Source organism: Scardinius erythrophthalmus, assembly GCF_964197995.2.
Source record: "Scardinius erythrophthalmus genome assembly, chromosome: 2".
Classification (NCBI taxonomy): Eukaryota; Metazoa; Chordata; class Actinopteri; order Cypriniformes; family Leuciscidae; genus Scardinius; species Scardinius erythrophthalmus.
Window position 1 is genome coordinate 60,273,165 of NC_138222.1, and position 70,471 is coordinate 60,343,635.

General features: G+C 40.4%; 1 protein-coding gene across 1 annotated transcript; it reads left to right on the forward strand.

Moving 5' to 3' along the window:
* Positions 1–5,244: 5,244 nt before the first annotated feature.
* LOC308687134 (histone H2A-like) lies at positions 5,245–32,769 on the forward strand (the record flags this gene model as incomplete). Its single annotated transcript, XM_081359398.1, has 2 exons — positions 5,245–5,292; positions 32,431–32,769. The coding sequence occupies 2 exons, from the start codon at positions 5,245–5,247 to the stop codon at positions 32,767–32,769; spliced, it is 387 nt and encodes a 128-aa protein (XP_081215524.1).
* Between the last annotated feature and the right edge of the window lie 37,702 nt (positions 32,770–70,471).

A 70,471-nucleotide genomic window follows, 5' to 3' on the forward strand; every position in this document is an offset into this window, starting at 1 on the left:
TAAAGTGACTACATCTTCAGTGAGCCGAAAGAAGATTCTGCAACATGTGAAAATGTAAGTGATGTGTTTTGCTGTGAATCTAATTTCAGTTTTCTCCCACCCATGGCCTCTGAAAAGTTAGACCCACTATATAAGAACGTCTGCTTTTGGAAACAACCCACAGCATACCGTGACTTCTGCTATAAAGTTACTGGTATACAATGTATGTAATTATGTATACAATGTATGTATATACAAGTTATGTATAATATACCTAAATGTATATTATACATAAGTTTACATATTTATGAAATTAAACTAAAGCTATTATGCTTAATGACCGAAGTTTAACTTGTAATCACACATTTTTATCATTATCATCATCATTATCATCAACATTATCAAAATAAAGTCCCCCTTTAAAAGGAAGACGGCATTAAATGATACTACAGCGTGACGTGTTTGAGTGTCAGCAGCAGAAGGGGGGTTTGGTGTTGAATGAATGAATGAATGAATGAAAAAGCTTTATTTCGAACATGTAAAAGAGACGGAAAAAAAAACCCTACAAAAAAACCCTCCAAAACTACAAAAAACAACAACAACAACAACAACAACAAAAAAAATCATAGTAATAATGATTTTATTTATTTATATGATTTTTGTAAAAAAAAACAAGAAAACAATTTTAACTTATAAATGTCCGAAAAGGAATAGGAAGAAGCATAAGCTTATTCAATCCTACCCCTTCTCCACTACTTTTTAATAATTAACCGGTTGGCCGAACATCTTGATCTATTTGTCTCCACACACACACACACACACACACACACAAAAAAAAACATACATATTTACCTATGTTTATATACATCATAAATAATAAATTGCATAAAAATAATAATAATAAAAATAAAATGAAAATACATAAATGAACTGTCACCTAATCAATGACCTTCTTCCTCACTGTACCTTGCAAATACCATATTTTTACAGCGCTTTTTAAACTGAGTCATACTTGGACATTGTTTAAATACTGAACTTAATCTGTTCCACAACTTCACTCCACATATCGAAAAACAAAAACTTTTTAATGTTGTACGGACATATAATTGTTTAAAGTTGCACTCACCCCTAATATTATATCTCCCTTCTCTATTAAAAAACAGTTGTTGAATATTGCCAGGGAGTAGGTTAGTTTTTGCTTTATACATTATTTGTGCTGTTTGAATATAAACCAGATCAGTATAATTCAATATCTTTGATTTTAAAAATAATACATTTGTGTGATCTCTATAACCGGCACCATGAATCATCCATAAGGCTCTTTTTTGCAACATAAATACAGATAATAGTCTGCATCCGTAAGTATTACCCCAAACCTCTGCACAGTAGTTTAGATATGGTAATATCAGCGCACAGTAAAGAATGTGAAGTGATTTGTAGTTCAGAACATGTTTCGCTTTGTTCAATATTGAAATACTTCTTGAAAGTTTATTGTGTACATATTTTATGTGAGATGTCCAACATATTTTGTCATCTATTATCACCCCAAGAAACTTATTTTCATTAACCCGTTCTATGTCCACCCCATCTACCTGTATCAGGACTTGTATACTCTCTTTACAGTTACCAAATAATATGAAGTTGGTTTTATTAATGTTTAATGATAATTTATTTCTATCAAACCATCTTTTTAATTTATACATTGCAGAAGTAATAGTCTCCACTAGCTCCTGTAAATTCCCCCCAGAACAAAAAATATTTGTATCATCTGCAAATAGAACTAGTTTTACTGTCTTTGTAACTTTGCATATATCATTTATATATAGCCTAATAGAAATAATTTTGGACCCAGAACTGACCCCTGGGGGACGCCACAAGTAATGTCCAAGCAAGACGATGTGTATTCCCCCAACTTCACAAATTGTTTCCTATCTCTTAAATAACTTTTCACCCAGTGCAATACTACGCCCCTGATCCCATACCGTTCCAATTTATTAATTAATATGTTATGATTGTTTGTGTCAAAAGCTTTTTTAAGATCGATGAAAACTCCAACTGTATAGGCTACTGTTTGTGTTCTAAAGCGTTTGTGATTTCCTCAATTGAATCAATTAATGCCATGTTGAACTATCTGATCTAAATCCGTATTGATTGTCAGAAAGTATTTTTGTTTATCTAAAAATTTGTCTAATCTATTGGAAAATTGTGGTAATAAAGAAATAGGCCTGTAATTTGTGAACTTGTGTCTATCCCCAGTTTTGTACAACGGAACAACTTTCGCCATTACAGATATATGTTATTGGTTTAGAGATCCCCTCAATTAAAGTTACCCTTTTCACAATTTTCATATCAACTTCATTGCTGTTTCGAACTTTTAGAGTCTAGGGAATGTACCGTAACATTTACATATTAACGTACTCCGGGCCGTAGCTAGAGGATTCGGGGCCCCCTGAAAAAATATTGATGTGGAACCCCACCACCCTCCACCAATATCATATACTGTACAATAGATGAGCATGGAGGCCCACATATAACAGAAGAAGGTGATGTTGTTGTAAAACCTTTATTTTAAAAGTTAAATTTATATAAAAATGACAACTAATAAAAATAAATTGTTAAATAATAATAAAACCAATTTTAAAAATGTAACAGCAAAATAATGTTTTTTTTCCCCATCAGGGAAACAGTCTGTTATAATTCATAAATCAAAAAGTAAACATTTATAAATTGACAAGAATGCGGTCAAATTTAAAAAAATAAAGTCATACATTTTACAATAGTGTAAAAAGACAGGGCTTTTGAACACGTACTCATTCGGTCGACTTTGGTGCGCATCGATAATGAAGAGTGACAATAGCCTCGTCGGCAGGCTGTAGACGGTAGTTTTCTTATTCCCGGCGAAATAACAATACAACCTGTCTTTAAGAACGTCTTGATCGACTGGGATACATCAACTCTCCTGGCCTCCCTCTCATTCTTTTCATAGCGTTTCTGGTTCCCTGATTTATGTTTTCTTTTCCCCGAAATCTTCAGTCAGTCAATGACCTGCTCTTCCAGCAAGTTCATGGTTAACTTCTGACACTGCCGCCTCAACTCTGATTGGTTCTGTTCATGGCTGGGGTGGGACTTACAATTTTATTGGGTCCATCTGATGTTTGTCACTGACTGAATAATTAATACTTTAGATCGGACTAAACCATTTATAGGGAGGTAAGAGAATATTTGGAAAAATTATTTAACCAAATTGCATGTTTTTGTGGTTTTCCTTTAAATCTCAGGCATACAACTAATAGAAATATTAGAATTATTCATACAACAGGGGCCTATATAGTACAGCTGCTGGATTTTGTGGGGCCCACTGGGCAGTGGGGGCCCCTATAATTGTCACCACCTTTCACTCCACTAGCGACGGCCCTGAACGTACTGCTGGATGTGAAATGAGGTGGAAGAACATGACAAAATTTAGAGAAAAATTACTGGATCTTTATTCACACATAAAGACAAAGCCACTAGATCCAGTAACAACAATAATGTGTACTACAATGCAATAATGTAAACAAACAATAAATGGGAAAAGAACAAAAGCGGCGCCAAAGGAAAGAACAATATATAACAAAACAATCCTTAATCTAAACCTAATCTAACCAAAGCAAAATGTAGAAAATAAACCGAAATCTTCAGTGCATCCGCCACCCTAATTAAACTACCTAATAAAACAGAAAATACATTAAGTGGCGCTCACTTCTTATAGTGTGTCTAGACAATCATCTGCTACGTGTGCAGTGTATATCGCGATATACTGACATGCGTTCTCTTCCCACTAAATCAGCTGTTGCTCGATATATCAGAGCAAATGAAAAGGTAGACAACACAGTACAAAGAACAAAGCACCTAGCACAACTCAGACGCGGGCAGAGACAAAAACTCGATTCACTACCGAAAACTCATTCCACTACAAAGAGCTCAGTCCACTAAAGAAAACTCATTCCACTACAAAGAGCTCAGTTCGCGATCGAGAGAGAGCATGAACACGCCATCCTTTTGAACCAGCTGGACGGCCTCCGATTGGCTCTCAAGCGCCGCCTTAATGATGACTGACGTCCGACTCGGCCAATCACAGCAACACGCGTGGAGCGTAACAATTGCAATCAGTAGATGTTTTGTATTTAAAATTGTTTACAATTTCTATTATTTCTTTTTCTTCCACCTCTGTAAGAAACATTGAGTTGGGATTCCTTTCTATTAAGTTTTCACTCCAATCTTCAGATAACAATGGATCTGGAATTTCTTCTGTTCAGAGGGAAGATCACTGATTGGCTGGGAATGTTTTCAGATTTCAGCCAATAGGAGACTGTCACGCTGTCTTTTATAAGTCACTTCACAACTGGCCACTGCATTGTTGTGAAAAGGATTTCGTTCTATATGTGCACTAGTTCAGGTGGGTGCGTGTTCGCATTGGTGCGTCGGTCAGGACACCTGAGGCAGGATTCAGTTCCCAGAATTGAATACAATTATTCAGAAATGACAGCACAGTCAGACCACAGGGCATTTATTGATCAAAGTCTCATATGGTGGACATTTATATAGATGTGGTCTGTGAATAACAAAGATAACAATGAGAAGACAGTAATAACAATAACTTTCCACAATTGGCTAGAAACAATCATTTTCTCGAAGTATATGTACTGAAAAAACATTACTGTAGTACTATGCAGTGTCACTAGATGGCGCATGAAGCGCACGGAAGGAAAGTAGGCTAAAGGTCATTCTAATTTCACTCAGCACGGTAAATGTGACGATCGACAAGTAATTAACAATCCACTAATATACAATATCAAATACTATAAGTTTACAACCTACAAACATCACTTAATATCACTGAATGATGAATTAAACTTAGTAAGGCAGCAATACAGAAAATGAACTTGTACACGGGATTTGCTACTGTATACTCTGCTCGCGCGAGATAACAAGCAAGCGATAACAGACCAATAAGTCATAAATTACTTGTCTAACATAAATATAGAGTCGCCTAGTAAATACAGCAAATTGAACTTACATATTTTCAATGACTCACGAAAGGGAATGTCCACTTTATGATTAACGATCGCTACTGTTTCCTCAGCCTCAGAAAACTTAACTCTCATCTGTCTTCAGCAGGCATAAACTATCTGACGTCACGCAGTGAAGAGCACGCTTATTGGCTGTCTTCTTAACAATTGTATTTGTTCCCCAGTCTCAAATCGTAAACAAACATAAACCGCAATGAGTGGAAGAGGTAAAACCGGGGGAAAGGCTCGCGCTAAGGCCAACCCAGATAGCCACTGGACGCATAACGGAACAGGGCCGCAACCGCAAAACGATAGAGCCGGGTCTGTCCCGCATCCGCCTCACGGACTCGTTCCTGAGTCCAAACGCACATCGGGCCAAAGCCGTTTCTGGTCTGTTTTTAGGGGTTTTTGCGGATATGTGCCAGCGCCGATCCAGCACCGCCTGATCATCCCGTTACAGATGCGTAACAGGTGCGTGAAACGATTCCGCCTACCGGAGCTGCGCCGGATGTGTTACGATTCCGCTTAAATCACCACTGGATTGTCCTTTTGCCTTATTTTCGGCATTTTTGTCAGTTAGGGTATCATAGTAACCTATGCTACCTAGGCATACATAAAGTTCTTTTATAATAATGCTCTGTCTATCTACAGTAATTATCTTTTAATATATAGTTTTTCTGTGTAAAATAACTATGAAGTTATGAATAAAAATGCAATACAGGTGCTGGTCATAAAATTAGAATATCATCAAAAAGTTTATTTATTTCAAGAATTCAACTTAACAGGTGAAACTAATATATTATATAGACTCATTACATGCAAACTGAGATATTTAAAGCCTTTATTTGTTATAATTTTGATGATTATGGCTTACAGCTTATGAAACCAAGAAATCAAAATCCCAGAAAATTAGAATATTACTTTAGACCAATACAAAAAAAGGATTTTTAGAAATGATGGCCAACTGAAAAGTATGAACATGAAAAGTATGAGCATGTACAGCACTCAATACTTAGTTAGGGCTCCTTTTGCCTGAATTACTGCAGCAATGCGGCGTGGCATGGAGTCGATCAGTCTGTGGCAGTGCTCAGGTGTTATGAGAGCCCAGGTTGCTCTGATCGTGGCCTTCAGCTCTTCTGCATTGTTGGGTCTGGCGTATCGCATCTTCCTCTTCACAATACCCCATATATTTTCTATAGGGTTAAGGTCAGGCGAGTTTGCTGGCCAATTAAGAACAGGGATACCATGGTCCTTAAACCAGGTACTGGAAGCTTTGGCACTGTGTGCAGTTGCCAAGTCCTGTTGGAAAATGAAATCTGCATCTCCATAAAGTTGGTCAGCAGCAGGAAGCATGAAGTGCTCTAAAACTTCCTGGTAGACAGCTGTGTTGACCTTGGACCTCATAAAACACAGTGGACCAACACCAGCCGATGACATCGTACCCCAAACCATCACAGACTGTGGAAACTTCACACTGGACTTCAAGCATCTTGGATTGTGTGCCTCTCCATTCTTCCTCCAGACTCTGGGACCTTGGTTTCCAAATGAGATGCAAAATTTGCTCTCATCAGAAAAGAGGACTTTGGTCCACTGTGCTTTATTAAATCCAGAGTCAACGCAGCCGTCTACCAGGACATGTTCAGAGCACTTCATGCTTCCTTCATTTTCCAGCAGGATTTGCACCGGCCCATACTGCCAAAATAACCCAAACCTGGTTCAATAACCATGATATTATTGTGTAATTACTGTGTGATTTCATGCAATATTCTAATTTTCTGGGATTTTGATTTCTTGGTTTCATAAGCTGTAAGCCATAATCATCAAAATTATAACAAATAAAGGCTTGAAATATCCCAATTTGCATGTAATGAGTCTATATAATATATTAATTTCACCTGTTAAGTTGAATTCTTGAAATAAATCAACTTTTTGATGATATTCTAATTTTATGACCAGCACCTGTAAGTACATAAATTCAAATACAAAGTTTGTATATTTACAGTTTTAATTTTTGCAGATCGTTTCACAACTTTGACCAATCTCTATTTAAGTACTTAATAATAGCAAATGTACAGTTAATTTCTGTTAAATTAACTAAACGTACAAGTACGGCATACCTGCACATTTACAGTATTACTCATTAAAGCTACACTGTGTGATTTTTACCCCCATCTAGCGGTGAAATTGTATATGACTACCCAGTGAATATTAGTTTCTGTTCCTCTCAATTCCGAGGGCGTTTTAACTCCTACGGTGGCCGTATTATTCCAAGATTAACATGGCTTCCAGTTATCGACTTCGTCCATGACAATAATAAACAATACGTCTAAAATGAATAAAACTACAGGACAGATGTCAGGAGGTAAACGTCACCCTTGGAATCGGCTATCCCAGCATAATCAGATTAGGCTAACATTACAATGTGTACAAAGTAAAAGCAATTAAAAATAACTAAAATTTACAGTGTCCTTTTTTTATATAGCTTAAAAAATTGTGCCTTTAAAACTATTCATCACCTGTGATCCGTCGCAGCACAGATTTATGTTACAAGGTAAACAATACTTTTTCACCATTGACGCGAGGATGAAGTTACAGGTCGTTCTGGCGTTATGCACAACCATGCTATGGTTAGACAAGCAACTATAAAACTTCGAATTTACACAAATGAATTAAGCAGGCAACCTCGGCGTCCGTTTTAAAATCTTCTCCTCATGAGCTCTTTCCATCTGGGAAAAGTTACTCCAATGTTGACTATGGTCTTGCTGATTTGCCTGTCGCGTTGACGTTTTAATTCTCTCTTTCAAATGTGAGTACACACACACACACACACCACACTATCTTTCAAATCTGCCGGCACTCGAGATCTCGCGAGTAATCTCCCCCTCGCATTCGTCACGGTGTCACTGAGTGAAAAACGCAAAAGGCGAAGCTTGAATTTACAGGCATGACCCACTTTGGCTAATGTAGTTTCAAGATGGAGGGGCAACATGGCGACCTGCATTCGAACCCCTCACCCGTATGTACTTTCAATGGCAGATTATAAACTTAAGAGAATACTTTATTACTTGAAAGAAGTAAATATACATTAATGAGCACATATATTTTTGAAAGAACTAAGTGTTTTTTGCTAAGAATCAACTAAAAAAGTTACACAGTGTAGCTTTAAACAAACACTGAACATCAAGATACGTGAATGATAGGAAATACAAGCTTAGTATATAATTTAGAACATGTAAAAATATCACTGTATTGCTTTAAATTTAAATACAGCTAAAATTTGCTTTAAGTTGTCTGCCGTTTGTACTTATTGCTTTCCTTAATAAGTAGGGGGGAAAATCGGAAAAAAATCGGAAATCGAATTATAAAAAATAAATCGGAGATTTTATTTTTAGGCCATATCGCCCAGCCCTAATATATGGGAAAATATAGTATAAAACAAATTAAATTTTCTGCCACTTTTAGTGCAATCATATGGAATCAGAAGACTCGGCCATTATGATATTTTAAATTACTTCTTCCCATACCTTGTTTGCCATGATCATTCTGCTTTCCACTTGACCTGAAATCACACAAAAAAAAATAAAAAAATTAACAACTCAGTATTACATTTACACATGTAAGAATATGTTCCACTGAGACAATGCAAAACCTGACTATGATCTGGAAGCTGAGCAGGAAAGGCTAACAGTGATGTTTTGAGACAAGACACCTAACGTTAGGGGTGTAACTGTCTGTTCATCTGGATCAATGCAATTTTCAAACCAATGATCAAAAGTATCCTATGAAAAAGGCTACTATGGTGACCCCAGGTCATCCAAAATGTAGATACGTTAATTTCTTCATCAGAACACAAACATTCTATAAACTTTTATTTTATAAGCCTAATATATGCACATATGCATTCTATAGCTACGTGTTGGCAAGCAGATGCAGCCAGAATTTGCAGTTTATCATGTTGTGTTCATATTCTAGTCTCATGTGCTTTCCTGTATCATCAACAAGTACAGTATTTACTGAATTCGTTTTCTTACCAGTCTTGAGATAGCCATGTTAACCCTTACGAAAATTAACTATGGTTCCCTTTCAAGGCGGTCACTTCGACGTCACTGACGTATATGGGAACTCCCTTCCTCCTCATTTTCACTGAAATCTTATAGGCTAACGCCAGCTGGAGACAGCTGGCCAATTGACACGAAACATGCAAATAATGACCGGTCCGCGGGCAGTATAAATAGCATGGGCGCGACAATTACGTCAGAATCTCTTTCTTCACGCTAGAAGTCTTATCTGAAGTCATCGTGGAAGTTGAAATAGAGGTTACTCAGCATATTTCCTCCCCGCATCCGATGGCTGCTAACTTACATGCCAGATATGTGCGGGTCCTATCGACTCGCTCTACCCTAACAAGGATCAACCGAGGCCGCACTCACGACGGGCATGTGCTGGACAGTGCGCGCCCTCAGGGGAATAAACCCGGGCATCAGCGGGGATGAGGCCCACTGCCGCCAGCAGGCCGCTGGTGGGCCCTCTCCCGCCCTAGGACGAGTACGCTGCCCGTCGCCACTCCGGTCCTCTTCGCGGGCACGCTAGAAGGACTCGACGCGATAGGCCCTGTTGATAAGGAATACTTTAGCCCGGTATCTCAGCCAGGCTACTTCAAGAAAGACTCCGTCTTCCACGGCGTCCTTTGGTAGTCGTGCGCAAGACGCGCGTCTAGAGAGACGAGGCAAAGGCCATGGCTCCGTGTCTAAAAGGGAAAGTACGGATGCTATGAGTCTCTAGCATAGAGGTCTCTAGCCGCCCCTCTCTGACAATGGAAGTGCACAGCCGCAATCCAGTGAGTGTTGTTGCGCAGTCGTTACCGCTTATGCTGTTGACGCTGGGCCTACGTAACATTACATTTTGATGTGCTTACAGCTGATGTTGCCCTGTATCCTTCAGTGCAAATGGCCATGCTGATTTAACTACATATTCACAGTTGTTGTCGCTACGCCACTGACGCTGTGTTTATGTACACACTGCTCACTTTATGTGCTATGATTTGTGCCGTTATATTTTGCCCTGTATCCTTCAGGGCAACTGGCCATTCAACTACGTATTCACAGTTGTTGTCGCTTCGCCACTGACGCTGTGTTTATGTACTCACTGCACACTATATGTGCTATGATTTGTGCCGTTATATTTTGCCCTGTATCCTTCAGTGCAAATGGCTATTCTGATTACAACATTCACAGTTGTTGTGCTGCCACTGACGCTGTGATTATGTACACTGATGTGTGTGTTATGCTTATGCCGCGACATTGCCCTGTATCCTTCAGTGCAATTGGCTAATCTGATTACTACGAAGACACAGTTGTTGTGTGATGCAACTGACGCTGTGTTACACACTACGCACTGTTATGTGTTAGGATTTATGCCACTATATATTGCCCTGTATTTTTCAGCGCAAATGGCTATTCTGATTGCTACACAGTACGTATTCACAGTTGTTGTGCGATGCAACTAACGCTGTGTTTAGCCTATGTGTACACTACAAACTATATGTGCTATGAATTTTGCCGTTGTATATTGCCCTGTATCCTTCAGTGCAATTGGCTAATCTGATTACTACGAAGACACAGTTGTTGTGTGATGCAACTGACGCTGTGTTACACACTACGCACTGTTATGTGTTAGGATTTATGCCACTATATATTGCCCTGTATTTTTCAGCGCAAATGGCTATTCTGATTACTACACAGTACGTATTCACAGTTGTTGCGCGATGCAACTGACGCTGTGTTTACGACGTACACACTACACACTGATATTCTGAATTTGCCGTATATTGCCCTGTATCCTTCAGTGCAATGGCTATTCTGACCACTACGCATTCACGGTTGTTGCGCGATGCAACTGACGCTGTGTTATGTACATACCGCACTCTGTTATGTGTAATGATTTATGCCATTATATATTGCCCTGTATCATTCAGTGCAATGGCTATTCTGATTACTACTCAGTACGTATTCACAGTTGTTGTGCGATGCAACTGACGCTGTGTTACGTACACACCGCACTCTGTTATAATGATTTATGCCATTATATATTGCCCTGTATCATTCAGTGCAATGGCTATTCTGATTACTACACAGTATGTATTCACAGTTGTTGCGCGATGCAACTACGCTGTGTTTACGTACAGACTACACACTGATATGTGTTATGAATTTTGCCGTTGTATATTGCCCTGTATCCTTCGGTGCAAATGGCTATTCTGACTACTACGTATTCACAGTTGTTGCGCGATGCAACTGACGCTGTGTTACACACTACGCACTGATATGTGTTACAATTACGCCGCTATATATTGCCCTGTTCCTTCAGTGCAACTGGCTACTCTGATTACTGTGTATTCACAGTTGTTGTGCGCTGCCACTGACGCTGTGTTATGTACATTGATATGTGTCTATGATTTATGCCGTTATATATTGCCCTGTATCCTCAGTGTAACCGACTATTCTGATTAACTACGTATTCACAGTCGATGTCGCTATGCCTCTGACGCTGTGCTTTGTACACATCAATGTAACTGTTATCACGTTGCCCTGTATCCTTCAGTGCAACTAGCTATCCTATCTATCTGTGCATAGTCACAGTCGTCGCTACGGCGACTTGCGCTGCATCTGTGTATACACACTGAAGCGTTATGCTGTTATGTTGCCCTCAGCGTAACTGACCATTGTGTTTGAACTGCGCATATGCATGCAGTTTCGGTCGCTTCGACGACTTGCGCTGCATTATACACACGTTTTAAATGTGCGCACTGATGTGTTATGCTGTTATGTTGCCCCCTATCCTTCAGTGCAACAACCAGCTGTCCTATCTAACTGTGCATATTCACAGTTCTGTCGCTACAGCGACTACATTGCACTTATGTACGTACAAGGACGTGTTTTTGCTATTTTGTTGCCCTGTTCCTTCAGTGCAAAACTAGCTATCCTAATCTAACCGTGCATATTCATAGTTTCTGGATATATGTACGTGCACGGATGTGTTAGGCTGTAATGCTGCCCTGTTTCCTTCAGTGCAGCTAGCCATCCTGATCTAACTGTGCATCTCAGCTACGGTGACTTACGCTGCGTTATATACATACATGGATGCACTATTCTTACGCACTTGTGTTATGCTGTCATGTTACCCTGTATATAGTAGGGGTGTAACTAGAGCTGAAACAACTAATCGATTTAATCGATTAAAATCGATTATTAAAATAGTTGTCAACTAATTTAGTCATCGATTAGTTGCTAAATAACTTTTATTTGCCGTAAGCGGCTCATTTTATTTGCCGTAAGCGGCTTATTTCAATAGAATCTGTCTGCACCCCGCAAGACTTCAAGTTACGCCCACTTCAAGTTACGCCCCTTCAAGTTACGTCACTTCAAGTTACGCCCCTTCAAGTTGCGTTACGCCCCTTCAAGTTACGTCACGTCACAAGTCACGCCCCTTCAAGTTACGTCACGTCACTTCAAGTTACGCCCACTTCCGCGATATGACGAGATGACATCAAATGACCGCGAGATTGATTAAAGTATGCGATTAGTTCCGTATGCTTTTTAATCGATCTCGCACACGTTTAACTGAACATATTCAAATAAACTAAACTGACTCTTACCTGTTCATGAACATAAACCTTTGAGATGACATCTTCAAAATGCCTGTTTTTGTCTGTATTCAGTAAAGCAAGTTTCAATATGCATTAATGCCAAGGTATTGATAGCCTAATGTATTGCTAGAAAACATATTGCAATGTATTGTTTTTTTCTAATTGTCCCACCTCAACTACTGTGGAGTAAGTACTAATATAGCTATTCTTTTGAAATTGTGCTTTGTCTAAAACATTTTTTTTTTAATAAATATTGTTAAACATCTTTTCATGTTTTAAATAAATAATTTTAAACATCTGTTCATGTCATATTGCCTGATGTGCTGACAAATGAATTTTTGACAACAGTAATAAACCGCTAAATGCACTACTGTCAAATATCTTATGATACTTTGAGACAAATTAACTACAAGAAAACTTATCACAATTTTTTTTTTTATTGAAAGGCAACACAATTGTGGCAATCCACAATTTCTGGCACTAATATTGTCATAGAAAATCATATTGTGCCTCCAGCCACATAAAAACAGTCCATGCAGCAGTATCCAGCAAAATCATTTTCAGAGTAGAACCCTTGAAGTTTTCCTCTTTGTCCACTTGCCCAGTATCCTTCACAGTCTTTGTACAAATCATCGCATTGAATGCAACGGGAGATCAGGGGCCTGTTTCAGAAAGGAGGTTCAACCAACTCTGAGTCAAAACTTAAACTCTGAGTTGACTTACCCTGAGATGAGAAACTCTGAGTTTTCGGTTACAGAACAGCTGAAATTAGTTAGTTTAATCAACTCTGAGTTGAACTACTCTGAGTTAGGCGCGTGCACCACAACTATAAAAAGCCATTATCAATGGAGCGCAGATATTATGAGTCACCATGGCAACAGCGCCAGACAAAAAGAGGTCTTCATATTTCTCACCAGTACAAACATTATTACTGTAATTTTACAGTATTAGAACATTAATACTGTAATTTAATGAAAGGGATTACTCTTAATTCTTCTGTAATTTAAAGTAAAATCTGATGTAATTGCATTAGACTATAGAACAATTCTGTATATTTAACACACATTTTTAAAAGGTATATTTTTAATGTAAAATACAAAGATGGTGTGCACATCCCAAACACCCAAATTGGGCGCAGGTGCAGGACAACTAAATGATATAAACAAAATAAAGAAGTGTGAAGTCCACACACTGAAAATTACTGCTCCAAAAGAGTTTATTCAAGCTATTCAAGCTCAAGCAACGTTTCGACCCTCAGGTCTTCATCAGGCTCAATGTTAATGTAATAGTGAAGTCAACTTTAAATAGATACAGGTGATCACCTTAATCAGGCACACCCAAGAAATCATGTGACAAATACAAGTCTATATTAATATATAATATTATGTGTCTACACATCAAACAATCTACACATTCTGATTATTTCACATTTTTATGTGGAGTAGCCGACATAATCAAAGTTTAAATCTAAGTATAAACAGGTATTCTTATTTGTTTAGAATGTAAATAATCTACTACTGTATTTTCAGTTGCCAGTTAAGGAGTTATATAGACTTCATCTTATTTATTTTTTAAAACTGCAGTAAAAATAGCAACATTTTATTTATTAATAAAAGATTAATTGTATTAATAAAAATGTACTGAAAGAATGAATGAGGTGTTTAAACACCACTTCCTCTTTAAAAAGGGGGAGGAGACCAAAAGAAACTCTGGGTTTACAGAAGAAAACCTGCTCCCGACCAGGTTAGGTTCACAGAGTAAGTTACCATGGTAACTGACTCTGTGTATAAGTTACCTCTCTTTCAGAAACGGGCTTGACTTACTCTGCTTTCTCAGGTTTGACATACCTCCCATTCTGAAACAGAAAACTCAGAGTTTCCCTCATTTCAGGGTTAACATACTCAGAGTTTTCACTTAACCTCCTTTCTGAAACAGGCCCCAGATAGGGAATGCAGTAGGTCCTTTTATACTCCTCTGAAAAGGAGTTCCAGTTTACCACACCTGTTGACAAAAAAAAAGAAAGGTTTAAGTGTAAAACATGTTTGCATTTCTTTCTTTTTTTTAATATGAACTTTTTCCTCAATATTAATTTTAGTAGTGGTGTGCCACCCCACAACAAGACAATTCAGAAATGAAAAGAAACACTTATTGCCTAAAACAAAAAGCATTAGTCTAATGTAGAAGTGAATGTTATATTATGATGATTAAAATAATTTTAGCACTAGAACCTTGACTTGAATCATAACTGTGGCCCACACAAATGTAGAATCGTCACTCAAAAGCACAACAGCTGCACACAAATCACAGAGGAAACAGTCATAAACTTATACAGAAAATAATAAATTAGGAAACATCTATGTACAACATGCATTTACATTTTAATAATGGCAAGTGACCACTCCAGGGTCCATCTTATGTGTTGTGTTGCTGGCATCTTCAGGACACAGATTGACAAGTGGCACTCAAGTAATCACCACTAAGAAACGTGCATTATTCTGAATGCAGCGATGTGTGAGGGGAAATAAATAACATTACACGTTGCATGTTACAGAGTGAGCTCCCAAATTACCCTAATGTTTACCCTGACTAGCTAGCTTATTCTTATAGATAGATTAATAGATAGATTATCAACTCCAGAAACAGTAGAAAAATGTGTTACTGTATGAACATTTCTTATACAGTTCAATTTAAACAGTTATCTGTGGAAAATATTCTTACCGTGGTCTCTGAACGAGCTGCCATCTTGCCAACAAAATCTCGTTCTACTGACATCTCGTGTGATTCGGTTGTGATGATAGGTGTGTTCGACATCGGCTGCGGCTGGATGCAACCGATCGGCGAGAGTAGCCGCGTGCAGGCGCGGAGGAGCTGCAAACGGAGACGTGAAGTCGGACACTTTCTGGTTCCCGTAGTGACTGCTCACGTGGTATTTGCATACTTTACCACAGCTGAAGTGAAATAAATGCAATATTTGACAAATAATACACAGATTTTTCAGATACATTTTTATTCAATACTTTATGTAGGCTACTGCTTCATACAGCGTCTGTTTGAACAAGAATAAAGTTCAACATAAGCTGTTATAAATGAAGTGGAGTCTACGTTTTTTAATCTGTTTTATTTGATAAACATGACACAATATAACATGACAACGACATGAAAAGAGTGTTTACTGTTATAATAAACTGATTTGAGAGCTTTAGAAGAACTAAAGGTGTGCGAATAAACACGAAACACACGTGATCGTTGTCATGCAGTGAATCCGGCCAATCGTGGAACAGCTGTGTCGTCATCCGCCCTCGTGCAGCCCAATGCAGCCGCTCTTGAGAAGCTGCGCTGGCTGAGTTCTCCGGCTACTCTCGAATTGCCCTCGCGGTACTTTGATGGCATACGTCACAGTCACGTGGCGTCGGCGCTGCATCAAGTCGGACAAAATTTCTAACCGGCATGCACTGCTTCAAGTCAGCCGCCGATCGGTCTGCGCAGAGCTGCATGAAGTCGAACAAGCCTTTGGACAACTTCAAGTTACGCCTACTTCAAGTTACGCCCCTTTCAAGTTACGCCCCCAGTCTTGCAGTCCGCAGACAGACCCATCTCGCTTATTTCGTGCATATTTTAAATCTGCGGTGACCAAAGTGTGGCAGTAATGAGCCACCGGAGGTTTTACTCAGCCAGTACAGCAGGAGAAGTAGCGAATAGCCAATAGCTGGCCTTGTTTTATGTCACATGCTTCCCGCACAGCGAGATGGCGGAGGCAGGCGGCAGTGGAGCTCGAGAAAGAAAAAGAAAAAAGCGGAAGATAAAACTAATCGAACGAAGCAGCATTCGGCAGTTTAGGATATCGCACAAGATTTGTCAACAAAGAAAACATTTCATCACTGGAGAGTTTTTTTTCCGACACCATCGTATCAATTGATTTTGATATGTGCGAGGGAGAGAGAGAGCAAGACAGCGCTCGGGTGAGTGCGCGCGCGCGGCCGGGGCTCTCTCTCTGGTCGTTCTTATATATGCCCTGTCAAGCTGACAGGACTTAAAACACATGCAAATGATACACTGTTTCACTCTATGGTGGTTAAACTCTGCAATTAATGTTTTGGTAGGAACGAAAGTTTACATCGTATGTTTCTCCGGAATCAGCCAGCGCGAAGGACGTCTATATATAGATTGGTTGCTGGCGTTTGCCGCTGAACCGCGTCATAGCTCATTACCATAAAGTTGAGCTACTTTCAACTTTCCAATTGATTTCACAGCATAAGCTATAAAGCTGTTTCCCAGGTATAAGCTGTGTGTTTACAGCAAATAAATAAAATGCAATTTACTGCATCTGTATTCTGTTTTATTCTTATTCTTCGTGAAAATATGTTCTGCAAGATTCATTAATAAGCTTTGTTCGGGATGTTAAACTACTTTAGGAGCCCAAAGGACTGCCATGGTGAAAACATTATTTGAAATCTCCTTGTGAAATTTGCTAGAGTACGTATGGGTCAGTGTTTTGATTGCAGAAGAGTTCGACAAAGGATTACTAACACATAATAAAAAAACTCCAGGTATGTTTTTGATGAGGATATGACAATGCAAAATGGTTAAAATCTCTAAAAAGTCTATGTTGAATGATAAAGACCCTTTGTTAATAATTTACTTGGGGGGAAAATGGGCAAAACTAAAATATAAGTACATAAACCGATTAATCGATTAATCGTAAAAATAATCGTCCGATTAATCGATTATCAAAATAATCGTTAGTTGCAGCCCTAGGTGTAACGGTACACAAAAATCACGGTTCGGTACGTACCTCGGTTTTAAAGTCACGGTTCGGTTTATTTTCGGTACAGTAAGGGAAAGAAATGCAAACATTAAACTGTAGGTTGTTTATTACTATAAACTTTTTTTAACAATTTGTTTACACTTTTTTAAACACTTTTTAATAAAATATAATAAAATAGATATAAAATAAAAAAAGAATAAGAAATAAAATACTGCTGCAAAGTTCTCCACTAAATAAAATACTCTCAGTCTCAAACCAATATCACATAATAAAATATAATGAAAAATATAAATAAATAACTATGATTACAGTGCAGCATTACCAATCCCAGCTTGTAGGCCTGCTCATATTTAAAAATGAAGGCTGGGAATCGATAAAAAAAAGAACTAATTAATTGCACAATTTGCTGTAATTAATTGCAATTCCTCCAAGCTTGTAATCATCAATAATTAAACTTATAATCACCTAATTAAATGAAACACAGGGAAAAAAGGAACAGATAATAGCCCTATAATAAAATAATATTAAACATAAATATATCAATGTATTATTATTTTTCAATAATCAATCAACATATTCAAATTAAGATTTTTTTTCTTCACTTTTTTACTAATTATCAAAATAAAATATAGTCCAAAGCTATAGTACAAAGCTATTATTACCAGAGCATGTGATCAGAGCAGGTCATTTTACCATTGTTGCCAGCATAACTATATCAGCTCAGCAAACAGAAGTCTACTACTGAGAAATTTCACCTTATTTGAGCAGACTTTGCTTTTCCAGTGCGTGATCGGTACATGATTGGAGTGTTTGGGCCGTTAACGACAGAGCAGAACGCGCAGCGCAAACACGGACTCGAACATTGAGCAGAGAGCGCAGCGGGCCGACACACACACACACACGGAACGGAGAGTGCGGCGGCGCACACGGAGCGGAAAAGCTTTTTTTCGCCCTGCAGTCTATTTCATTGGTTTAGGTTACAGTGACGACGGGTAAAACACTGGTAAAACATTAGAATCAGCTGCAGGGCGGGATTTGCGCTGAACGCGGAGACTTCCGCCACTTAATATGTTCGTGTGGAAACACGAAAACGTACCTATGTTCCGCACACAAAATATTGCATTCAGTCATTCGGTACACACGTGCACCGAACCGAAAGCCCTGTACCGAAACGGTCCGGTACGAATACACGTACCGTTACACCCCTAGTATATAGTGCAGCTAGCTATCCCAGTCGAACTGTGCATATTCACAGTCTCTGTCGATACGACGACCTGCGCTACATTATTGCACATGGATGTGTTCATGCTGCGGTGTTGCCCCGTATCCTTCAGTGCCTATATTGAGCTACTGCGTATAGTTGGCGCTACAGCGACCGATGCTGTTACGTACATGTGCTACGCTGTTATGTTGCCCTGTTTCCTTCACTGCAACTGGCTATTCTGTACTAACTCGTATACTCACAGTTCTAGCTACGGCTACGACTGTGTTTGTGTACTTCTGAGGTGCTATGCTATTATGGGGCTATTATCTAACTGCGTATATTCACAGTTGTTGTCGCTACGGCCAATGGCACTGTGTTTATGTACATTCAGCTATGTGTTAAATTGCACTTCTGTACATCGGCTATAGAACATCGGACTGTTCTACAAGGGAGTGTCAGTTTCCTCGTGACCCCCTTGCTGGCCTATCATCCCCCGGTTCACGGACCTGAGAGAGTTATGGGGCTCCCCCATGACAATCCCCCTCAAGAAGGTCTTGCTAATACAGGCGATCAGCACGATTGTCACCCCAGCCCCAAGCTGTGGAACCTTCTTGTGTGTCCGCTGCTGGGTCCTTAGTTGAGCAAGACACTTCACACTAATAAGTGCTGAGAGATCTCCTTGAGAAGGACCTTTCCACCTGCTCTCGCCCCAGCGAAGCACTTGGAGACCTACGCTCATTCTATGTGAATGATGTTACGTTGTCTCGGACCTAGTGACTGCAGCGTCACTCTCCGTCCGATACCAAACTGCGTTCCGAAGACGCTTACACCGTTCAGAGCACAGATTTATCCCTGCCCGCCTTATCTGCTGAGCCGTCAGCCTCACATGATGCTGATGCTCAGAGTGCTGTTGGCCCTGTTAGGGCTTTGCAGATGTACGTGGACCACCAGGCAGCAGTCTGACTAGCTGTTTGTGTGCTTGGTGGATGGTACTAGGGACTGAGACTTCTCACTGAATTCAACGCTTTTCATGTGGTTTAATGCCTACGGGATATAGGTATGCTGGCTGTCTTCTCAGAACACGTTCGCCAGGGGTTCACGTTTTATGCACTGCCTATAGCGTCGTGGGTTCGGTGAGTTTTATTAATGGACTCATGAACTGTTACCACCAGCTGTGCAGTAGTCTGCATTATGCAGAGTTACCATTGCTGCTAACTCTGTGTTATGACTATAATGTTACATAGCTGTTTCCGCATTACACAGTAGTTTTCAATGTTCTGTTAACTCTGTGTATGGCTATAAGGTTATGCAGCTGTCACCGCTATTGCCGTCGACACTGTGTTAACTCTTGTGCTTGAGTGCTTATGGTGTTATGCTGCCCTCCAGTGCAGCCTTCGCTTCATTGCATTGGATATGCAACTTGGTAGGTCGTAACAGACGTTTCTTGGTCTAGTTTCGCCATCAGTTCGAGTGCTCCTAGCGGCGCTGCTGGCTTAGAACTGTTGTCTCTCGTGGGAGTGTAGCTTGACCCCGTTCAGGGCTTATCTTCACTGCGCTCACGGCGGGATTCTATACAGTTCCCATATACGTCAGTGACGTAATGTCGAAGTGACCGCCTTGAAAGGGAACGTCTCCGGTTACTATCGTAACCTCGGTTCCCTGAGAGGCGGGAACGAGACATTACGTCAGCCGCCGTGCTCGCCGTTTGATCAGCTGTGCTAGCGTTCAGTCTTGATTCTGACGTAATTGCCCATGCTATTGTAATAAACCTTGATTCAGGGGCTAATGTTGTGGCTAGAGAAATCTACTCTATAAAGCAAGCAGCACCACGGGATTAGAAACAATAATCTTTATTTAACAATTCATTCAGTTACCGAACATTTCAGAGACTGGGTCAGGTTCTAAATGTCCCAAATACCTATGTTAAGTAGCCTGGGCGAACAACACCACAATGGAGCATGCTACACAGAGGAAACCGCAAATAAATAGACTATCTAAAAGCTAGTATACACACAATAAATATACAAAAGCTATAAAACACATCACCACCGCAAGACACGGCACACATTCGCAAGGCACGTGCACCTAACACCCAAGACGCCATCAGACTGCAACATACGAACTTAGTTCATTCTAACCCTCCCACCCATCATGATATGGTTATACTGCTAGATTTAAAATCACAAACACACACACACACACATATAAAGTTTGATAGGCTACTTAACTCTCCCGGGAGCCGAGACCCTCCCCCCGGGTCTAGGCTTTGGCGCTGTTTGGTCAAGGGGAAAAAGCAAACACCAATACAGCGCTCGTGAGGCCTCCGAGCAATAGCGGAAACGGAGCACCCCCCTTCTGAAAAGCTGCGGCGCCCAACGCACTCCTATTACCCGGCCTTATCTACAGTTTAGCCCGCTACACTATCTTCCTGTAGGGGTAAAATCTTTGCGTGGCAGGGGGAGCTGCCACTCGACCAGTCACGGATATATGCGCCTGCCACTGCGTTATATGCGCCGGCCACTCGACCAGTCACAGATATATGCGCCTGCCACTGCGTTATATGCGCCTGCCACTCGACCAGTCACAGATATATGCGCCTGCCACTGCGTTATATGCGCCTGCCACTCGACCAGTCACAGATATATGCGCCTGCCACTGCGTTATATGCGCCTGCCACTCGACCAGTCATGGATATATGCGCCGGCCACTCGAACTTACACAATATGTAAGGTTTAAAAAAACAAAACAAATGCAGCGCGCGTCTCGTGGCTCTATTAGCATCGCGCCAACCACTACCAGCCACACGATCTCTCACTGTTTACATATATCAGACACTCCTAATCATACACGAGAGCACGCAGACAGTGCAATACAGATCTTGACCTATTTCTCAACTAAATCATATTTTTTATTCGCTCTTTTTACCCGTATTGTGCGCGCTCGTGGCTCTATAGCATCGCGCCGGCCATACCAGCCACACGATCTCTCACTGTTTACATCTATCAGACACTCCTAATGATACACGAGAGCACACAGACAGTGCAATACAGATCTTATTTACCTATTTCTCAACTAAATCATATTTTTTATTCGCTCTTTTTACCCGTATTGTGCGCGCTCGTGGCTCTATAGCATCGCGCCGGCCATACCAGCCACACGATCTCTCGCTTACGGCCACTACCAGCCACACAATCTCTCACTGTTTACATCTTTCAGACACTCTTAATGATACACGAGAGCACACAGACAGTGCAATACAGATCTTGTTTACCTATTTCTCAACTAAATCATATTTTTTATTCGCTCTTTTTACCCGTATTGTGCGCGCTCGTGGCTCTATATAGCATCGCGCCGGCCATACCAGCCACACGATCTCTCGCTGTTTACGGCCACTACCAGCCACACAATCTCTCACTGTTTACATCTTTCAGACACTAATGATACACGAGAGCACATAGACAGTGCAATACAGATCGTATTGACCTATTTCTCAACTAAATCATATTTTTTATTCGCTCTTTTTACCAGTATTGTGCGCGCTCGTGGCTCTATAGCATCGCGCCGGCCATACCAGCCACACGATCTCTCGCTGTTTACATCTATCAGACACTCCTAATCATACACGAGAGCACGCAGACAGTGCAATACAGATCTTATTTACCTATTTCTTAACTAAATCTTATTTTTTATTCGCTCTTTTTACCCGTATTGTGCGCGCTCGTGGCTCTATTAGAAACGCGCCGGCCATACCAGCCACACGATCTCTCGCTGTTTACGGCCACTACCAGCCACACAATCTCTCACTGTTTACATCTTTCAGACACTAATGATACACGAGAGCACATAGACAGTGCAATACAGATCGTATTGACCTATTTCTCAACTAAATCATATTTTTTATTCGCTCTTTTTACCAGTATTGTGCGCGCTCGTGGCTCTATAGCATCGCGCCGGCCATACCAGCCACACGATCTCTCGCTGTTTACATCTATCAGACACTCCTAATCATACACGAGAGCACGCAGACAGTGCAATACAGATCTTATTTACCTATTTCTTAACTAAATCTTATTTTTTATTCGCTCTTTTTACCCGTATTGTGCGCGCTCGTGGCTCTATAGCATCGCGCCGGCCATACCAGCCACACGATCTCTCGCTGTTTACATCTATCAGACACTCCTAATCATACACGAGAGCACGCAGACAGTGCAATACAGATCTTATTTACCTATTTCTTAACTAAATCTTATTTTTTATTCGCTCTTTTTACCCGTATTGTGCGCGCTCGTGGCTCTATAGCATCGCGCCGGCCATACCAGCCACACGATCTCTCGCTGTTTACATCTATCAGACACTCCTAATCATACACGAGAGCACGCAGACAGTGCAATACAGATCTTATTTACCTATTTCTTAACTAAATCTTATTTTTTATTCGCTCTTTTTACCCGTATTGTGCGCGCTCGTGGCTCTATAGCATCGCGCCGGCCATACCAGCCACACAATCTTTCACTGTTTACATCTATCAGACACTCCTAATCATACACGAGAGCACGCAGACAGTGCAATACAGATCTTATTTACCTATTTCTTAACTAAATCTTATTTTTTATTCGCTCTTTTTACCCGTATTGTGCGCGCTCGTGGCTCTATTAGAAACGCGCCGGCCACTACCAGCCACACGATCTTTCACTGTTTACATCTATCAGACACTCCTAATCATACACGAGAGCACGCAGACAGTGAAATACAGATCTTATTTACCTATTTCTCAACTAAATCTTATTTTTTATTCGCTCTTTTTACCCGTATTGTGCGCGCTCGTGGCTCTATAGCATACCAGCCACACGATCTCTCGCTGTTTACACTGTAAAAAATGATTTTATGGTGAAGTAAATACTACTGAAAAAAAACAATGTAATTTACATGAAAGAGTTAGTCCAGGCAAGAATTAAAAAAACTAAGTAAATTCCATATCAGTACTTAATTCAAGCGAGTAGAAATGGAAACGTAAATATTAACTCAATAAAATTAAGTAAAAATTACTCAACTTTTCTGATACTGGGGTTCCCATCATGCACTGGACCTTGAATAATTAATGAGGTTCATTTTTCACTGTTTTCCAGCTGTATTTACACTGTTTTATCATTGCTTTTGTTGTCAGGATTAGTAACTTGCCATTTTGTGACATTTCAAGTAAATTTTCTGCTCAAAATGACACATTCAAACACAAAAATGATCCATCAAATGTTACCGTCATTGTGTATTGTCTACGAAGTATTGAGGTACTGTATTTGCATTCACATGAGACTTAACATCTGACATGATGTAGTATAAGTTACTTAGATAATCTAAGTAAAGCACATACTATAAATGATTGGTATAATTCAATATTATTGTTTGAGTGAAATGTAATGCAAAGGAATTTTCAACTAAATCGATATTAATCAACCATTTACTAGCCAAGTTAAAATTACTTATTATCTTTGTTACTTTCACTTAACTAGGTTAAGTAAAGTTTACTTAATTCCATATTTCAAGTAAATTTAACTTAAAGATTTCTAATTAAAGCTACTGATGAATATGTTTAGGTTTTTACTTGGCAAACTTTGTAAATTTACTAGCATTTTCTGAGTGAAAAAAATTAGCAAGCTTTTTTCAAGTAAATCTTACTCCAAATGTTTTACAGTGTACGGCCACTACCAGCCACACAATCTCTCACTGTTTACATCTTTCAGACACTCCTAATGATACACGAGAGCACACAGACAGTGCAATACAGATCTTATTTACCTATTTCTCAACTAAATCTTATTTTTTATTCGCTCTTTTTACCCGTATTGTGCGCGCTCGTGGCTCTATAGCATCGCGCCGGCCATACCAGCCACACGATCTCTCGCTGTTTACGGCCACTACCAGCCACACAATCTCTCAATGTTTACATCTTTCAGACACTCCTAATGATACACGAGAGCACAAAAACAGTGCAATACAGATCTTATTTACCTATTTCTCAACTAAATCTTATTTTTTGTTCGCTCTTTTTACCCGTAGCCTACTGTGCGCGCTCGTGGCTCTATAGCATCGCGCCGGCCATACCAGCCACACGATCTCTCGCTGTTAACGGCCACTACCAGCCACACAATCTCTCAATGTTTACATCTTTCAGACACTCCTAATGATACAGGAGAGCACACATACAGTGCAATACAGATCTTATTTACCTATTTCTCATCTAAATCTTATTTGTATTCGCTCTTTTTACCCGTATGGGAGTTCGCGCGCTCTAGAAACGCGCCGGCCACTACCAGCCACACGATCTCTCACTATTTACATCTTTCAGACACTCCTAATGATACACGAGAGCAGCCGCGGCGCTACCATTGGGCCTTAGGTCCGGGCCCATCCATTTTCTACTATGGTTTTGTACGTTTCTTCATTTGGATCTATTTGCGATCATTCCATTCTAAACAAACAACGCAGTTTACATGCTTCGTCCTTGTCAGGCACGGCGCCAGGATTCCAGTTTTGGATGGGCCAGACCGGGTGGGCCTTAAATTAAAAACGTTAAATAAAAAAAATAAAATAAAAAAAAAACGTTATCCAATCACTGCTTAACCTAATAAAAAATATTTACTAATATAGCCTACTATTATATTATCTGTGCGTATACATAATATAGATTTTAATAGCTTGATGCTCTTTAAATATTTTGTTGCATTGTTAAAAGTTTCGGTGCATAGGACAGACCTATCCGCGATCGCTCTCCATGGTTCTGACCAAAGAAGGAATTGGAATCTCCGTTACGCATCATACGCATCATACCTGGGCTGCATTTTCCGATAACATTGTCTCTTAGCGCGCTACGAAGACTCTTGAGGTATAACTTAACTAAAGGTATACTACCACTAAAGGTATATCATTGCTAGGCGTCTTCAGGGCTATCATCCACAGGCGCTGGCGCCCTCCTAGCAACGGCGCTGTTTTTGGTAAAACATGATTTTGACGACTTCATTTGACGTTTTGTTTTATAGAAAACTCTTTTTAAAAGATTTTCGTTTTGTATAAATTGTATCTTAATTTTGATCAATGTTTTATCAATCAATTGCCCGTATTTAATAAATAAGACAATGTAATAAGGCGCCGACACGATCACTTGCATTGCATGTGAACTGGAAGGCGCCGAAACTCAGCTTGTGCCTCACAGATTTGAGAAATATAGGCTATATATTACAGAAAGCTTGAAATGTCTACTTTTAAACGAAAATATTAAAACCAAAATAAATAGGCTATAGGCTACTCTCTGTCTGATTATATAATCCATATGAAATGTGCATTTCTCTCTGGCGTTCATGCGAGTCTGCATCGTCAACTTCATCTTTGCAGCCAGCGACACAGAAAACACCAGTTTATTACTAAACAATTAAATGTCTCCTTGCTAATTTAGACACATTCATAATCATTACTTTAACCGGTTCTTTGTGGCAAGCTTTATGCGTGCGGTCATAACGCTTATTATCCTGTAGGCTATAGCCTATTTAAAGCGGCGATTTGTCCACGAATGGCTTAAATGAACAACTACTAGTCGAAAATTAGTCGGAGGCAGCCCTTATTCCACATATTTTCGAACCAGCAGGCCATTCTGGGTTGAGCGAGCGACCCTACGGAATGAACGAGCGGAGCGGAATATTCAGAAATGCGCTCTCCACTCACGAGCTCTGATCGGAACAAACCCGAACTGTCTGCTGAACTTGAGCAGAAACATCAAAATAGACATAGACAGCTTTTTAAAATTGTTTTTAAAACTAAACATTTAGACTATTTTAGTACAAATTAACGATTTTTTTATAATTCTTGACAAAATTAGAATATATTAATTATTATTTTTTAGTTATTTTTTGGGTGGGCCTGTTGAAAAGTGGGTGGGCCTAGGCCCGTCAGGCCCACCCATGACGCCGTGCCTGGTCCTTGTTACATTATTCATTAAGATAATAATAAATGCACGCATAATTATCAGTGAACTTGATAAATGTTGCAGATATGTTTTACTATGCATGCACAAACAAATGCCTTTCAACTTATGTGTGCAAAATTCAGAATAAAAATATATTAAAAATATAAATATATTAAAATATACGGGGATAAAAATAATTAAGCAGACAAACAAGAATAACAAACAAGATAACGTGAGAAATAGGTAAGATTTATATTGCACTGTCTGTGTGTGGTCTCGTGTATCATTAGGAGTGTCTGATAGATGTAAACAGTGAGAGATCGTGTGGCTGGTAGTGGCCGGCGCGTTTCTAATAGAGCCACGAGCAGCGATCGCGCACTCCCATATACGGGTAAAAAGAGCAAATAAAAAAACAAGTTAAGTTGAGAAATAGGTAAATAAGATATGTATTGCACTGTATGTGTGCTTTTGTGTATCATTAGGAGTGTCTGATAGATGTAAAGAGTGAGAGATCGTGTGGCTGGTAGTGGCCGTAAACAGCGAGAGATCGTGTGGCTGGTGCGACGCTTCGCTTAGCCACGAGCGCGCTCCCATACGGGTATGAAGAGCACATAAAAAAACAGATACAATGAGAAATAGCTAAATAAGATATGTATTGCACTGTATGTGTGCTTTTGTGTATCATTAGGAGTGTCTGATAGATGTAAACAGTGAGAGATTGTGTGGCTGGTATGGCCGGCGCGATGCAATAGAGCCACGAGCGCGCACACGGGTAAAAAGAGCGAATAAAAAAATAAGATTTAGTTGAGAAATAGGTAAATAAGATATGTATTGCACTGTCTGTGTGCTCTCGTGTATCATTAGGAGTGTCTGAAAGATGTAAACAGCGAGAGATCGTGTGGCTGGTAGTGGCCGTAAGCGAGAGATCGTGTGGCTGGTATGGCCGGCGCGATGCTATAGAGCCACGAGCGCGCACAATACGGGTAAAAAGAGCGAATAAAAAATATGATTTAGTTGAGAAATAGGTAAACAAGATCTGTATTGCACTGTCTATGTGCTCTCGTGTATCATTAAGAGTGTCTGAAAGATGTAAACAGTCAGAGATTGTGTGGCTGGTATGGCCGGCGCGATGCTATAGAGCCACGAGCGCGCACAATACGGGTAAAAAGAGCGAATAAAAAGTAAGATTTAGTTGAGAAATAGGTAAATAAGATCTGTATTGCACTGTCTGAGTGCTCTCGTGTATCATTAGGAGTGTCTGAAAGATGTAAACAGTCAGAGATTGTGTGGCTGGTAGTGGCCGTAAACAGCGAGAGATCGTGTGGCTGGTATGGCCGGCGCGATGCTATAGAGCCACGAGACGCGCGCTGCATTTGTTTTGTTTTTTTAAACCTTACATATTGTGTAAGTTCGAGTGGCCGGCGCATATATCCATGACTGGTCGAGTGGCAGGCGCATATAACGCAGTGGCAGGCGCATATATCTGTGACTGGTCGAGTGGCAGGCGCATATATCCGTGACTGGTCGAGTGACAGGCGCATATATCTGTGACTGGTCGAGTGGCAGGCGCATATATCCGTGACTGGTCGAGTGGCAGGCGCATATATCTGTGACTGGTCGAGTGGCAGCTCCCCCTGCCACGCAAAGATTTTACCCCCTCTCCTATCTTCGCCGCCGGCAGCCCTAAACAGCGTGCGAACGGCACCCACCCCCCAACCTTGAGTGCAGCTCGGCGTTAGTAAAAACACACCGCTTCTCAGAACCCCGCACGCTTCGCTGTGCCCCTCTTTTTAATCACTCTCTTCCTTTACGCTCATCAATGGTCAGGTGCAACAATCATTTAACTCAACCCACTCTTCCCTCAATGTCCCGCCATTTAAGAGTGATTTACTGACACATACTATCGCGTATTAACAACGATTTTATACACAATTAAACGGACTTTGATATGTATAACAAGTCTACGAAAGCTTGTTTTAGGTCTTTTGAGATGTGGGTTCAACTGATCTTTCTTAAAACAGATGGAAAACGTAAAGACGCATGATGCTACATTATCAGTGTTTTGCCCTCCAGCTCTCGCCAGTTAACTGAACATAATTTAAGAATGCTAACGTTAGCTTGAAAACCGTAAACGTAACACAAATGTAATATAAAATATCGTTCACATCTAACTGCTAGTAAATGAGACTCTTACCTCAGCCGGTGATCGGTTGGCATGATGTCCGCTGTGACGAACAAGGCTCACTGAAAAGGGCGTTATTTCCAAAGAATCCAAACGGACTGACTGACAAACACAGAACTCCTGCTCACGGCTGCTCTTGACGAATACGATTGCTTTGAACCACTGTTGATCTCACAATCCACTTCACGAGAGTAGACTGAATTCAAATCTCCCGCTTGCCCAAACTGGACTGATCAGCTAACGTTAACCTTTGTGGGCGGGAGTAAACAGCGGAAAAGTAATGGCGGCGAATTTGAATCTGCGTCATCGCGCGCGCGCACTCACACACACACACACACACACACACAAAGCCCTGAATGTGCAGCAACGGAGATTTGGAAAAATATTAATAAAATATACATGAAATTATGGGAGAATAAGACAATGAAATAATGATCAAAATGAGTAGGCCTATAAAATAACATGTGAAATAAAAAATAATTCAATACAGGCCTACTGTAGCCTATGTAGGGTACTGTACAAATACTATTATTTAACCTTAAAAAAACTCACTTTAACCCCCACATGCTTAATAATCTGTAAGGAAAACATATTGAATAGATGCTGATTTCCGCAGTTATACCTTCTTTACTTTGTTTTCTAATTTCACAGAAAAAAATCTGTAAAATATTACCTAATAATTTCTGTAAAATTACACATAACTCTGTAAAAATACAGACAAGTTCCTTTTAAAAAACGTCAAAATTGATGTAAAACCAAAATACAAGCAATAGAGTGCCGAAGTTATGACGTCACTTTGTAGGCCAAAACGCGGAAGTGAGTTAGCATTTTAGCACTGGTTCCCTCGCCCTAAAGTCTATGGGTTTTTTGAATGGGTTTTTGCTAAATCGCCTGAAATAAGGTCTGTGGTTAACAAAGCCTCTAAATATTTTCACTTTTTGATCTTTGACATAAAACACACCAGTAATAGCTGCTTGTGATTTTTTTAAACTTTGTGTCTTAAAAACGGTGGTTGCTAACAAGTTGCTAAAAGGGACTACATCTTTTGGCGGGGACTTAGACGTCATCATGACAAACATGAAATCTCTCACGAGCCCGCGTTTCAGCTTCACGTTCAGCTTCGCGTTCTTAGAAGTTTACCTTTCAGTTAATGTACATAACGTTGTTTTTGTTTTGTCCCGAAATGCAACCACAAGTCATCGAATGAAAATGAAATCTCGTTTTACCGTTTTCCGTCCGATGTTACCCAGCGGAGACTCTGGGTTCGTGCCAGATGGAGTAAAAAAGGCTAGCAGTAGCAAGAATAAACGTTTTTCATAACCAAATCAACAGCTAAAATACCTTGTCTTTCTCTTAAAATATCTAAAAGCTTGTTTACTTCGCCACTGTTTAATAGATTAGATCCGCTGCAGTTTTATTAAAGGCTAACGTTACGTTGAGAAATGTGTTTAATTAAAATATTCAAAAATAATACCTGGTTTATTGACTTTTATTGTAACTTGTTTGGATATAATTATAGAAAGGGTGGGTCCTGCACCCTGATATTTGTGAACTTGGCTTTTACCCTTGGCTCATTCCCAGAGAACACGCTGATATGTATAGCCTTAATGCACTGTAAGTTGCCTGTCTGACAAATACACAAATAAAATGTTAAACTATTGTATACTACTTGTATACTATTGTAACTACACTCCAGTCAGCTCACAGTAATGTGAATGTGAGATAAAAATTTACTACACTGGCTCTCACATTGGGGCTTGTGGATTACCAGGTAAAAATATATAGAAAATGTTAACAAAATGAGTATATATGGTTTATTTAGGGAACATATATGGTTTAATTATAATATAGGCTATATAATAAGCATTTGCTATTGGACAATTCTCTTTAAATTCAACATATATAATTATATAGGCCTACAACTATTATATTAAATGTTTGGAATTTAACTGTGTTATGCTTGTTAAGAGATTATTTATATAGTTATCTTAAATACATAGAACACTATTATAACTCCTCTATCTCTCCCTAGTTTTACTTACCGAGACTCGATTAACCTTGTCCCTCATGCTGGCCCTTAATATACCGGCAAGTAAACCAGCATCTAAGCTGCACTGTTCATGTCCAGATTTATAGTGGTTCTCTCCTCGATCTATGGTTTTTCTATAAAGGACATAAGATTGGAAATTGATACGGCCATAACGTTAGTGCTTCTGAGATGGTAAAAGCGCGTTTTTTTCCTGGCGAATTAGCAAATGGTATGCAAACATACAATCAAACATAATACAGTGAAAGATAATCTTTAAAGTTTATTTGGGGCACAATGATAAGGCATAATAATCTTAATCACAAAGAAAATAATATTAAGGTTTATATAAACTAACAAAATAATAAACAAATAAATAAAACATTAACAAAAGATTAAAAAAAATCTCAGAGAGGCACGCATAAACACAATTAGTTTCTAACATTTTTGGAAAAAACGAATGGGCAATATTTCTCATGAAAAAGTGGATAAGTGTTCATACCATAAAAAATAGGTTCATACACAGCGCAGATCATAATGAGCGAGCGTGTTTTTTAAATAAAGTTTGAGGAAGCTTGATGATGACGTTGATCCGCAACCATGGTGTGCTGTAGTCCGTTTATAGCCTACCGTTAGCATTTTATATCTGACGGCTTTATTTAGGCTTCAAAATGTATAAATTTTGGATTAACTTGTAAAGATTATCTTGATAGACAAAACGTGATAGGGTCACAACTCTTTGTTGAACACAGATCTTATTTTTTGCGATTTTCCAAAAGTCTATGGGGAAAATGCATTGCTTTTCGATCGAGGGAACCATGCGCCGCTAACTTCCGGGTTGTCCTACAAAATGACGTCTTAACTTCGGCACTCTATTACCTGCAAATTAAACAGTGGACCTTTAAATTACAGCCTTTTATTTTACAGATATTTGCTGTAATAATGACAAAACGGTAAATATCTGTAAACAAATACAGACAATTACCTGTAAAATTACACTTTTTTTTACAGTGTGTGCTGTAACGGACCTTATAGCATCACAAAATGTTGCTGTATAGTTTTTAAACACTGATAATATTGCTCAGCTTATGACAATGCATTTATCTCATGCTCTAGATAGAAAAAAAAAATATGCAGACTAGGTAGGCTAACCATGTTGTTTTGAAAATGTTTATTCCACGGAGTTCTTCACACAGTTTGAGAAAAGTATTTGCATCCACATCAGGTAGTCTCTGTCAAAACAGTGTTGGCTCAAATCCGTTTTGCAGATATGGGCCAGAGCAGTTTTTAGCCCTTTTTTAAATGCAGTCGGCTCAGATATGTATCACAGATTCGGGCCACACCAGTGTAGCCTATGTGAAAACAGTAGGCTATCGGCTCAGATTCATACTGCAGATCTGGACCAAATCAGTGTCAGACACAGCTGTCTTTCGGTTACCTATGGGAAAAGTGATCTGGGCCAGATCTGTAAAATGATATAAATACTGAACTGATGGCAGTTAGAATGTTTAAGCTGAAACCTCTATCTGGCACGAATCTGGTTCACAATCAGAAAACGTCTCTAAGATAGAAACGGAGGCAAGGGGCTTAAAACGGATCCGGGCCAAATGTAATATCTGGGAAGAGTCGCTCTTCCAGGGCGGGACTGCAGTTCCCCGTCGGCCGTGTTCACAGGCTTCTCCGCAAAGGCAACTATGCCCAGCGCGTCGGTGCTGGAGCTCCGGTGTATTTGGCCGCTGTGCTCGAGTATCTGACCGCTGAGATCCTGGAGTTGGCTGGAAACGCCGCTCGGGACAACAAGAAGACCCGCATCATCCCTCGACACCTGCAGCTGGCGGTGCGCAATGACGAGGAGCTGAACAAGCTTCTGGGTGGCGTGACCATCGCTCAGGGTGGTGTGTTGCCCAACATTCAGGCCGTGCTGCTGCCCAAGAAGACCGAGAAGCCCGCGAAGGCCAAGTAGACTGACGGAAGTTTCTCTTCAAACCAAAGGCTCCTTTAAGAGCCACACAATTTCTCCAAGAAAGAGTGATTACATTAATCCAATCATTATTAAAGTTAAATATCCAGCATAAAAATAAAATGAGTTTTTAGTATTTCACAGTGTTAATATTATAAATGAATAAATATAGTTGAGTTTTCTGAGCCTTTTTAACCGAAATAACACGCTGCATTAGATTTATGTACAAATGGCAATCCACGGTTATAGAAGACTGAGCGAAAAATCAGGAGGCGCACAGCCATTGGCCAACTGTCAATAGAATATAAAAAGTAATTAACGATGATAATGTGTTTTTTTTTTTGTGTGTGTGTGTGTTATGCTACGACATTTAGTTATTGTATTATTATGTTTATGCAGTTATTATTATAATTATTACAGTTCATGCATATTATTTATTTTTATTTCATATGTTATGCAGTTATCAATATTCATTTCCACTCGTATCCAGCATCAAAAGACCGACCTCGACTTGGAAATGAGTAACTGGTGACGTTTAGTTGAAGAATGTGGAGAAAATGTCGTAAGCTAATTATGTTTAGCGACAGAGATTTATGACTGTTTTTACAAACTAGGCTTAAGCTCCCAGACTAAAATTCATGTCATAACATAAAATCGACTTATTTCAAGGGTTTACTTTTATATTTACATTAAAAAATCCACAAATCTTTTAAATCTATGTTGCTTTTTTTATAGACTAAGATGGAAAACTGTTCTAACGGCATATTGGCTTTTGTCTTCAGCAAATGTTTTTTTATTAACATTTATATTTAAATGTTTTTAATTATTATTATAATTATTTTATTTTTTTTGGACAATCCAGCTTTCTCGTCTCTGATGTTTACAATAGGCCTACTGAGATAGTTCATCTTCCTATTCCCTCATAAAATACAGACTGAATCAGTTTCTGGTGTTTTTTACTATAGTATCAGAGGTCTGTGCGCTGCACTATTGATTTTTCAGTTGTTCACAAACGTTGACTTGTGAACCTACATGTAATTTGGTCCGTGTACTTTTTCGTTCATTCATTAGGCCTATTTCGGAATGAAAGATGAAATTTAAAAAAGGGTGCAGCTTGGTTTTTTGTTTAAAAGAAAAAAAGCAGAAATGGTTGTATTTTGTTTTCCAAATGTATTGTTGTCATCAAATAATAGTATTAGAAAATTAGACGACATTTCCGATCGTTTTTTAATTTGTAATATTTATTTGTACGTTTATTGTATTTCATTTGACTGATCCTAGATCAGAGCAAAATCCAAATCAGTTAAAATCCACACTTGTTTATTTAGTAATTTGTTTATACAGAACATTTGATACAGAATAAAACTGGCATGTTTACTAATTACTGAGACGAGTGATCTAGAACAAGCAACATGATATCATTGTAAGCTATTGGAAGAACATACACAACAACACACATACACACCATTTTTATTTACAGTTTATGGTTAAGACAACAATGGTTTTCACAGGTTTATGAACACAAAAATGTTATAACAAAATCAATACATTGGGGAATGCCTGAATTTTATATAAGTTTAATATTATTTTTATATGAGTTCCATATTTTTATTTATGATATAGGCAAGCAATAAGAGTAAAGAGCAAGAGTGCCGTTTTTCCTGGAAAACCATATTGCAAGTGTGATATTGTTATAGAACGGTTAAATAAACAAGTTAATATACATACATTATAGACACATATTGTCTGTTTTTTTGCTAAATGAAAATAGTTTTAAACAAAGCCACATGAGAACAGTTGCTCGTCTGAGCAACATGTAATGAAATAATCTCTTAAATCTGCACGATTAATCGCTTGAAACCACACTTGATTTGGCAAAGGCTGCGAATATTTTATGCACAGTTTGTCAGTGCAGAACGGCTGATCGGTAGTAAATGTAGTAAATGCTGATCCATCTGAACGCCAGAGGGCGTCTCACACACACACACACACACACACCTGAACACTAGAGGGCGTCTCACACACACACACAAACACCTGAACACTAGAGGGCGTCTCACACACACACACAAACACCTGAACACTAGAGGGCGTCTCACACACACACACAAACACCTGAACACTAGAGGGCGTCTCACACACACACACAAACACCTGAACACTAGAGGGCATCTCACACACACGGCAAAAATGAAGTAGTCATACAATAACACACATCATTCCAGGGAATCCCTATCGGGCATCATACTGTCTGTTCAATAAACAGAAGATTGAAATGCTTTGATTAAACATGACTAATAAACACACGACTGCCTTATTCTGTGTAAGAATCACATCATCTCACAGAAGGAGGAGCTCAACTGTCGTTATGAAGTGAGTTTGGAGTAAAAGCATGTTATTAAATGTTGTCTGTTGTTGGACAAGAAGTTCATAAATGCTTCTCATGTTGGAAAAGATGTTTGACGCGTGTTGCTTTTTCAAATGCACGTTATAAGTGACTCAAACTCACAGTGTTTACAGAGCCATACATCAATGACAAGGTGCGCATAAAGAAATAATCGCAGCCTTTGCGATTTAATAATCGCGATTAATCGTGCAGCCCTAATTTGAATGAGGTTCAATGACTCCCTCATTAAGACAGTGATTTGCCGCCACCTACTGGAGGATTTCCACTGCACTCTGGAGAACAAGGGTACGTTTACATGAACACGATGTGCTAAAAACAGAAACGTTTTTTTTTTCTTTGTACAGATGACAACGTTATCAAAAATATCCCTGTTCACACGGATTCCGTAAAAAAGACTAATAACGCTGTATTACACATGACAAGTAGTTGGCGATGTGACTTTGTAAATGAAGACAACGGGACTGTGCATACACACATTATTTTACTATAGTTCACTCGAGCTGAGCGCACAGGCCTATAGACACAAATTACATAATCTATGATGTTTTTGTCCGATTTCCATTCTAAGGAAGTTAATCTTGATAATACTGTATTATTACTTTGTCTTCTGGGAAAATTTCACCTTCACAAAGCCAGAAACATTCACTATAATCCCAATCTTAGAATGTTCTCCTCTGATATAAAGTCAATTTTACTTCCTTTAAGAAAATGCCAAAACCTTTGAACACAAAGGCTTCGAAAACAAATATCATCCTTGAGTCTGTTGTAGGAACCTTTCATTTAAAAAAAGCCTAGACTAAACACGCAATAGCCTACGCATGTGCATGATGTCACTGTTTTCACAAATTCACATTTTTTGTATTTACACGGAGATGATAAGGGTCTCGTTTTCAAAAACTTGCACTTTGAAACACGTTTTTAAAAGTTTGCGTTTTCAAAAAAAAGTATTTTGTCAGGCTCGTTTATTGCAGCTCATTAATATCAGGTTGGAGTTTCTTCCTCTCTTACGGTGAACTGACTTTGGTCTTCAGTTGAAACTGTGAAATACACACAAAAAACATTTTCAACATTTAAACGGACATGTCTTATGTTTTTTTTTTTTTTTTCCCACTGCAGTTATTGCTTTCATGAATGTCCATTATCTGTTTAAAATATAGATTTATATAATATAAAAGACAGGCAGTAAAGGCAGATCTGTCAGTGAGAGGAGAGAGAGAGAGAGAGAGAGAGAGAGAGAGTTGTGTGTGTGTGTGTGTCAGACAGTAGTTTTACCTCTCGCTCTGTAACATTTGTAAAGCAGCACGACTGTCGCTAGCAGATACGGAGAAGCGGCCAGAAGAAAACTGAGGATTTTGAGGACAGAAATCTGACCTGAGAAACAGAAACACAAGAACATTATTCTGCAACAAAGTTTTGTGAGTGAATATAAAACAAAAATATTTTTCCTCCTGTCTCATCTTATTCCACCACCATTTCCCTTTCAGAGCTCTGTATTAAAGGAATAGTTCATTCAAAAATTCATAATCTGCTGAAATTTACTGACATTCATTTTGAATTTCTTTCTTGTGTGGAACAAAAAATAGATTTCTAAATTTAAGTATATCTGATTGTGCTAAAGTGAAACTATTGCAAGTATATTTTAGGTACACTTTAAATATCTTGCATTTAAAGACTGATATTTTACAGAGATCATACTATCCTTACTATAATAATATAGGATTTTTTTCAGTTACATTGTATGGACAAAAACACAGATACATTTTTCCAAATAACTTATTTTATGTTCCACAGAAGAATAAAGTTATACATGTTTGGATGATATAAGGGTGAGTAAATAAATAAAAAACAAAAATAATTAATAATTAATGAAAAGTTGCGGGATGTTGTTTATAAGGTGTTGATTTCACTAAATCTCAGTATTGTCACGATCACCAGCTGGAGAGCCCTTGATAAACACCAGAGGACACTCAATCCCAGACCAGTGCCACTCTGTCATGGACTTCATTACCCATAATCCTTTGCCCGAACTCATCAGCACTCATTGTTTTCAGCTGTGTCTCATTAACCTTGTTAGCTCACCCTTTATAAGCCTGGTCAATTCAGTCATTCATCGCTAAGTGTTGCATATGTCTTGACTGCTATCTAAAACTTTGTTTCCTGATTCTCTGCTTGTTCAGTTGGATTTCTCTGTTCGCCTCAGCTCTTAACTCGGTTATTGTTTGTAGTGATGGCAAAATGAGGCTTCCTGAACCACTGAGTAGTGGTGGTGTAAGAAAAAATGATGTGGACGTCGAAGATCTCAAAAATGAAGTTTATTACAGTATAGCAGTGGCAAGGGACACAAAGCACCTTGGGTTCACCGGCGTCAGAATGAACCCAGAACATCCAAATCTTAAAACTTTTATCCTGTTACAGTTTACAACTCTTAATGTAAATGAAGTTGCTCCTGTTGTGACAGCTGTGGTCTGTATGTTAATGAAGTTGAGACACCCCATTGTCTGAGAAGGTTCTCTGTGTCCCACACCCATTCCCATTCTACAACTGACTACCATTTGCTCAGGATGTGATCAACCCAAATGGTCAAGAAACAATATAACTTGACTGCCGTAATCTCTATGATAATTAAGCCATTTTGGGGATGAGCTCATTCTAAAATATATTCAGGAGTGGAATCTGGGTCGAGGCAGACTACAATTTCTTACAGTGGTGAGATGAAGCCTCATGAAACATTGAAGCTTTTCAGCCCAGTGGTTCACTAAAGGGTTCATTTCTCGAGGCTTCATTTGCTCACACCACCTGGTGGTCAAAGAGTGTAAAACAAGCAGACCCATTTCAGGTGACCTGATGTGATCTGTGATCAAGGCCGGACTTACCATTGAGCTTGACTGGTGTCTGCCTTTACACGTTAATGTTTGCTTGATTTGTGCAGTTATATGCCAGTCAGAAATTATTAGCTATTATATTATTAGTTGTGTATTTTGTGCTACTCCATAATGATGTTCTAGTTGAGTTCATTTGTAGGAGAGTTTGTCAGCCTCAGTTTAAGTCCTGCGCTGTCTGTGATACACTGTATTTTGAGCCAGTTAAGGCTTAGAAATAATTTTAAAAAATATATGTCCACATAGACTAATCTATTTATATGAATACAATGTGTATTTTATGATGGTATATAATGATTGTATTACATAACTGTGTAATAAATGTTGTAAGAGCCAATTTAATATGTTTTCAATTTGTATTATTATTATTCTCATCTTTTATTCTGTTTTATGTGTAGTGCTGTATTATTCAAGAATTTACTTGAAGTTATCCTGTACTGCATTTACTCAAAGTTGTCCTTGTATATTTTACTTGAAGTTAGCTTTAAAGCCACTCCTCCTCATGTATTCATACAAGTATATGCTGTTTTAGCTAAAGGGATTGAAGAGAGGAAGGAGAAACAGTTATCTCACCGTCTGGCTGTCAAATATGAGGAAATTGTCTAAATCGGAATCTAAGGAAGATATTATACAGATTTAAAACATGTAAAGGCCCGTACACACCGCGGGACGAATATCGGCGCACGTTATTCGCCAGCGTTTTTCAACGCGTTTTTTGTGTTCACACCCAAGCGATTTTCGCTGACGATGAGCCGAGTGAACATGCAAATTCATTCCCTGACATTAGATGGCGCTTAATGTAAAACAGAAATACCCCGGTGGCGATTGTCAAACGTTGGGAAAAAGTTATAGCCTATGTTTTTTTTTTTTTTTTTTTTTTTTTTTAATGAAATCTTTCCAGTACAGACATAACAATTATAAACATTACCATTTGAACATGACAGTTTAAGATGGCTTGCAGACAGAGTCAAACACAAAAGACGCTTAAGAGAAGCGAGAGAATTACAAGAGATAGAGATAGATTAACATAGTGAAGAAAAAAAAAACGAAAAAAAAAAAAAAAAACGGAGACAGCTAGGGATTTTTTAGCATTTCGAGATCATCTACCGTTGTACAAAGTTTCACAGCATTCTTTCCTTTCATGTGTTTCAGAGATGAAAAGTAACAGTACAATTCTTTGTGAAAAGCAAAAAATTTGGGAATGGATTTCAAAAATCTGTTCTTATGTATGAAGAATTTTCCAAGTATTACTATGGAGTTGATCAACATATTGTGATAGTTATCTTTGATAATAAAACCATATAAAACATTTTCTTTCTTTAAAACAGGAACAGGCAGATATTTAGACAACCAATGAAATAAATCACTCCAGAGGGCATTGATGTAAATACAATCATAGAATATGTGATCTGTGGTTTCTGCATTATTGGTACAAAACACACAGTTCTTACAGTCGAAACCAAATCTATTAGAAAGAAACTCAGAAGATGGGTAGATTCCATTTAGGACCTTGTAGTGTACTTCCTTAACTTTTGGCATAATTGGAAATTTAAAGAAAAAGGATCTTAAACATTCAGCGTCTTTTTTGGAAAAAAACCTGGAGATTGAATTGTAAGATCTAGAGAACGGGTACAGTTCTTTGTTAAATATTTGTCTAATATCGAAGTTACTTATTTTACATTCGAACATATTACTCCCTTGTACCAAAAGTGAAGGAAGCTTTGGAGTCGAACAATCTCGATGCCGGTGAGATATCATTAAAAGAACTTGCTTAGGTATTGCATTAAAAACTTTTTTATATTGCTGTTTGTCTATAATATTAAATTTAGCACAAAAATCCTCGAATTATAGTAAGTTACCATTACAGTCCATTAAATGAGAAACAGACCAAATGCCTTTATCTAACCAGTTTTGTATAAACAGAGATTTACGATTATGTAAAATATACCTGCAGTTCCATATTGGGATATTGTGGGGACTAAAATTATGTTTGAATATCATTTTCCAATAAAACAGAGTTTGATAATGAAATGAAGAAATTTTATAAGGAAGTTTCTTGAGGTCATAATCACAACTAAGGAGAAATTTGATGCCACCAAGTTTCATAAAGATATTGTTGGGAATGTGAAACCAAATTTGTGTTTTTTTATTTAGAAATTGTTTTAGCCAGTTGGTTTTAATTGTACCATCAATACATTCAAAATCAATTGCCTTAACCCCGCCTTCTTCATAGTTTCTAATCATTGTACTCTTTTTTATATAATGTGTTTTACCTTTCCAGATGTAGTTAAAGTTTGCTTGGTTTATTGCTTTGATTGCTTCCTTGGGAACTGATAGTGATTGGGCTGGGTAGATGAAGCGAGAAATGGTTTCAGTTTTTGTAAGTAATGTTCGCCCGATAATAGATAGATCTCTCTGAGACCAAGAGTTGAGATGAGCTTTACATTTTTCCAAATTCCCCCAGATATTAAGTTTGGATAATTGATTCACGTCCTTTGTAATTTGTATGCCTAGATACTTAACTGTTGTTTTCACAGGGATGGAATGAATAACTGAGAGATTACAATCATGAATAGGTAGAAGTTCACATTTATTGAGATTCAATTTTAGCCCAGACGCTTTTGAAAAAAAATCTATTGTTTCAAGGATTTTTGGGAGCTGGTCGCTATTTTCCATAAATATGGCTGTATCATCAGCAAGTTGGCTTATTGTCAGTTGTTGATCAAATATTGTTAGTTTTTTAAAATCTGAATTTTTAATAAGAATGGATAACATCTCGGCTGCAATAATAAATAACAGTGGAGATATAGGACATCCCTGCTTAATACCTTTTTGAATCGGAAATCTTGGGGAAGTTCCTTGCGGCAGAAGGACTGTGCTATTTGTATCTTTGTAAATTAATTTGATTATGTTTATAAATTGTTCACCAAATCCTAAGAGCTCTAATGTCCGAAACATAAATCTGTGTTCGATCGAGTCAAAAGCTTTAAAAAAGTCCAGAAAAAGAATTAGGCTCTTGTCTTCTACTAGGTAATTATAGTCAAGTAAGTCAAGTATAAGTCGTATATTATTATGTATTGAACGTCCTCTGATGAAGCCTGATTGTGTGTCTGACACGATGTCCTCGATCCCCACTCTAAGTCTGTTTGCAAAAATATGAGTCAAGAGTTTGTAATCGTTATTAAGAAGAGTTATGGGACGTAGATTGTCAATTATCTTTGAGTTTTTGCCAGGTTTTGGAATTAGGGTGATAATTCCTTGCTTCATTGTTGTTGGTAAAATGAATGTATTACATATTTCTTTTAGCATATTTAGTAAGAGATCTTTTAGGTTATCCCAGAAATGCTTGTAAAAGTTGCTTGTTAAACCGTCTGAGCCTGGGGATTTATCCAGTTTTAGACAGTTAAGGGCTTTTTCCACCTCTTCCATTTTAATTTCAGCATCACAGATATTCTTAAAACAATCATCAATTTTAGGGATCTGTTCAGAAATTTTATTAAAGAAAGCTTCAGCATCGATCTGCGAATAAGAAGAGGAATATAAATTACTATAAAATTGAAAGACTACTTTGGAGATCTTATCACGGTCAGTACATTCTTGGTTGTCAATTATCAGCGTTTTTACCGCATTTTGTTCCTGCCTTCTCTTCTCTAGACGACAGAAATATGCTGTGCTCTTTTCTCCTTCCTCCATCCATTTTGCTCGAGAACGGATATAAGCCCCTTTAGCTTTATTAACATAAATGCTGTCCAGTGAGGAATGCAGTGTCGTTAATTTTTGCTTATCATCTTCATTTATCAGATGTTTATTGTAAATACAATTGATTTCCTTTACAATATGCATTTGTTTTTGTTTACTGTCTCTACTTAAAGTTTTACCAAACGAGATGGAAATTTGACGAATTTTATATTTCAGATATTCCCATTTGGCTCTATAGCTTGTGAATGATGGATCCATATTTATATCATTAATAGTTCTTTTAATTTCTTGACAAAAGGGATCATGACTAAGGAGGTTTGAGTTGAATTTCCAATATCCATTTCTTCTTAAGCGCATATTTGATGGAGTTACATTAATTTTAACTAGACAGTGGTCTGTAAGTGGTGCAGCCGAGATTGTACAGTTTAATTCAGAGTCAGGACTAATATCTGACACAAGCCAGTAGTCTAATCTAGATTTAATTGTTCCATCTGGTTTAAACCAAGTAAATCTTTGAGTGTCTGGGTTTAGATAGCGCCAAATATCTATCAGTTTGAGTGAGTTACAAAGTTCCAACAAAGCTGTATTGTAGTGATAATTTTGAAATCTTGTAGGGTACCTGTCAAGCCATTCATCCATTACTACGTTAAAATCCCCTCCCATAAAGATATCATAGTTTACATAATTTTTGGATAAATCTTTTACAGTATTAGTTAGATCTATTAGAAGATTTTTGTTCTGGTTGTGGTTATTATAACCGTAAATATTCCCTAGGATAAAAATTCTGTCACCCATCTCAAAAACACAAATTATCCAATGACCTAGCGGGTCCTTCTTAGTAGCAGTCACTTTCCCTGGAAAGTTGTTCAGGAGTATGGCAACACCTGCTGACCTGTTTGAACCATGACTAAACAGTATCTTATCTCCCCATTGATTTGACCAAAATTTTTCATCTGTCTCATTGCTGTGAGTTTCTTGAACAAGATAAGCTTGTGCTTTTTCACTTTTTAAATACAAAAATGTTGCTTTCCTTTTAATAGAGTCTCTTAAACCCCTAGCGTTAAGTGTTACAAAAGAGAGGTTAGAATTAAATAAAGACATGATAAAAACTAAAGGGATGAAGGAAAGAATATCTTGAAAAAAGGTGAAAGGTTGTAGAACGTAGGTCTGTTAGTTGTAACTTACGAGTTGTGATGAGCCCCTAACTAATTTTTGGTATTAATCAACATCAAATATCAAACTTTGAATCGGTAATAAGCATCTTAGAAACCGGAAACTTAAACAGTTTTATTAATGAACTTAAAGGAATATAATAGACTGCCGGTAAGTTTACTTCTTCTGAAAGAAGGGAGCCTGAACAGGCATGCAAAATTAAAGTAAATAATCTCAATCTGCATAGAACTGCACACCCATTAATGTGTGGTAGAACCTTAAACATTTAACTTAAGTTAAGTTTTTTTTTTTTTTTTTAAAGTATGTAAAATTGTATTTCAAGTATTGAATGTAAACATATCTATATGTTGTGGTCAGATATATGATATCTAAGTGGTCAGATATATGAGCTATCAGAAATAACCTCAGGTATCAAGAACCCTTTTACCATCAATAAAACCCATGTGGCCTCTGTAGTAGATGCTCTTCCCAGCTGCACGGGCTTGCTCCATCTTTGGCCACACTGCTGCTTGAGCCTCTCTGTCTGCTTTGCAAAAGTCCTGCTTGAAACGAATCCCAGCTTCCTTGCAGAACTTAGAGTTTTTAGTCAGTCTCCAGATTTCATCCCTCTGATGTCTCATCACGAACTGGATGATCACTTGGCGATGACTCCTTTCTTCTCGTTTCCCGAGCGGATGAACACTGTCAATAACCGTTTCCATGGAAGCGGCCCACTGTGGTGCGATCTCTGACAGGATGCTAATGATTTCTTGACGGATCTGTTCATTTTCCTTTTCTTTAAGACCTTGTATCTTAAGGTTCCATCGCCGCTTGTATCTTTCCATCTCTGTAACTCTTTCCTTTAGTTCTTTATTTTCTCTGATAAGCTGTGGCATTTCTTTCTCCACTGCTTTTAATTGCGCTTTGCACTCCTTAATTTCAGCGGCATTAAATTCTGCTAGCTTGGCAACACTGGCTACCATAACAGTGGTCTCTCGTAACTGTTCTCCAAATGTGTCCATTTTCATTGTTAGCTTTTCAATTGCCTCAACAAGGGCACTTGGGTGTTCCTTTGGTTCTTGCGAGGCTTTAATCTTGTTGGGAGGAACAGAAGATTTTGTTGGAGTCGGAGGGTGGTCTTTCCTCTTACCGTAGCTGCTTCCTGAAGTTTCCATTGGTGTGTAATCGTGGTCAGAAACGTTAGCTTGAGCAGAGGTTGCCGTTTGCTTAGCTTCGCTTTTCTTGCTTGACATATCTCGGTCGGGTTGACAAAAAAGTAAAGCAGCTGCTTGGTTTTTCTCAAAAAGATGCTGGTGTTAAAGGTTATTATATGATAGCAACTATTTTGGGTGGCTGACGTTGATTTAAAAGATTATTTCGGGGGCATTGATAGCGAGCTTAGAAAACCCGATGTGACCTGCTCGCCATTCCCGGATGTCTCCTCTGAATGAAAGTTATAGCCTATGTACATGAAAAACAATTAAGTGAAATGAAACTAACCATCAAATTCCCATTTGCTCTGCAATACCACTCCATAACAGTTCTCTTTTATCAAGATTTTTGTAATCACTGTCGCGTTTGTCATATAGTTATTTATGTTCCGACACCAACGAGACCAGCAGCTCTACATTCATCTTGCCTTGGTTCTTCCTCGTCTTATTTCTTCCTGGCGGCAGTGTAGAGGTGTAGACGCTACTTGGCGTATATCTTCTTTGCCGTTATGTATGTGTGCTCGGCAAGACCGTTTTGTGTTTGAGCGCCCCCAAGTTGTGTTTTACTGTAACTTCAGAAGCTCCAGACACGTGAGCAAAAGCGCCAATCTCATTGGTCGGATAGTTTTTGACGCGGCGCGTCAAACCAAAAAAACGAACCCGAGGCGTTTTTTAAAAAGTGACGCTTTTACGCGTGGCGTTTTTCGCGTCGGTGTGCACACTCACATTGGTGCCCTTTGTTTAGTCACGAGGCGTTAAACGTCGGCGAAAATCGTGCGCGAAATTCGTCCCGGTGTGAACAGGCCTTAAGATTCCTCAGGAATTGGAGACATTACATACTTGAGCGCTGTTTGGAAGAATTGGCCGAAAGAATTTCAAAGATGTTTCGTGTTTTTGCCTTTTTGTGTTTGTGAAAATGCGCAACTTTAACGGACTGGCCGTGTATTTTTGACGCAAAAGACACTTCAACTCCTAATAGAAGCAAGAAAAAGGTGGCTTATTCTTGTTTCTATAAATGTATTGGCTTGAACAAAAAAGGGGTTTCCAAATGTGTGTGAATCAATTATTTGGTCATAATACGCAGAAGGGCCAATATTATTATTCTAAAACTGGAAAGTGGCTGGGTTCAGGGCCGTAGCTAGAGGATTCGGGGCCCCCTGAAAAAATATTGATGTGGGCCCCCACCACCCTCCACCAATATATCATATACTGTACAATAGATGAGCATGGAGGCCCACATATAACAGAAGAAGGTGATGTTGTTGTAAAACCTTTATTTTAAAAGTTAAATGTATATAAAAATTACAACTAATAAAAAGAAATTGTCAAATAATAATAAAACTAGGGATGTCCCGATCAGGTTTTTTTGCCCTCGAGTCCGAGTCCGAGTCATTTGATTTTAAGTATCTGCCGATACCGAGTCCCGATCCGATACTTCTATAATGCAAAAAAATCCTTATTTTTTATTTAATTCACCTTATTTTAACATTCAACAACTCTGTTAACAAACAGAGCACTTCTGTGAGGTAGCTTGAACAATCAAGTAATAAATAAATTCTTAACTTTTGAACTTTAGTGCAACAGTAAATATTTAAAAAAAGTCTAATATATAAACAAATAGCACCTCAACTTAAAATATCCGGCAGGCATGTAAACAAATAAAAAATAAAAGTGCTACAGTGTTTGCAAAGCCAGTAATGTGCTTTTAGGAACTGCACTCCTAACTCTTACGCCGGTTTCACACTGCACTGTTAAAACAGAGCGTGCAGCGCGTATTTTTTTCGCCGCCCATGTTAACAGATTAAACCAGGCTTTAGAGCATTCACACCGCACGCAGAGGTGGCGCGGCAGTGCGTAGCAGAGCAGGAGTGCCGCGATCGTTTCGGCGCCGAGTCTATTTTTGCCAAAATACATCATGGCCAAAATACACCGCAGTTTTATCCAAAAAGTGCATTGATGATATCTGTTGTGTTTTAAACAGTCAATCAAATGACCAACAGCAATTTGAAAAAGAAAACAAATGTCCAAAAACAAACTTGTTGCCATAACAATAAAAACAAAGATGAACCAAAAGTTATATAAATGAAATTATTAATAAAATAAGCTTCTTGACAAGTCTTTTCTCTTAAATGTATTTGAAAACGAAAAAAAGCAATGCCAACTTATCCATTATAGACTCTGTCTGTACACAACCCGCGGTTCAGCCGCGCGTGACAAACGCTGCCAGTATGAAAGCAAAACGCGCGTGTCCTGCTCCTGCTCACCATACGCCCTGCTCCTGCGCTGCTTACACAACGCGTGCAGTGTGAAACCGCCGTAACTCTGTGTCACCGCATAATAGAGGTGTTAAAAAATAAGGAGAATATAAATACATATATATCCGAGTCCTGATCGGGAGGTAACGTCCGATTCCGATCGAGTCTGAAAACACGCGATCGGGCCCGATTTCCGATCACGTGATCGGATCGGGACATCCCTAAATAAAACCAATTTTTTAAAAGTAACAGCAAAATAATGTTTTTTTTTTCCCCATCAGTCAGTTATAATTCATAAATCAAAAAGTAAACATTTATAAATTGACAAGAATGCATTCAAAAAAAAAAAACAAAAAAAGTAATTTATTGTCTTATTTTTTAATAAAGATAATATTATTAAATAAAGATAATGTATTCATTTAAGTGCAGTGTGTATTCGTGTTTTATTGATGTGATAAATACATCATCAGCCGGCAGGTCAGGTGCATAATGCAGTGCGTCGTGACTCGTGTCAATTTTTTAACTCTATTTACAACAGTGTAAAAAGACAGGAATTTTGACCATAATCATTCGGTCGATTGTGGTGCGCACCAATAATGAAAAGTGAAAGGACCCGGCAGGCTGTAGACGGTAGTTTTCTTAATCCCAGCAAAATAATAATAGGCTACAACATGTCTTTAAGAACGTCTTGATCGACTGGCATACAACAGCTCTCCTGGCCTCACTCTCCTTCTTTTCATGGCGTTTCTGGTTCCCTGATTCATGTTTTCTTTTCCCCGACATGTTGTCAGTCAGTCTCCTGCTCTTCCACCAAGTTCATCGTTAACTTCAGGCACTGCCGCCTCAACTCTGATTGGTTCTGTTTATGGCTGGGGTGGGACTTACAATTTTATTGGGTCCATGATGTTTGTCACTGACTGAAAAATTAATAAATACTTTAGATCGGACTAAACCATTTATAGGGAGGTAAGAGAATATTTGGAAAAAATATTTAACCAAATTGCATGATTTTGTGGTTTTCATTTAAATCTCAGGCATACAACTAATATAAATATTAGAATTATTCATACAACAGGGGACTATATAGTATAACTGCAGGATTTTGTGGGGCCCCTATAATTGTCACCACCTTTCACCCCACTAGCGACGGCCCTGGCTGGGTTTAAACCATGAGTTTATATATCTGTCAAAATATTGTGCCGAGATTGAACCGCTTCCTGAACCAGTCATCAATGACGTCATTGGTCGAAAGCGATACAAGCCTCGATACGAGCTTCACTGAAAGCTTCCAGGATTTCTCGACACACACTCCGAAGCCTCGGCACAGAACGTAACATCACTAATAAATACTGTGTTTGGATCCTCAACCTTCGTGTCTCCGACCAGTACATGACAAGTATATTTTGCATGTGATTTGATGGTTATGCTTTCGTTTATGTGAAACAATAAACACTGATGTCAATAACTGAGTTTGCTCCAGCAGAAATATGAGCCAGAGACTATAATATATAATAGTATATAATAATGGTGTGGCGTTTCTCATTAAATCATCTCACCATTAAAGACTTCTCTGACTGAGATCCAGCTGTGGAGTGACTGTCCTTTCTCTGTTTTACAGGAGTAGAAACCCTCATGTGACTTTGAGACAGTAGTGATGCTCATCTCTCCTGTCGTCTGATTCTGGATCAGTGATCCGTCTTTATAGAAATCAGCGCTGAGGATCGGGGAGTTTGTAGATCGATGTAAACAGTGTAGAGTCAGAGTCTCTCCCTCAATCACAGGATCAACAGAACTCTCCAGAATCACCTCACCGTCTACAAACACAAGAAATACATCAACAGATGCTAGTGATGATACAGGCTGTGTTAATCAGAGCCATACTTCAATTATTAATAAGATCTGGAGGGTCAAAATGTTCACTACCGTTAATCTGAGAAACTGATACTTTTATTCAGTAAGGATGCATTATCAAATGCATTGATCAAAAAAGACATTTATAATGTTACAAAAGTTTTATATTTCAAATAAATTGTTATTCAAACTTTCTATTCATCAAAGAAAAAATAAATGTTTTAGAAGCAGCACAACTGTTTTCAACATTGAGAGAGTTTTCATCATAAATGTTTCTTGAGCATCAAATCATCACATTAGAGTGATTTCTGAAGGATCATGTGACACTGAAGACTGGAGTAATGATGCTAAAAATTCAGCTTTGATCACAGGAATAAATTACATTATATTCACATAGAAAAGGATTATTATAAAATATAAGGGTTATTATATAATCCAATACTTAATGATAATGTAGTGTATTTTATTTTATTATAGAGTTGAAATCTTGATATTCAATGTGCTGGGGGGTAAAAATCTGATATTTTCAGTTAGTTTAATGCATAATCACATGACTGAATTCTCAATTATAATAATTTTTAATCTGAACAGATTGTTGCTGTTTTTTTTGTGTTTTTTTTATGTTATGGTTGTAAGTGTGATTGGACTCACCATGTACAGTGATGTTTCGAGGATGGCGTTTCTCTCCAGATTCAGACTCACACCAGTACACTCCAGTGTCAGATGTGCTGAGAGAGTCGATTACACATCCAGATCCTGTTTGATTTGCACAAGTTTGTGTGTCTTTGTCTGTGTATCTTCTCACTGTCCATCCAGCAGAGTTACTCTGATCCTCACAGCTCAGAGAGAGAGAGTCCGATGAGAAGTGTTGACTTCTGCTGGGATTGATGACCAGAGACACTGAAGCAGAAACTCCTGAAAAGAGGAAAATCTCCATCAAAACTGACAGCACAGAGACTGCAGTGAAACACAGATCCGGATGAGCACAAGCATAAACCCTCACCAGTGATCCACAGTGTGTGTGAGCTGCTGGTGTGTGTGTAATAGGCTGGTCGTCCTCTCTCTGCTCTGCACGTATAAACTCCTGTGTGCTGTAGAGCAGCAGGACTGAGAGTGTAAGATCCTCCAGCTCCTCTGCTGCTGTCTGACAGATGATCATGATCTCTGAACCAGCTGAACGTCCAGCCTTTAGAGGAGCCTGAAACCTCACAGGTCAGAGTCACTGATTCTCCTTCAGTCAGCCACGGCTGTGGAGACACTCGCACTGATGCCTGAGCTTCAGCTGAACAAAACATCACGAGTTACAGAGCCGTAGAGAAACTGATGGAGAAGCTGATCACAACAAACACACACTCACCTGAGACAGTCAGTGTAACAGCATCACTGCGCTGAGAGCTTTGAGTGTGTATCTGTCCTGTACAGGTGTATTTACCGCTGTGAAAGAGATCAACACTGCTGATGTTCAACTCTTGTGTTGAGGTTCGGCTGACAGTGTTTTTATATTGGTTGTTGGTTCCCTCTATTTCCCATCTGTATGTCCACTCAGTGTCTCCTCCCCACTTTATATCACATCTGAGAGTGACTGTTTCTCCTCTAAACACTCGTTCATCAGGTCGTACCGTCACCACAGCTTTAGGACTCACTGTACAAACACAGATTATTGCATTTATAGTTTCAGAAGTTGTGTAGATATTGTCTCTGATCTGTATGTGTTGCATCACACACTACAGTCTCTCTCACCTGTGACATTTACCCACAGTGCATCACTGTATTGTGTGTAATAGACTGGTTTCCCTCTTCCAGCTTTACACCAGTACTGGCCTCCATCAGACACTGAATCAATCTTCAGGCTGTAGGAGTTTGTTTCTGTCTTCTCTGTCTCAGGGTTCAGTGTGTGTTTGTACCAGTAAGAGTCCCAGTTTCCAGTGGACGGATCCATGCGACAGGTCAAAGTCACTGTGTTTCCAGTCAGTGCAGCTCCTGCAGGATCTGATGTGAGTTCAGGCTTCGGCTTTAGATCTGCAGGAGAACAACAACAGATTCAGAGCCTCAAGAGTCAGATAAATGAGCATTTTTAAATAATTTAAATAACTGCTTCAGTCCTCTTGTTGGAACAGATGAGGCTGATACAGAAGTGCATAAGAAAAGGGTTGAGCTCCACATTACCCCTTCACTGTCACCCCTCTTTATCACAGAGACATGAACATCACTATCCAAACTTAAATAGTTATAATTCAAGAATGCTTTGGAATATAGACCTATGACTGCTCTTGTTTTAAAGAAGACATTTGGAAGATTATTGTAGAAGTGAAAAAAAGTTGTAGAAAAAAAGTTGTAGAAGTTTGAGTTTATGAAAATGTATAATGTAAAAAATATAATTATTTATATAAAATATATATTTTTACAAAACATGTTTTACTTTAAAACTGCAAAAAAAATCAAAGCCAAGTTGTGTTCCAAAGTTTAGGTTGATGTCTCAAAAAATAAACTTTCAGTGAGATTTAGTTTGGGCGCAGTACCAAACCTTTTCACTAGATGACAGCCAAGCTCTGTTAATGACCATATAAGGACGCCTCCATTTACATATATGTTTAGAGTGATCTGAACCATATATTTCCATAATTTCATACAATTTATGAAGTAGACATCTATTGAGAAGTAGCATGGGCGGTTTAGCAGTATTTTTTTTTTTAATTCAACCTCTAATAAACGCATAAAAAACACGTACGTGCGTTACAGCTCGCACCAAATCACATATCAATAATCCATCATTTGTTTCATTATATTTAAAACCGTTTCAAACCTTTTTTCCTCATAAAATTTTATTAGTTTTATCTTTTGAACTGTTGGCATGAAAACCAACTTGCTTCTATCAATCATAATATACAGATGTATATGTGATCAGATATGGTACTGCATGTGTAATATAATATTGCAGATATATTTACTCGTGCAACTTTGTGACATACTATCACGTGCACTAGTAAATAAGCACTAGCTAAAGAATAAGTACTAGGCAAGGCAGGTTTATTTATACAGCACATTTCACACACTATGACAATTCAAAGTGCTTTATATAGAGAGGAATAAAAATAATCACAAAATAAAAGCAGGGGAAATTAAAACAGTTATAAAAGGAATTAAAAGAGATAAATGATACAGTTACAAAATGAATTAGAGTAAAATGAATTAAAATAGTAAATAAACTTCTCATCTGGCAAAACACCGGTGTATTTTATTTTGACTGAGATTTCTCCATGACGGTCAGTATTCTTCTGTGGGTTTTCATATACCGTGGATTATCTGAGCAATCCAGATTAGTAATCTGAACCAATCCAGACCAGTAATCTGTGCTAGTCACCACAGTGTTCCCTTGACCGTCATGAGTCAATCCCTCAAACTCCACCACAGAGAGGTGAACACTTGCTCACACTAGCTAAAGAATAAGCACTAGTACTAAATGTAATCTAATACAGCGGTTCTCAACCTTCTGCAACTCATGGCCCATTAATGACTGTTTAAAAACATTCTGAGGATCACCTTTCCAAATATGATAGTATGAACACAGAATAACAGAGAATTCAGAAAGTGCAATGATATTCTCTGCTGTTAATCTGTTATGCCACTGTAACTCAAGTCAGCTATAGCTGAAAACTGGCCTTATATAAAAAGACTTGTCAGGTTTACTCAGTAACAATAACGTACTCGGTTACTAACGTAACCTCGGTTCTCTCTAGAAGAGGGAACGAGTACTGCGTTCGTAGAACGCTACGGGAAAAGGTCTCTTTTCACGAAATACTGAAGCAAAATTATCCTTAATTTTCATAAATGTAAAACGCATTGCAGCAGTGCACAGCTATGGCGAGACGGCTCGCTCGCTCATAGGCTGTTCTGCGGCAACTGCATTAGCCTATCGAGCGAGGGCTGATGCAATGTCAGACCAATGAGAGCGCTTCGCGCGCTCCTCGCCACATCCCGCCGAAACGGGTGTGGCAGTCCCCTATAAAAGGAGCTCGAGTAGGCTGATTCAACTGGTTTTCATCGCCGAAGCGAACCAGAGCGAACCGCGCGCACGGCAGGGAACGCAGTACTCGTTCCCTCTTCTAGAGAGAACCGAGGTTACGTTAGTAACCGAGTACGTTCTCTTACGAGAGTTCTCTCGTACTGCGTTCGTAGAACGCTACGGGAACCACTTGTAAGACGCCGTGCGTGCTGGGATAAGACACCGATCACTGGAAGCCAGTCCAGATATACAGTGCATAATCACCAGGTAGACCCAGAGAGTCTGGAGATAAAAAAGGGGGGGGGGACATCCGCCCTTAAAGGTTGCGTCCTCAGACGCGATATAACGTCACATAGGCAGGGGAAGGCCTGGCTAATGTGGGAAATGTGGGTCTTACACAATTCTGCCCAGAAATTTTTCGGGGCGCTGTGCGCCTGCGAAATCAGTGTCCGGGCTAGACAGCTGACTCGACTATACCGAAAGCAGCTTTGCCTGCAAGGCGGGAACCTCTAGGTTGTAAAACCTTATGAATGTAGACGGTGAGGCCCAGCCTGCCGCCATACATATTTCCTGTAAGGAAATCCCGCTAGACCAGGCCCACGATGAGGCGACGCCCCTCGTGGAGTGCGCTCTCACGCCCAATGGGCACTGAAGGCCCTTGGTGGTGTAAGCCAGCGCTATGGCGTCAACTACCCATCTGGATAGACTCTGTTTCGAAACAGCTGCTCCCTTGGAACGACCGCTGAACGAGACAAAGAGCTGCTCAGTCTGTCTGAAGACAGCAGAGCGGGACACATAAGCTCTTAAAGCCCTAACGGGGCAAAGACAGCTCGAGTCCCCTTCCTCACTCGGTAGGGCGGACAGGGAGATAACCTGAGCCCTAAACGGTGTGTTGAGGGATTTTGGCACGTAACCGTGTCTAGGTTTGAGTATGACCTTGGAGTCATTAGGCCCAAACTCTAAGCACGCTGGGCTCACAGAGAGCGCGTGCAGATCGCCTATGCGCTTCACTGAAGCTAGGGCCAGCAAAAACACTGTTTTGAACGACAGATGTTTGAGGCTGACAGTTTGAATAGGCTCAAAAGGGGGACCTTTCATGGCCGCCAAGACCGTAGAAAGGTCCCACATCGGGACTGAAGGAGGTCTGGGGGGATTCAGCCTCCTAGCTCCTCTGAGGAAGCGGATGACTAAATCGTTCCTTCCTAGTGACTGGCTTAGCGTTGCTGTCGAGAACGCTGCAATAGCCGCCACATAGACTTTGAGCGTGGAGGGGGACCTGCCCTTATCCAACAGCTCTTGTAGGAAGGAGAGAACCTCCGTCACCTCACAATCGAGGGGTGACAGGCCCCGAGCAGCACACCAGCTGGAGAAAACCGACCACTTCGAGGCATAAAGCCGCCTGGTCGACGGTGCTCTAGCCTGAGTGATGGTATTCAGCACTCCCTCCGTGAGGTTAACGGATACCCGTTGAGCGCCCACGCGTGAAGGGACCACAACTCCGGATGTGGGTGCCAAATCGCGCCCTTGGCCTGCGAGAGGAGATCTCTCCTCGAAGGTATCGGCCACGGGGCGGAGTCTGCTAACTGCATCAGGGCTGGAAACCAGGCATGGCTGGGCCAGAACGGTGCTACAAGCAGTACTGGGCATTTCACTTCCCTGACTCGCTCCAATACCTGAGGCAGGAGGGAGACTGGGGGAAACGCGTATAGCGGGCAGTGCGGCCACATGTGAGACAGCGCGCTGTCGTTCTTCGAAAAGAACACGGGGCAATGAGCGTTTTCTGGGGACGCGAATAGGTCCACCTCCGCCCTGCCGAATCTCTGCCACAACAGCTGGACTGTTTGTGGGTGTAGAGACCATTCGCCCGTGGGAACGTTGTTCCTGGACAGTCTGTCTGGACCCAGGTTGTGGACCCCAGGCACATGCACTGCTCTCAGCGAGCGCAAGTTGCGCTGAGCCCATGTCAGGAGGCGCTTGGCCAGCCTGTACAGAGTATTGGATCTGAGACCGCCCTGGCGATTTATGTAGGACACCACGGCCGTGTTGTCCGAGCGGACTACGACGTGCTGGTCCTTGATTTGGGGACAAAAGCGCGTCAGCGCGTTGTGAACTGCTAGCATTTCTAAGCAGTTGATGTGATGGAGCTTCTCTCGTTCTGACCACTGGCCAAAGAACGGTCTGCCCTCGAGCAGCGCTCCCCATCCCGAGGTGGATGCGTCCGTAGACACCACTTTCACCCTCGAGGGAGTCCCCAGGCTTACACCCGAACGGTACCAATCGCTCGCCGCCCAAGGTCTCAGGGCTGCCACGCAGTCCTGATCGACTCTGAGGCGTAATCGGCCAAGTGCCCACGCTCTGCGAGGCACTCGCGCTTTTAGCCAGAACTGCAGAGGGCGCATGCGAAGCAAGCCCAACTGGAGAACCGATGCTGCTGAGGCCATAAGACCCAGCAACCTCTGAAACTTTTTGAGCGTGGTAGTCGCACCGCAGCGAAAGGCTTTCGCTGTGTGCTGAATGTGCAGCGCGCGCTGTGTTGACAGCCGCGCCGTCATGGACTGCGAGTCCAGAACGACACCCAGAAACGAGATAGTTTGACTGGGGTTCAGGGAGCTCTTTGTCCAATTGATCATAATACCAAGATTCTCGAGGTGATCGAGTAGCATGGTTCTGTGCTCCACGAGCTGTGATCGCGATTGAGCTATGATCAGCCAGTCGTCCAAATAGTTCAGCACTCGCATGCCTCTGAGTTTGAGGGGGGCGAGCGCTGCGTCCATGCATTTCGTAAACGTACGAGGTGCCAGGGACAAGCCGAAAGGCAGGACTGTGTACTGGTATGCCCGACCCTCGAAGGCGAATCTCAAGAATCGCCTGTGACGTGACGCTATCTGTATCTGGAAATACGCGTCTTTCAGATCTATCGACATAAACCAGTCTTCTCGGCGAATATGCGCGAGGATTTTTCTGGTCGTGAGCATTTTGAAACTGCGTTTCACTAAAGCTCTGTTTAGTTGTCTTAGATCCAGAATGGGTCTGATACCTCCGTCCTTTTTCGGGACTAGAAAGTATCTGCTGTATAGCCCCCTTTCGCTTTGAGCTGGGGGTACAAGCTGTACCGCCCCTTTGCTCAACAGTTTTGATATTTCGGCGCGAAGCAGGTGTGCTGCTTCTGAATTCACCGTGGTTTCGACGCGCGCTGTGAAGCGGGGAGGGCGTCGGCAAAACTGTAGCGAGAAGCCTCTCTTTATAATGTCTAGCACCCAGTCTGAAACCCCTGGAAGCGCGGCCCACGCATCTGCATGGCCGGCCAGGGGCTGAATGCGAAGCTCGCTCTGTCCGCAGTGCGGCAGTGGTGCTTCGGGGTGCGATAACATAGGCGTTACGCCTGTGACATATGAGGCGGGGAGCGCGCTTAATACAGCGGGCATAGCGCTCATCCTCGACCGCGTTACAGTGCTTAACTGAGCGAGGGAGGTCTGAGAAGGTCGCATGGGACTCATGTAGCCTGCAGGTGGACGTGGGCGGGGACCGGGCACGTTCACTGCTTTGGTCGCGCTGTCTGTGTGAGCAGCGCGGGCGCGCACAGATCCCGCTTTTACGGGGAGACTGTGATCTGCCAGACATAGTGTTTGTGGGCACTGGGAAGTGGGCACTTTGACTATGTTTAGAGCGCGATCGACCTGAGTCGATCTTATGAGCGCGGGCCCCGTGTGCGGGGCTGTGCTTTTGTGTAGGGATGGGCACAAAGGAGTGGGCATCAGCACTACGTTTATAGCACCATCGGCCGTGGCCGGGACACCAGAAAATACACTCTTTTCGGGATTTATCTGGGTAGCCGTAAAAACGGCTTTTGTGTGCAGGCAAGCGGGCAGCTGTGCGGGCTTGTGTACTGCAGAAAACACTGAAGCAGTCGCAAATCTTGGGACTGAGACAGCGGTGCGCTTTGGTGAGGGCCCGGCCGCAACGGGGCTTACACACCTGCGCTTTCCTAGGCGTGCTAGGACTTCTTTGGGGCTTCCGGCTTCAAAGTGATCCTCGGCCGCGGCCCGCGTCGTGTGGGGCGGCGGCTGGTAGAGCGAGAGCGGGGCTGAGAGCTGCGCTGCTGTCGCTGTGAGGAGGATGCAGAAGGCGGGGGCTGAGGCTGAGAGCTCCGTGAGGCCGGTTTTTCACGGGCCGCTGTAGAGCTGGAGCGCTTCGGCAAGAAGTGCTTAAAAGCCTGAGACGCTTTCTGGGCTTCGGAAAATCTCTCCACGAACTCGGAGAGAGAAGATCCGAAGAGGCCAGCGGGGGAAAGCGGGGCGTCGAGGAACGCGCTGCGCTCTGAGTCACCCATTTCCGTGAGCGTCAGCCAGAGATGCCTTTCTGCTACGGTAGCGGAAGCCATACACCGTCCCACGGCCTGTGCTGCAGCCTTTGTAGCGCGGAGGGAGAGATCCGACGCGCTTCTCAGGTCCGCGATGCAGACATCCTCAGGTCCTATCTCGTCCAGTCGACGGAGGAGATCGCCCTGAAAGATCTGTAGCGTGGCCATGGTGTGTAGAGCCGATGCAGCCTGCCCAGCGGCGGAGAAGATCCGCGCGAGCAGCGTCGACGTAGTTCGACAGGCTTTAGATGGCAACACCGGTTTAGTCCGCCGTCCAGCAGAGGGCGGACAAAGGTGGGTCGCTATCGCCTGTTCCACCGGCGGAAGGGAGAGGTAGCCTCGGTCCTGAGCACCATCCACGGAAGCGAAAGCTGGCGAAACCGAGGATCGTGTCCGTGCGGAAAACGGAGCGTTCCAGGCCTTAGCCACTTCTTCGTGAAGCTCAGGAAGAAAGGGTGCGGGCTTAGACTCCGGAGAAGTACGCTCGCCAGGGAGGAAGCTACCATCCAGCCGGGTGCGAGAGGGGAGCTTCGGTGCAGACCACTCGAGGCCGAGGCTCGCCGCGGCCAGCGCGAGTACCCGCATGAGCTCCCTCTCGATGCTAGCTCTAGCCGAGGGCTTACAAGCAGGAGGCGTGAGATCCGCAGAGCTCGCCCAATCCTCACTGCCCGATGCTAGCAGAGAGCAGGAATCTTTCTCCACCGACTCAGCTTCAGAAGCGGCTCCCTCAGATGAAGCGGCGGCAGACTGCGGTCGCTGTGTACTGGGAAGTGCTTCGGGGGAAGCTGGCGAAGCAGGCGGGCGAACCGGCGAGCTTTGTCGGGAAGAGACTGGTTCAGGGGCCCGTTGCGAGCGGCGCTTTTTACGGCGCGGCATCGCGGCAGGGCGTGCAGGCTCGGAGAAGTGCGCGAGGCGAGTCCTCAGAGTCACCATCGGCAGAAGCTCGCAGTGAGGGCAGCCGCCGTCAGCGAGCGCGAGCGCTGCGTGAGCCTCACCCAGGCAGGAGACGCAGATGACATGGCGGTCTCCCTCGGTGAGTGGGGCTCGGCACGAACCACAGGATGGCATCTTGAAAAAGACGCGGCACTTTTAGAGGGTGAGTGTTCGGAGAACACAATACACACACACACAAACAGAGCAGAAAAGGATATGTAGCGCCGGAAAGCGCAGCAGGTACGGCTTGTAGAAGGCGGCGAAGGCCAGCAGCTTCAAGGGCTCGTCCCGCTGAGATGCTTGTTCTCGACGGCGTTAGCTTCTTCGTGATCCAGCGATGCGTGCGCTTCGCTGAAGAGATGAAAATCAGTTGAATCAGCCTACTCGAGCTCCTTTTATAGGGGACTGCCACACCCGTTTCGGCGGGATGTGGCGAGGAGCGCGCGAAGCGCTCTCATTGGTCTGACATTGCATCAGCCCTCGCTCGATAGGCTAATGCAGTTGCCGCAGAACAGCCTATGAGCGAGCGAGCCGTCTCGCCATAGCTGTGCACTGCTGCAATGCGTTTTACATTTATGAAAATTAAGGATAATTTTGCTTCAGTATTTCGTGAAAAGAGACCTTTTCCCGTAGCGTTCTACGAACGCAGTACGAGAGAACTCTCGTAAGAGAACAGGCTAACACACCTGTAACAACAGGTCAGACACACAAGAGGGGAACATTCTCTCTATTCATTAGCAGAAATGTTCAACAAAGTTCATTCAACCCAATTTACATACTGTAAGTGTAATTTATCAAATACAATTAGCGATATTAACATGTTTAAAACAATATTCTTTTGGCTTCCCAACACAGCTCGGGTGTTTTGAGCTCAAATGTCTCTGCAGCTTTGATGGTTTTAGCGCCTCATTTGACAATTTCTCCACATTCAACACACTGCGCCTTCAGTTTAAGGGGATTGCACACCGGACTATGGAAAGCCAAGAGAGCCAAAAACACGTGAATTTTAACACGTCTACAACGCGTATTTAACACGTATTTAAAAAACGCGTGACATACACAGTAAAAATCAGTTTGAACTGGTCAGTGTCATTGGCTGCTGAAGACTTGGGTCTAACCATTTCTGTGAGCTTATCATACATACATACATGTGTACCGTTCATAGACTGGGCTACCACCATTTAACATGCTACAGATCAGCTTATTCAGCCTATTTATTTTGTCCTTTTTTTGTCTTTTTTAAAAAAAATTTATAGCCTATAGAAATAATATATTTAAATTGCAGTTTTATGAAAATGTAGATAAAAATAAAATTGCCTTGTTTTTCTCCACTCATGCCTTTTTGTAAATAAACACATTAGTGGATATTCTAGCTTTAACATCAAAGCATTAACATTTGTGTGGGGAAATCAGTTACAGTGGAGGAAAGCAATCAATGCAGGTTTAAGATACAGATCATTGTTATCAATATCTGTCTTTGGAAAACGTGAGCTTTTGTTCTGCTAACATTTACAGCTGTCGCAAGCAGGCGGCGCTTATTGAAACCTTTTTGTTCAGAGATTGGGCACTCATCAGACAAACAGTAATTAGGTACACAGGTGATATCAATTTAAATGAATTTAAAGACTTAAAGTATTTTAATATGGTATTTAAGACTTACAGGATTAGAATTAGAGCTTGTTGGTCAGGACAGGTATAACAGGTGTATTTCACACGTATTAAACGTGTATTTAACGCACTGATTTGTCACGCGCAAACAACACGTATTTAACACATATTTCACGTGTATTTAACGCATTAAAAATTAAAATGTTGCTCGCCATAAACTGATAAACCATAAGCTTTTGTAATATATATATATTAGTCTCAGTACCTGCCCTTATAAAGCCTAATATGTAGCCTATTCAGTGTCGTATTTTCTTACCACACACTTCGAAGCTTTTGCTTGCACTCCCACATCTGCTTTTCAGAACACGATCCACATTACAGTAATGTAATGTTACTGCATCTGATCGAACAAGCGGTCAATCTGACGTTGTGACATGATTGGTGTTGCGATATTTAAACATAAATTAGCTTTTAAATAATGCATCTTGACTTAACTTGAGTGTTTTGGATCATATAAATACAAGAACAGATCATCAGATAATTAGAAAATAACAAGATTTGTCAATATAAAAATTAATTTGGGGGTAATCTACCACTGCCTACACGGCCCACCAGATGACGCTCCGAGGCCCACCCCAGCAAACATGCCAGTGTGGGCCCACTGTGGGTAAGTGTGGGTTTTGTGTGGGACAGTGTGGGCAAGGGCAAACCCTTTCGGGCCCCATGTGGGCTTTCTGTGGGCAAGCCCACTGCGGGACTGCCCACAGAAAACCCACACGGGCCCCAAGTGGGTTAGCCCATGCGGGGCCCATAGCAGTTTTGCCCATTTGGGCCCCCATTAGGATTTACTGTGGGCAACCCACTGTGGGACTGCCCACAGAAAAACCCACACGGGCCCCCAGTGGGTTAGCCCATGCGGGGCCCATAGCAGTTTTACCCATTTGGGCCCCCATTACGATTTACTGTGGGCAACCCACTGTGGGACTGCCCACAGAAAACCCACACGGGCCCCCAGTGGGTTAGCCCATGCGGGGCCCATAGCAGTTTTGCCCATTTGGGCCCCCATTAGGATTTACTGTGGGCAACCCACTGTGGGACTGCCCACAGAAAACCCACACGGGCCCCCAGTGGGTTAGCCCATGCGGGGCCCATAGCAGTTTTACCCATTTGGGCCCCCATTAGGATTTACTGTGGGCAACCCACTCTGGGACTGCCCACAGAAAAACCCACACGGGCCCCCAGTGGGTTAGCCCATGCGGGGCCCATAGCAGTTTTACCCATTTGGGCCCCCATTAGGATTTACTGTGGGCAACCCACTGTGGGACTGCCCACAGAAAACCCACACGGGCCCCCAGTGGGTTAGCCCATGCGGGGCCCATAGCAGTTTTACCCATTTGGGCCCCCATTAGGATTTACTGTGGGCAACCCACTCTGGGACTGCCCACAGAAAACCCACACGGGCCCCCAGTGGGTTAGCCCATGCGGGGCCCATAGCAGTTTTACCCATTTGGGCCCCCATTACGATTCAGGGCCCATAGCTGTTTTTCACTGTGGGGCCACCATGAGGGTTTACTGTGGGCAACCCACCATAACAGTACAGTTAAATTATTGCTTTAAGATTAGAAGCTCAGGGTTAATCAAACTATTTTAACAATCCTGTAAAATGTCATAAATGTTATTTCATTCAACAGTCAATCCCATACTTAACTAAAACTGCACACAGTCAACAAGATAGCAAGACGAGTACTATCTTTACCTGTTTGCTTGTTGCAGCTATTCCCAGACAGACTGATAAAGTCAGACAGACCACCCAGTTAACACAGAACATTCCCCTAACATTAGTTTTTGGTTATTTTTTTTGGGGGAACCAAATACTAACGTTAGGGGAATATTCTTTTTTGGTTTTATTTTTATGTAACCATAAAATAATGTTCCCAGAACGTTGCTGGGTGGTTACTTTTAAATAACCTAAAAATAACTTATAGAGAACGTTTCCTAATGGTTATTTTTAAGTTATTATTTTGCAACCATAAAACAACGTTCCCAGAACGTTGCAGGGTGGTTATTTTTTGAATAACCTTAAAGTAACTTATAGAGAACGTTCCCTAATGGATATTTTTAAGTTATTATGTTGCATAATTGATCTCACTGAGGTTATAATTAAACAGGTTTTATTAAAATAGGAACAAATGGAACAAACCAAAGTTTTAAAGATATTTTATCTGATTATCAAATAATTCCCTCCATCAATTCTGTTTATGTAAATGCTGCGTGACTTTTACGTGTTTTAATGGGCGCTCGCGCTGAACATTCGAGCCGCATTTGAACTGGAGCGGAGGCCGTTACCATGGAAACGGGACGACAGCTCAACTGACACAAGCAGGAACTCCGTCTCTCACTGTTGTTTTCACTACTTTCAGGTAAGTTTAGTCCCCAAACTTACACAAATAGTACATACAAATGCTTTTGACACATTATTTCATGTAAATGACACGCTTCCGTTGAATATTTACTTTATAGAAATGATTTAGTGTCTTCAGGAAAAGTCCGCTAGCATCTCATCCGTTAAGTTAACAGTAGCAGCTAACTGTATAGCTAGAGGCAGGTTAACTTGTGCTGTAATTTAGGCTTTTAATCACATTGTATGTGTACAGTATATGAGAGATTTTGATTGTATTGTAAAGGTTTTGCTGGCAATTTCCAAATGTGTGAATGAAAGTAAACTAATTTATTTAACTTAAAAATATTCACTGGACGGTTAATTCATTGATTTCACGTGATGTCACATGACTCGCACCATTATAGGAACGCCCACCTGGAGGGCAAATGAAAGGAGTGCTATAATGCCATTTGTGCCTAGTATTAACATGAATATACAATACAGTAGCCTAGTTTGAACCAGTTTAGGATTCCTATTATTTCATTTTATACTCGTATGGCCAACTCTCTCATTATTAATAAATGGTAACACTTTATAATAAGGTTTCATTTTGTTAGCTTTAGTTAACATGAACCAACAATTAGTGAACAATTACTTCTACAGCATTTATTAATCTTAAAGTTAAGATTAACATTAAATACTGTATTTGAAATGTTGTTTGTCCTCTCTCTTTTCAGTATTTATTGCAGTCTAATCCTGATTGCAGAATTGAGCTCCAACCCCAGTTAAGCAGACCTGAACCAGTTGATCGAGGTCTTCAGGATCAGCAGACACTACAGACAGGCTGGAGCTGAACTCCTCCATGACCAGGACTGGACACCACTGCTGTAAGTGATCGATCTAGTCATGTTCCGAACATTTTGCAGGGGACCTCAGCTCTGGCCCTTGAGGACCACTGTCCTGCAGACTTTAGCACCAACCCTGGTCCAGCACACCTGAACAAGCTAATCGAGCTCTTTTGGTTAAAAGAGCAAGTGAGATTGATCAGGTCTGGACATAAACTGCAAGACAGTGCACTTCGAGGACCAGAGATTGACTATTAATTAGTCAATAATCACTGATGAAAAAATAATCATTTTTATTTGTATAGATTTATGTAATATTTGACTAATATTCAGTTGTCTTCTCTCTTTTTTCCTTAATTGTGATGTGTGTCAAACAGCTAAATAATAATCCCAAAAGAGCCACTCAGGCACAGGTCACTCTTTTTCTGTGTATGTACTCGTTTGACCGTCAGACACATTCCCTCTATTTTTTTTTATAAAAATAACATTCAGGCTGCAAGTTAAATCTATCAATGATTTATTGATAAAGACATTAAAAGGATTGTTCTTCATGTTGTTCCAAACATGTATTATTTACTTTTTTCTGTGGAATGCAAAAGAAGATATTTTGAATTATGTTTAATCTGTTTTGTTCATACAATGAAAATCCCATTGGATCCCATTGACTTTTTGAGTCATTTTTCAAAATATCATCTTCCACAGAAGAAATCATGCAGGTTTGGAATGACATGAGTGTGAGTACAAGTTGAAAAAAATATTCTTTACATTGTGTTGATAATTTTAGTAAACTGTTCTCATGCTCTTATTTCATCATGCCCTCAATTAGTTCACTCTCTGTATGTTTCTCTTTCAACACCACCGCCTAAATTTGTTTTTAATAATAATAAACAACACCTGTAACCAGGGACGTGCGGTCAGGGTAGGCAGGGTAGGCAGTGCCTCACCAAAGGAAATGTTGACATTACATTTATTAATTCCAAGAACTTTATTAATTCACCACATTATTAATTGCATTTATTTTATTCCAAATATTAATTTTTGTAACAAAAATGTTCAGGAATACACATATAATATACTCATTTTGCCATTGTTTGCTCCTAAAACCATTGTTTCATGCAGGAAATTCAAGGCCATGCCCATTGAGGCAGAGGTTAGCAGTGCCTCTTTGGTCCATAGAACGTAGTTTACGTAGGTTTGCGCATGCGCAGTCAGTTCTCATGCTGTCTTGTATTATCAACATTGAGGCAGAGACCGAGCTTGCTTCATGTCACGTGATCCACTCGCTCTCACTCAATCCGCGCTTCCCGATCTAGCGGCGCCTAGCGTTGGCTGTCAACAGGCCCGGGGTGGGTAATCGGGAGAATTCCCTTTTGGGCCGGTCGAGGATTTATTTATTTATTTTTTCACATTTGTCACGTTAGTTACATTAGGCTACACACGTTCGGACGTTCCGCATTCTGACACCGCAGCGCGCAGCCTCTGCATGGGTTGTACCATGTGAGGGAGTTCTCCCCTCTCCTCCTATAGAGTTGGTTGGGTCCATAGCCCGTCTTTTCCAAAACGTTTTCTCAGGTAGGCTACCGCGGCACCGCCGGCGCCTATACAGATAGCTGGGCCGGTCCTACCGTGACGGTACGTGTCAGGGAGGATGGATGGGAGGAAGAGGCCAGGAGGTATGGAAGCTTTGTTTCCGCCACAGAATAAAACATAATTGCGACTTTTTATCTCGCAATTCTGTCATTATTTCTCAGAATTGCGTGAAATAAAGTCGCAATTGCGTGTTATAAAGTCAGAATTGCGAGATATAAAGTCAGAATTGTGTGAAATAAAGTCGCAATTGCATGTTATAAAGTCAGAATTGCAAGATATAAAGTCAGAATTGTGTAAAATAAAGTCGCAATTGCTTCTAATAAAGTCTAAGTGAATTATTATTTAACCTTTACATTATTTGTTGAAGTATGGCATTAATACAAACTGACTAGGCTGCTTGTCGGTTCGCTGACACCGCGCCGCCTCCCTCTCTTAACGTTACTGTGTCCCGCACAAAACATTTGTTTGTTGTATAAGTCATAAGATAGATGTGTCCATTAATTTGATTATTAGATTTGATTGTGCATTAGCCTCACATATTGACTTTGCTGTATGCAGGCAGCGATGTGATGATGCCTGATATGAACTTAAGTTGCTACATTAACTGAATGAATATATGAACATATGCCACATTGATAGGTCACAGCCTACCCATGACAAGATTTCACCGCACGTTACTGCCTGTAACTATTTTTCCAGAACTCAAATTATTCTCAGGTTTCTCCAGTCATATATAAATTACACTTGGAACAACCCTTGTTTTTGTTTTTTTGTAAAAAAAAATTATGTTAACATTTCAATTGTTGTTGTTTTTTTCTCACTTTAGAGAAAAAACTGACACAAAAAAGCAGCCAGGCCTCAGCATCCGAAGGGGTTGATCCTGATCCTGTTAAATCATCATGCAAGAGACTGGGATGGTGGAAGGAGCAGAAGAACCAGAAGACTTGAGGACTCTGAAGACAAAAGACTCAAAATCTATTTAAAATAAATGCTGCTCTTCTGACAGTTCTGTTCAAACGTTCCTGATTTTTTTTCCACAATTTACATGCTGAGGACTGGATGCTGGCTACTGTAATAAATTATTAACATAATTTTTTAACATTCCAGGAATAATTACTTTGTAAAATAGATTAAAACAGAAAACAGTTATTTTAAGTTGCAACAATATTTCAGAATATTACTCTTTTTAATGTATTTATTAAATAAATGCAGCTTTGATGAGATGAAGGGATTTCTTTCAAAAGTATTTAAAAAAAATTACCCCAAACTTTTGAACGGTAATGTATTGTGTATATATATATATATATATATATATATATATATATATATATATATATATATATATATATATATTTTACATGACTGTGAATAAATGAAATTATTTGAAACGTATAACTTATAATGTACTACTTCAACTTTCAACAAGTGCAATTATTTTGCATTCATTGTGGCAAATGCAAAGTACAACCAAACTAATCTTGTTGTTTGTTAAGGCCACAGGTATATTACAATACATCTTTGCATTGTCCACACTTTTCCCAGTGTACCCACAGTATGCCCACAATTTTTACAGTGTTCCCACAGTATGCCCACACTTTTTACAGTGTTCCCACAGTATGCCCACACTTTTTACAGTGTTCCCACAGTATGCCCACACTTAACCCAATGTACCCACAGTATACCCACACTTTGCCCACAGCGTGAGCTTGCTGTGGGCCCACAACTGGTCCCAATGGGGGCCCACTCTACTTAGTGTGGGCCAGCCCACAGTCAGCCCACACTTTGGGCTGTCCCGATAGGGCCCTACCTGGGCCCCATAGTGTGGGGCCCACATGTGCCCCGCATTTCACGCTGGTATCTGGGCCCACAGTGGGCTGCCCACAGTGGTCCCACACGGGTCCCCAAGGGGTTTGCTGTGGGCCCACAACTGGCCCCAATGGGGGCCCACTCTACTTAGTGTGGGCTAGCCCACAGTCAGCCCACACTTTGGGCTGTCCCGATGGGGCCCCACCTGGGCCCCATAGTGTGGGGCCCACATGTGCCCCGCATTTCACGCCGGTATCTGGGCCCACAGTGGGCTGCCCGCAAGGGCCCCATTCGGGCCCCAAAGGAGCATGTTTGCTGGGACGGCCCACCGGTTGAGAATCACTGTCCTAATCAATACTAATATCTAAAAAATATGTAAAAATAATCAGTAGTTTTGGTGAGTATAATGCTTATTTTTATCCCCGTTTTTTTTCAGTGCTGAATATGATATTCTTCTTAATTTAATTATTATTATTTTTTATTTTTTTCAAACATTAATACTATTGTAACGTCTGAAGAACGACAGAACAGCTGAACACAAACGCACCAGCCGAACTCACTCACTCGTTTCTCTACCCGGCCTTCTCCGAACTCACCGCATTAACCCTATAACAGCCGGTGCAAAATAAAACAGCAATTTCACAACCATTATAGAGTCAGTGCGATACACTACTAAAAGTGTATTAAGAGCTGGATTAATTCAGCTGGGACACCACTGAAGGTTAGGTGTGAAATGCACCGCCGGCTACTGGTATTAATATATCGCCATATGGTCAATGCATATATTGCAGTGTATTGAAAAATATAAGCACTAGTTTCCCATATATGGAAATGTATGTAATATATTGCATTATATTTTGCAGTATATTCCCATATATTTTTGTTCTGGAAGGGGATAATCTGAAGGGCAGCAGCTCATGAATGAACTGAACATGTCTGGAGGACAGGGGTGAGCGAGGCACAAACTAACGCAGAGCTAGTTGTAACACACACGGTTTAAAACTCACACATGCCAGCATGATGAAACTTAGAGCCCGTACACACGGAGACGCGCTCAGCTGTATAGCCTACGTAAATCATACGCATCCGGCGTTTTGGGAGCCTGAAACCGTTATTTTTTTAAACCGGGTCCAAGAGTGGATAAATCTGAAACCGACACGCTTGCGTTTTCGTGTGTACAGCCAATCCGTGTATTTTGTGAAACGATGATGTCAACGACGTCACGTGTTCGTGTTGCAGCTGCTGAGTCTCTTATTTCCTTATTTATTCACTTGAATGTATTTTTGTTTTATTTCTTTATTTTATTTCTTTATATTTTATTTCTTATGCTATGATGCTTGTCTGTTGTCTGATTAAGACATTTCATATTTTGTACCAGGCCATTTATGGTTGTTTATATTGTTCAATAAAGTTATTAGTAAAAATAAATTAATAAATAAATAAGCTACTGAGCCTATTATTATTGTATACAGCGCTCAAGGTTTACGCACATGCTCCAAGTCTTCTCCATTTTTAGTGTATCTCTGTGGCAGGATTACAGCGCCACACACTGGTCTGGCATGTGAACTACAGCGTTTTGAGTCGGTTTCAGTGGTTTCGTGCGTACGCAATATATAAATATTTCTTTAGAGGACGTCGTGTTTACGGTATTTTTTTTTTTTTAGAACGAGGGAAAAAAGATTGGATCGGGAAACTCTGGTTTGGTGTGGATGTGGCCTTAGTGTATTTACTAGTTCTCATATCAACAATATAGTGAAAAATCTTTGGATGATATCACTGAACATTTATTTAACTATAGTGTATAAAGGCTCTGACATTTCTGGGTGCCTGCCGCTTTAAGACTCTTCTTCTGTGGTTACGGTAGAGGAAGTGTGTAGCTAGTGTGTTGGTTATAGAGCTGGTAAGTCCCGCCCATCCGTAAAACCCCACTTGACCTCTAGGTTGAAAAATCGTCAATGCAAGTGAATGTGAGAAAATTATTATTTTCTGGTCCCGTTTGAATTTTGCCATGAATGTGAACATATGTTGTCTGTGAATTTTTTTATATAATTTTTCATGTTACGAGTTTGACAGTATATTGTATGATTCTTTAGCAGTTGTGGAAAAGACATAACGAGAAAGACTACATGTCGCCTATGTGACGTCACCCCATAACACATTTTCCCCAGTGTGTGTTGGTTATAGTGGGTACAGAAACGTGTTCAAGTTCAACAGCATAGTTTAGCCTGCGTACCCGTGTTGTGTAGCTTCTTTAGTCCCTTCTTAGTGATGCAGCTTCCAATATTCATGTGTTGAGTTAATGACGAAAAGTAAGTGACTGTCACTTTGTTGTGTTTGTGTTTCTATTGTAGAATTACCGTGCATTAACGTGATGAGCGATGATTTATAATGATAGAACAATGATAGAACAATGTTTATGAGTAAAACACTGTAGGAAATAATGAGTTAACTGGTGTGAGCCTTCTGATGTCTAAGTTACGCAGTAACGTTTATAACATTGAGTTAAGAAGAGTTAATATCGTGCTCAGGAGACCATGGCCCTCATTTATCAATCTTGCGTAGAAACGGGCGTATATATTGGCGTAAGATTATGCTTACACTCCTCTCATCGCCTGATTTATGAAGCTGTGCGTACCTTTGAAATTCTGGTGTACGCAATACCTGCCCTTAATAAATGCCGCGGCTGAAAACGATCGTCATTAGAATAACACGCCCCTATATATTCAAGTCTCCGCTCCCCCCACGCCCTCATTTTACGCCATGGACACACGGAAGACGGCAACTTAAAGAGAAACTTCTTTGAGAAAGAGAAAGCGAAACCAGGGAAGTGGAAAGAAACAAAATTGATTTCTAGATTTTTATTATTAATGACGCTTATTGTTATTTAGAAGAAGAATGTCGTTATTATTATTTGTATTATTATTATTATTTAAAAGAAGAAGAATGGCATTTTTATTATTTTGTCAGTCTGAATTATTTTTTTGGTCATTGAAAGCCTTTCATTACTAAACCCAGTCCGTGCATACCTGCCGGGCCTAACCCTGGCCTAACCATCGTTTCAAAGAATAGTACAACGGCGAGCGCGTCGAGTATAAACGCCTCGTCCGTTTGGGGAGGTGCGCGCGCAGTCTGCGGAGACTCGCGCTGCGGAGCCAGGCGAAAGTATAAACAAGGCTTGAAACGTCAGGTAAAGCGCACAGGCTCGCAACTTGGAATACATATGCCTACAATTCAAATGCTTTGGTAAAGTCACACAAATTAAACATTTAAGTCCATGTTGCACAAAAATAAACACTGAAGTTTATAATTACTATGTTGTTGTTTTTTTACAGTGGGTCATATTATATTATATCTTTTAGTTTGTCAGTGCGTTTTGTGGTGTTAGGAATTGTTTTTTTGCGCATTCCCGCACTCAAAACGTGCGTACACCACCTCCCGAGCTGGCGTAGGATTTGAGCGTGCCGTACGCCAACGTCCATATTGATAAATCTCAAAGTCAACGTGGTTTTGGGTGTACGCCAGGTGTACGCTGGAAATTTGGTGTACGCACTTTTGATAAATGAGGGCCCATGTGCGGACGCTGTTGTGCAGTAGCCTTGTCTGGCCAGAGGATGTCGCCATTGCTCCTTCTGTAAACCACTATAGTTTCATGTGAACTGGTCAGTGAGATGGGTGAAGCTCCTTATATTTCTCCAAAGAGTAATATCCTCGTTTATGTAATTGTAGATTATGTTTAAAGGGGCATAGCAATGTTTATTGAGATATTTAGGTTTGATGATCCTGATTTGTATTATGTGTGTGGATTTATTATTTACGTTGCATAGTAATTTAAGTACTGTGACTGTTTAAATGACAGTACCTAATGATGATTTATTTGTTTTTTATCAGACTATAATGACAATACTGGATATTGGAATGTTCTGATGAGTACTGCTGGAGCTCAATACAGTTAAAAGAAGAAAATACATCTGCTCGTCTTTATTCCTGTGTCCTGACGATACACCATCCTGTTTACTGGCTGAAAACCTTGATGAACTAGCCCTACTAGAATACCTCACTAACACATATCAAAGTGAATTTCTTAAGTTAATTTTTCATCTCTGTTTTTTTTTTTTGTGTGTTTATTTAAAATGATATATTATTTTAATCTCCAATCTATTATTTAACAGTTGAGATAGTTATTGAATGCTGATCTAACCAGCAGAAGACACTAGCAGGGTTTGAATCCCAGTTGTACAGGCGGGGCATGTTGTAACACTGCGTTACAATGAGCCTCTATTAGAACTATGATATTCTATTCTACACTTTTATCAATTCTATTGAGAAAACATGAGAAAAAGGTGAATAAAGACCGAGAGTCAATGTTCAGAAATTATTCATTATTATTATGTTTTGAACTATGCTTGATAGTTGCTGTGTGGTGTTTGTTGTAAATAAAAAAAATATATATTTATTTTTAATTATTAAATGCCATTATTTTATATGAAAAAGTTAATAATTGTTTTGTTTTTTGACAAAATATTTTAGTTTGTCTTGTATATTTTTTAATTAGATCCGATCACATTTTAAGGTGTCATGTTACAATGTATGGGGTAAATCAAGAAAGAAAAGTATACACTGTAATAATCAAATGAAACCACATAATTGTACTAGACGTGTGTGAAATTAATGTGGGAAAAAATAAATACTCTGAACCCCGAGTGAATTTACACAAACTGAGAAAGTC